The sequence below is a fragment of the Salvelinus namaycush genome, unplaced genomic scaffold, assembly GCF_016432855.1.
Source record: "Salvelinus namaycush isolate Seneca unplaced genomic scaffold, SaNama_1.0 Scaffold121, whole genome shotgun sequence".
NCBI lineage: Eukaryota > Metazoa > Chordata > Actinopteri > Salmoniformes > Salmonidae > Salvelinus > Salvelinus namaycush.
Window position 1 is genome coordinate 284,809 of NW_024057909.1, and position 72,089 is coordinate 356,897.

Sequence of the window (72,089 nt, forward strand, 5' to 3'; positions counted from 1 at the left end):
CCAAAAAGCTCTATTTCTGTCTCATCAGACCACATGACCTTCTCCCATTCCTCCTCTGGATCATCCAGATGGTCATTGGCAAACTTCAGACGGGCCTGGACATGCGCTGGCTTGAGCAGGGGGACCTTGCGTGCGCTGCAGGCTTTTAATCCATGACTGCGTAGTGTGTTACTAATGGTTTTCTTTGAGACTGTGGTCCCAGCTCTCTTCAGGTCATTGACCAGGTCCTGCCGTGTATTTCTGGGCTGATCCCTCACCTTCCTCATGATCATTGATGCCCCACGAGGTGAGATCTTGCATGGAGCCCCAGACCGAGGGGGATTGACCGTCATCTTGAACTTCCATTTTCTAATAATTGCGCCAACAGTTGTTGCCTTCTCACCAAGCTGCTTGCCTATTGTCCTGTAGCCCATCCCAGCCTTGTGCAGGTCTACAATTTTATCCCTGATGTCCTTACACAGCTCTCTGGTCTTGACCATTGTGGAGAGGTTGGAGTCTGTTTGATTGAGTGTGTGGACAGGTGTCTTTTATACAGGTAACGAGTTCAAACAGGTGCAGTTAATACAGGTAATGAGTGGAGAACAGGAGGGCTTCTTAAAGAAAAACTAACAGGTCTGTCAGAGCCAGAATTATTACTGGTTGGTAGGTGATCAAATACTTATGTCATGCAATAAAATGCAAATTAATTACTTAAAAATCATACAATGTGATTTTCTGGATTCTTGTTTTAGATTCCGTCTTTCACATTTGAAGTGTACCTATGATAAAAATGACAGACCTCTACATGCTTTGTAAGTAGGAAAACCTGCAAAATCGGCAGTGTATCAAATACTTGTTCTCCCCACTGTAGGTCACAAGGGTCAGCACCTTTGTGAAGGGGGAGTACATGGGCCACCTTCCAAACCTTGGGTGTACAAAACCTACATGGGCCACCTTCCAAACCTTGGGTGTACAAAACCTACATGGGCCACCTTCCAAACCTTGGGTGTACAAAACCTACATGGGCCACCTTCCAAACCTTGGGTGTACAAAACCTACATGGGCCACCTTCCAATCCTTGGGTGTACAAAACCTACATGGGCCACCTTCCAAACCTTGGATGTAATAAACCTACATGGGCCACCTTCCAAACCGTGGGGGTACAAAACCTACATGGGCCACCTTCCAAACCGTGGGGGTACAAAACCTACATGGGCCACCTTCCAAACCTTGGGTGTACAAAGGAGGATAGATATTAGTTCATCATGGGAGAACTGTAGCACCGGTGTTGTGGAGCAGAGCATGCTGGGCAATCTCCAGCTGAGGAGAAGGAAGTAACTAGAGAAAGTACAAGTTCCAGCCATCTCCTTTGTTTACCTTTTAGTTAGCATTATTTGTTTAAAACTTCTTGAGCCTAGGGAGGCGCCATTTCGACTTTGTAAAAATTAGTTCCCAAATTAAACTGCCTCGTACTCAATTCTTGCTCGTACAATATGCATATTATTATTACTATTGGATAGAAAACACTCTATAGTTTCTAAAACCGTTTGAATTATTTCTCTGAGTGAAACAGAACTCATTCTGCAGCAGGGAGTGAGATTTCAGAAATCGAGGTCCCTGTTCTGAGGTCAGTTTATAAGTCCCCATGTAAGCCATCGGGCTACATGCACTGCATACGCCTTCCTCTAGATGTCAGTAAGCGGGGAGAATTTGAATGGAGTGGATTGCGCAATCTGGGGCCCTATATAAGACCACGGAACGGAAGTACCGTTCTTTTTCAACGGTGCGCCTGGCGCATCAGGGACATCACAATCGCCTCCTGCAAAGCTTTCGTTTTAGCAGTTCTGTATCTCCGGTCATGTTTTTATTCGTTATAGTTGTTAAAGACATCATAAGGTAGTTAATTTAAACCGACTTATAGCAGTTTATATCAGTTTATTGCGATTTTCCTGGATTTCTTTGTGACGCGCTTTCACGAGTTGGACACCTCTCCAGTGGGTGGCTATCGTTAGCGGCTATTTCGACAGGACAAGAGGACATCTTTCAACCCAAAGACGATTGTTCTGGAGAAAGGACACCTTGCCCAAGATTCTGATGGAAGCTCAGCTAATAGTAAGCAGTCTTTATGCTGTTAATTCGTACTTATGTTGACAAATGTCAAATAATAATTGTATTTTTTAGTCAAGTTTATGAATAGTTTTCGATTAGATTAGGTGCCTCTCCAAGATGGCGCCGGACAGATTGCTTGAAGTTTTGGCCACTAATCACATTGTATAACCACGATTTGTGCCGCTAAATATGCACATTTTCGAACAAACTCTATATGCATTGTGTAATATGATGTTATAGGACTGTCACCTGAAGAATTCTGAGAAGGTTAGTGAAAAAAATTATATATTTTGGTGGTTTATACGTTATCGCTATGTTTGGCTTGAATCAATGCTGTTGTGATGTTTGCTATTGTGGTAAGCTAATATAACGCTATATTGTGTAAATCTGAAATATTGTCTGGATTCACAAGATCTGTGTCTTTCATTTGCTGTACGCTGTGTATTTTTAAGAAATGTTTTATGATGAGTAATTAGGTAATACACGTTGCTCTCTGTAGTTATTCTAGTCGCTTTGGTGAGAGTTGTGATGGTGGCTGCAATGGTAAACTATGATTTATACCTGAAATATGCACATTTTTCTAACAAAACATATGCTATACAATAAATATGTCATCAGACTGTCATCTGATGAAGTTGTTTCTTGGTTAGTGGCTATTTATATCTTTATTTGGTCGAATTTGTGATAGCTACTGATGGAGTAAAAAACTGGTGGAGTAAATAAAAAGTGGTGTCTTTTGCTAACGTGGTTAGCTAATAGATTTACATATTGTGTCTTCCCTGTAAAACATTTAAAAAATCAGAAATGATGGCTGGATTCACAAGATGTGTATCTTTCATTTGGTGTCTTGGACTTGTGATTTCATGAACATTTTATTATATGATATCCCTGTAACTTTAGGCTAGGCTATGCTAGTCAGCTTTTTTGATGGGGGGGATCCCGGATCCGGGTTTGTGAGGCGTTAGAGGTTTAAGCCAAGGCCAGTGTGAGTACTTTACTAATAACCACACACACTCTTGGTTAAAACAAGCCATACCTTAAAGTGCTTTAGGCCATACACTGTGCTGTGCCGTTCCTGCTCTATATGAATCAGCGTTATTAAACCACCTCAACTGGAATCCTACCTGTCAGTCATCTGAGCCCTTACCAGCACCTGGGAGAGAACACATGAAGTGATAAGAACCCTGTAAGAATTCCCAGTCCAACAGGTCCTCCACTTCAATGAGGATAGTACCAGATATTATCATCAGGTTAAACATATGGGTTAATGATGGGGGGGGGGGGGGGGGAGAACTGATCAAGCAGATCAGCCACAGTGGACTTCTTTTTCTCATCAATCATAAGACATCTAGCACATCACAGATAGTAAACTGTTGATACAAGACATCTAGCACATCACAGATAGTAAACTGTTGATACAAGGCATCTAGCACATCACAGATAGTAAACTGTTGATACAAGACATCTAGCCCATCACAGATAGTAAACTGTTGATACAAGACATCTAGCACATCACAGATAGTAAACTGTTGATACAAGACATCTAGCCCATCACAGATAGTAAACTGTTGATACAAGCCAAATGGAGTATGCACTACAGGTAGGCCTATGTGAATAATGCAAAAGCATGATGGCAAAAAGCCTCACAAGTAGACCATGTAGAAACCTGTTATGAATATGCTCCTTTATGATATCTAATGCCTGGCCAGGATGAGGAAGACATCCTACCCATTGCTGTTGATGGAGCTTTCCTTAGTTATAGAAGAGTAAGGGTTGGCTACTGAGGGCTTGTTTTCTCTTCACATTGTTAGAGGTGAATAACTTTCTAAATAGGGTCATCTGCTCATCTCTCGTTCCATGATGGGCGTACGGACACGTAGCCTACATGGAGGGGTTTACCACATCCAAAATAACAACAGGAGATGGAGATGAGTCTACATGGAGGGGTTTACCACATCCAAAATAACAACAGGAGATGGAGATGAGTCTACATGGAGGGGTTTTACGTACATCCAAAATAACAACAGGAGCTGGACATGTAGTCTACATGGAGGGGTTTTACGTACATCCAAAATAACAACAGGATCTGGACACGTAGCCTACATGGAGGGGTTTATCACATCCAAAATAACAACAGGAGCTGGACATGTAGTCTACATGGAGGGGTTTATCACATCCAAAATAACAACAGGAGCTGGAAATGTGGTCTACATGGAGGGGTTTATCACATCCAAAATAAAAACAGGATCTGGACACGTAGCCTACATGGAGGGGTTTATCACATCCAAAATAACAACAGGAGCTGGACATGTAGTCTACATGGAGGGGTTTACCACATCCAAAATAACAACAGGAGCTGGACATGTAGTCTACATGGAGGGGTTTATCACATCCAAAATAACAACAGGAGCTGGACATGTAGTCTACATGGAGGGGTTTACCACATCCAAAATAACAACAGGAGCTGGACATGTCGTCTACATGGAGGGGTTTACCACATCCAAAATAACAACAGGAGCTGGACATGTAGTCTACATGGAGGGGTTTATCACATCCAAAATAACAATAGCAACAGGAGCTAAAATGATGTACAGAGGATTCCCAGTCACACTTCTGATGGTCCCAAACTTGATGTTTTAATACAACTTTGGTGATTAAGATATATTTCAAAAGTGGTCTCACGAGCCACACCCTTTATCGATAGATTAGAGTAAAAGGTATTAGGCAGGACAAAAAAAGGAAGCTCTGCTTGGTTTGTAATCAAATGAAACAAAATGGTAAAAAAAAACACATTTGTTTTTATGTTTCTAAATACCAGGTTTACTGGCACAAAAAACACATCTCTCTTGTTCCATGAGCATATGGGTACTGTGTGTCACGGCTGGAAAGGCTGCCATTCCGCTGTCAAAATCCATGCCCCAACAGAGGCCTCCTGAGTGGCCCAGCGGTCTAAGGCACTGCATGCAGTGCTGAGGTGTCACGACAGCTTGGTGGATGATCCAAGGCTGTTGTAGCCGGGAGCTCCAAAGGGCGGTGCCCAATTGGCCCAGCGCTGTCTGGGTTAGGGGCTGGGGGGCTTTCCTTGGCTCAAATAAATGTCACATTTTACTTTTCATTGCAAGTTAGGAGAATTAACATAGTAGGTTAGGATAATTAATATAGTAGGTAAGGAGAATTAACATAGTAGATTAGGAGAATTAACATAGCAGTTAGAAGTTCAGAAAATGGTTAGCTAAAATGCAACAAATGTCAACTTTTGAGATTAATCGGACAAATGCTGGATCCCTTCTAACCATGACCTGTTACCTCCAACACATTGATATGGCTGACTTCCTGATTAAGTGAGTAGTGTGTTAAGAAGTAGTCAGCTTAGCGGGTCATGTTTCAGAGGACACGTCACCACCAAATTATAGTGATCAGACTGCATAGTAACCATATATGTTATCTCACTCACTCACTCACTCACACACACACACACACACACACACACACACACACACACACACACACACACACACACACACACACACACACACACACACACACACACACACACACACACACACACACACACACACACACACACACACACACCCCTCAAAACAAACAAACTATCAATAATGACTGCAAAGGGGAGAAGTGGCAGCCAGATGCGTCATAGGGTGGTTCCTACAGGGAGGAGGTGTATCAGTAAAATACATGTTAACTCGACTCTCCCTTCAGTTCACCAGACAGCAGGATGGAGAGCAGAGATCAACACAGAGGGGAGAAATATATTACTACTGTAAGTTGCTGTCGTGTGTGTGTGTGTGTGTGTGTGTGTGTGTGTGTGTGTGTGTGTGTGTGTGTGTGTGTGTGTGTGTGTGTGTGTGTGTGTGTGTGTGTGTGTGTGTGTGTGTGTGTGTGTGTGTGTGTGTGTGTGTGTGTGTGTGTGTGTGTGTGTGTGTGTGTGGGTGGGTAGGTTTGCATGTGTGTTTGTCCCAATCATCTCTCCTTCCTCCAAAAGTGTGCACTTCTTCACTTATTTTCACTGATTATAAATAGTCAAGGCAATATGTGAAGATTATGTTAACTTTTTTATAAAAGCATGAAACTTGGTACACTTGTACAGTTTGGGACCCTGAACACTGTGTTCTGATGTTTAATTCAGCAGATATGGAAAATACATTGTCAGGTAATGGTGAACTGGAAAATGGCCACTGGTAAGTGTTTTTGCGATGGCTCCATATCTGAAAAATGTTCAGGGCTCCAAACTGTACAAGTATACCAAGTTTCATGCTTTTATGAAAAGTGAACATATCACCTAAAATTTGACAGAAATTGGACTAAAAGGAAACAAACATATTAAACATCCAGGCTTTCACAGTGTCAAATCATGTCGTTACTACCCTGCATGAATACCGCTCTGGGATACGAATAATAACGTTGGCTAGGGAGCCAGCCAGCTAATGTTAGCTAGCTAACAGTACACTTTAATTTCTGCCCAAAAACGCATTTTGATAAAAGGCTCTCCAGTGAAGTCATGACTATCGACATACGCCTGGTTTCCTGAATTGGTCACACATTAGTGTATGACAAGGAGTGGCATGATGTCACAAGCAGACAGGCTAGGGAGCTGGGCCTTCTGCCAGGGAACTCCCACTCCTTCAGAAAGTTAACAAACAGACTGGCTTCAGCTGTGGGCGTGGCAGTGCAGACAAGTTTGCTTTAAGGGGAACTGCTGGCCAATGGGGTGGAACTTTGGCTTGGAACCGTGACACTTACACCAGAGTAATAAATCCAGGTGTTGTATTTACATAAAATGAAGAGGTCTGGTTAATGATACATGAGTTAAGGTTAGACTGACACCCTGACAGGGTCTATAACATTACCTATTCCATGGAAACATACAGACAATCACATTGGACAATGTTTCCTCCACATAAGAAACATCTTATAGACTGTCTTAGTTTATCAGTAACTGTCAAAATGGAGGAGTAGGTGAAGACATGACAGATTATAGACTGTCTTAGTTTGTCAGTAACTGTCTGAATGGAGGAGTAGGTGAAGACATGACAGATTATAGACTGTCTTAGTTTGTCATTAACTGTCTGAATGGAGGAGTAGGTGAAGACATGACAGATTATAGACTGTCTTAGTTTGTCAGTAACTGTCTGAATGGAGGAGTAGGTGAAGACATGACAGATTATAGACTGTCTTAGTTTGTCAGTAACTGTCTGAATGGAGGAGTAGGTGAAGACATGACAGATTATAGACTGTCTTAGTTTGTCAGTAACTGTCTGAATGGAGGAGTAGGTGAAGACATGACAGATTATAGACTGTCTTAGTTTGTCATTAACTGTCTGAATGGAGGAGTAGGTGAAGACATGACAGATTATAGACTGTCTTAGTTTGTCATTAACTGTCTGAATGGAGGAGTAGGTGAAGACATGACAGATTATAGACTGTCTTAGTTTGTCAGTAACTGTCTGAATGGAGGAGTAGGTGAAGACATGACAGATTATAGACTGTCTTAGTTTGTCATTAACTGTCTGAATGGAGGAGTAGGTGAAGACATGACAGATTATAGACTGTCTTAGTTTGTCATTAACTGTCTGAATGGAGGAGTAGGTGAAGACATGACAGATTATAGACTGTCTTAGTTTGTCATTAACTGTCTGAATGGAGGAGTAGGTAAAGACATGACAGATTATAGACTGTCTTAGTTTGTCAGTAACTGTCTGAATGGAGGAGTAGGTAAAGACATGACAGGTTATAGACTGTCTTAGTTTGTCAGTAACTGTCTGAATGGAGGAGTAGGTAAAGACATGACAGGTTATAGACTGTCTTAGTTTGTCAGTAACTGTCTGAATGGAGGAGTAGGTAAAGACATGACAGATTACAGACTGTCTTAGTTTGTCAGTAACTGTCTAAATGGAGGAGTAGGTAAAGACATGACAGATTATAGACTGTCTTAGTTTGTCATTAACTGTCTGAATGGAGGAGTAGGTAAAGACATGACAGATTATAGACTGTCTTAGTTTGTCAGTAACTGTCTGAATGGAGGAGTAGGTGAAGACATGACAGATTATAGACTGTCTTAGTTTGTCAGTAACTGTCTGAATGGAGGAGTAGGTAAAGACATGACAGATTATAGACTGTCTTAGTTTATCAGTAACTGTCTGAATGGAGGAGTAGGTGAAGACATGACAGATTATAGACTGTCTTAGTTTGTCATTAACTGTCTGAATGGAGGAGTAGGTAAAGACATGACAGATTATAGACTGTCTTAGTTTGTCATTAACTGTCTGAATGGAGGAGTAGGTGAAGACATGACAGATTATAGACTGTCTTAGTTTGTCATTAACTGTCTGAATGGAGGAGTAGGTGAAGACATGACAGATTATAGACTGTCTTAGTTTATCAGAAACTGTCTGAATGGAGGAGTAGGTAAAGACATGACAGATTATAGACTGTCTTAGTTTGTCATTAACTGTCTGAATGGAGGAGTAGGTGAAGACATGACAGATTATAGACTGTCTTAGTTTGTCATTAACTGTCTGAATGGAGGAGTAGGTGAAGACATGACAGATTATAGACTGTCTTAGTTTGTCATTAACTGTCTGAATGGAGGAGTAGGTGAAGACATGACAGATTATAGACTGTCTTAGTTTATCAGAAACTGTCTGAATGGAGGAGTAGGTGAAGACATGACAGATTATAGACTGTCTTAGTTTGTCATTAACTGTCTGAATGGAGGAGTAGGTGAAGACATGACAGATTATAGACTGTCTTAGTTTATCAGAAACTGTCTGAATGGAGGAGTAGGTAAAGACATGACAGATTATAGACTGTCTTAGTTTGTCATTAACTGTCTGAATGGAGGAGTAGGTGAAGACATGACAGATTATAGACTGTCTTAGTTTGTCATTAACTGTCTGAATGGAGGAGTAGGTGAAGACATGACAGATTATAGACTGTCTTAGTTTGTCATTAACTGTCTGAATGGAGGAGTAGGTGAAGACATGACAGATTATAGACTGTCTTAGTTTATCAGAAACTGTCTGAATGGAGGAGTAGGTGAAGACATGACAGATTATAGACTGTCTTAGTTTGTCATTAACTGTCTGAATGGAGGAGTAGGTGAAGACATGACAGATTAGAGACTGTCTTAGTTTGTCATTAACTGTCTGAATGGAGGAGTAGGTGAAGACATGACAGATTATAGACTGTCTTAGTTTATCAGAAACTGTCTGAATGGAGGAGTAGGTGAAGACATGACAGATTATAGACTGTCTTAGTTTGTCAGAAACTGTCTGAATGGAGGAGTAGGTAAAGACATGACAGATTATAGACTGTCTTAGTTTGTCAGAAACTGTCTGAATGGAGGAGTAGGTAAAGACATGACAGATTATAGACTGTCTGAATGGAGGAGTAGGCAAAGACAAGACAGATTATAGACTGTCTTAGTTTGTCAGAAACTGTCTGAATGGAGGAGTAGGTAAAGACATGACAGATTATAGACTGTCTTAGTTTGTCAGTAACTGTCTGAATGTAGGTAAAGACATGACAGATTATAGACTGTCTTAGTTTATCAGAAACTGTCTGAATGGAGGAGTAGGTAAAGACATGACAGATTATAGACTGTCTTAGTTTGTCAGTAACTGTCTGAATGGAGGTAAAGACATGACAGATTATAAAAAGTGGACTGAGGATATTCTGATGATTGTTTGACTACAATTCTGACTTTATTAATGTTATTTTACTCTGTAGCAGCTGATGTTTCTAACTCTGTAGAGGCCAAAGTCTTTGGTTTATCTCCCTACAAGCCTCTGGGGTTAATGTTTACAGAACATTTATTGCTGTTTTATCAGGGTATAAAGGTCTGCTTACCTCACCCAGGATACCAGCCTGTCAGTTAGACATGTTCTCTGCTTGTGCTGGTTGATACTAACAATGCTCAGACAAATGTACAGTTTGGTTATTTATTATTGTTGCTGAGTGAGCTGTGACTAACATCTAAAACGAGTCTCTCTGGGGAGAGAGAGGAGGAGACCACTGCCTCTAAAATGAGTCTCTCTGGGGAGAGAGAGGAGGAGACCACTGCCTCTAAAATGAGTCTCTCTGGGGAGAGAGAGGAGGGGACCACTGCCTCTAAAATGAGTCTCTCTGGGGAGAGAGAGGAGGGGACCACTGCCTCTAAAATGAGTCTCTCTGGGGAGAGAGAGAAGGAGACCACTGCCTCTAAAACGAGTCTCTCTGGGGAAAGAGAGGAGGAGACCACTGCCTCTAAAATGAGTCTGTCTGAGGAGAGAGGAGGAGACCACTGCCTCTAACATGACTGAAGACACCAGTTCTGAGAGGTAAGAGATACATTGTAAAATGTACAGTTCTCTTAATAAAACAACATTTTGAGAAAAGTGTTACCAAGATCATTTAAGTCCGAAAATCTAATGACCAAATTGTTGCTTTAAAAATAAACTATAGGACTTCCATTATACAGTTGTTAAAATGAAGTAGATGAGGTATTGATGAGATATTGATGAGGTGATCTGTCTCCCTGTTTTGTTCAGTGTCCAGAAGCCCAGAGCAGAGTCACCTACAACCAGCCTGCTATCAATGAAGAGTGATCAGCCACCTGCTTTCAGCCAGGAACCATTACCAGATGACAATAAGGAAGTGGAGAGTTTGGACAGTGAGAATGCATTAAAGATCACACACAACCTTCTGGACAGAAGAAGTAAGACTGTGTTTCATACAATATTACAAAGAACGGTACAAAGGCCCTTATAAAACACACACACAAACTTATGAGTCCCAACTCTCATTGTTTTCCTACAGGTCAAACTCTGCTGACAGTCCAACAAGACATTAAGGCTAAACTGAAACACAAGTATCAACACATATCTGAAGGAATTGGACACCATGGAAACCAAAGTCTGTTCAAGGACATCTACACAGAGCTCTACATCACAGAGGGTGGAAGTGGAGGGCTCAATAATGAACATGAGGTTAGACAGATAGAGATGGCATCCAAGAAACAAACCACACAAGAGACACCAATCAAATGCAACGACATCTTCAAGCCTTTACCTGGACAAGACAAACCTATCAGAACTGTGCTGACAAAAGGAATCGCTGGCATTGGAAAAACAGTCTCTGTGCAGAAGGTCATCCTTGACTGGGCAGAGGGAAAAGCAAATCAGGATGTTAATTTCATGTTTCCTCTTCCTTTCCGTGATCTGAACCTGAAAATGGACCAATACAGTCTGATGCAACTTCTTTCCCACTACTTCTCAGAGCTGAAAGAGATAGACAGCATTGAAGATGGTGAAACCAAAACTGTTTTCATTTTTGATGGTCTGGATGAGTGTCGACTTCCTCTAGACTTCAAAAACAATGAGAAGTGCTGTGATGTCACGAAGCCAACCTCAGTAGATGTGCTGCTGACAAACCTCATTGAAAAGAATCTGCTTCCCTCTGCTCTCCTCTGGGTAACCTCAAGGCCTGCAGCAGCCAATCAGATCCCTCCTGAGTGTGTTGACCAGGTGACAGAGTTACGAGGGTTCAATGATCCACAGACGGAGGAGTACTTCAGGAAGAAAATCACAGATCAGAACATGGCCAATGAAATCATCAAACACATGAAGAAATCAAGGAGCCTCCACATCATGTGCCACATACCAGTCTTCTGTTGGATATCAGCCACTGTCCTTGAGATGATGCTGAAAGTGGCAGAGAAGGATGAAGTCCCCAAAACTCTGACCCAGATGTACTCACACTTCATACTCATCCAAATCATTGTGAAGAACAGGAAGTACAACAAAGCCAAAGAGACAAACCCAAAGGAACTGTCTCAGTCAGACAAAGAGATGATCCTGAAACTGGCAAAGCTGGCTTTCCAACAGCTGCAGAAGGGCAACCTGATCTTCTATGAGGAGGACCTGAGAGAGTGTGACCTTGATGTCACAGAGGCATCAGAGTACTCAGCATTGTGTACAGAGATCTTTAAAGAAGAATCTGGGCTGTACCAAGAGAAGGTCTACAGCTTTGTACATCTGAGCATTCAGGAGTTTCTAGCAGCAGTTCATGCTTTAGAATCATGTCTGGACAAGAAGGAAAATGTTTTCCCTCCTAAAGCAGTCACTAGTGATGATGATGATGATGTCACTAAGAGTCAAGATAATTATGAAAAGAGCCGATTCAAATTCTGGTCAGACAAGTTGAAGTCAGACAAGTTGAAGTCAGACAAGTTGAAGTCAGACAAGTTGAGGTCAGACAAGTTGTCTGACTTACACAGGACAGCAGTGGACCAGGCCTTGAAGAGTAAGAATGGACACCTGGACCTGTTCCTCCGCTTCCTTCTGGGTCTCTCACTGGAGTCCAATCAGAATCTGTTACGAGGCCTTCTGACACAGACAGGAAGTACAACACAGACCAATGAGGAAACAGTCAGGTACCTTTCAGACAAGATCGAGGAGGAATCCTCACCAGAAAGGATCATCAACCTGTTCCACTGTCTGAATGAACTTGGTGCCAACTCTCTAGTTGAAGACATGCAGACCTCCCTGCGATCAGGAACTCTTTCAGAAACAAGACTAAAACCTGACCAATGTTCAGCCCTGGCCTACCTGTTACTGATGTCAGAGGAGGTGCTGGAGGAGTTTGACCTGAAGACATACAACACATCAGAGGAAGGTTATCAGAGGTTGCTGCCGGTAGTGAAAACCTGCAGGAGAGCACGGTAAGTTCTGTTATTGAGTTGATGTTTACAGTATCATTATAATGAAGGATTTGTATATCTAACAGATTATCTCCTCTCTCCAGACTGGATCACTGTAAACTCACATATAAATCCTGTGAGACTCTGGCCTCAGCTCTGCAGACACCAAACTCCCCCCTGAGAGAACTGGACCTCAGCTACAATGACCTGGGAGACAGAGGAGTGGAGCTGCTCTGTGTTGGACTAACCAGTCCATGCCACAACATACAGACACTAGTGTGAGTTAACTTTCTTCAGTATGACTTATTATGTGGATGTTTTAAACATGTGTTAATCATGTGCTCTTCTGCCCTCTAGTCTGGGTCAATGTGGTCTGACAGAGGGTTGCTGTTCACATCTGGCCTCTGTCCTGAGTTCACCAAACTCACAACTGAAACAACTGGAGCTGAGAGACAATGACCTGCAGGACTCAGGAGTTACACTGCTGTCTGCTGGACTGGAGGATCCAGACTGTAAACTACACACACTGGGGTAAGTACAGCTGTTTCTGTCAGGTCAGTACTGAGCTTAGTAAAACAAATACTCTGAAAATCTGATGTTTTATCACAATGTTTGTGTCATGGACAAATGTATGGGTGACCTACAAGATGATTGACAGCAGTACACCAACCTAGACAGCTGGTGTGTGTTTCTCTGTAGGCTGTCTGGCTGTTTGGTCACAGAGGAGGGCTGTGCTGCTCTGTCTTCAGCTCTGAGTTCAAACCCCTCCCACCTGAAAGAGCTGGACCTGAGCTACAATCACCCAGGAGACTCTGCAGGGGGACTGCTTTCAGCTGCTCTGGTTGATCCCACATATAAACTGATGAAGCTGAAGTAAGTCAGAATAGATGTCCTAATAGTGTGAGCAGCGGTTGTGTCATATGTAGTGTAGTAGGGTCAGTAACATGAGGACATGATGGTAGAATTAAGGGGAATTTACCCAGCAGGCTTAGCACTCCAACACAGCATACATCATCCCCACATGAATACTCTTCTTCTGCATCTCTGATATCCTGTTGGAATTGTACTCTGTTCTGTATGCAGTAGGTAGGATAGAATACCTGTATGTCTCTAGTAATGAATTGTACTCCGTTCTGTATGCAGTAGGTAGGATAGAATACCTGTATGTCTCTAGTAATGAATTGTACTCCGTTCTGTATGCAGTAGGTAGGATAGAATACCTGTATGTCTCTAGTAATGAACTTGGATAGTGCACCAGGACACAACAATATGGTTTAAATGTTGACTGCTTTATTAGGTCTTTGTCAGTCAATAACCTGTTTCTCCTACAGTGTGGATCATGGTGGAGAGTGCAGGCTGAAATCAGGGCTGAGGAAATGTAAGTCTCTTCAATCCTAATTAACTGCATATTCAGAACTATAGTAACATAGTAACTAATCAATACTTGTTCTGTTCATACAATAAAACATTTTATATGAAGATGTGGTTTGATTAAACTCTCCTTTTGTCTACAGATGCCTGTCATCTCACCCTGGACCCAAATACAGCAAACCCAAACCTGATACTGTCTGAGGGGAACAGGAAGGTGACATGGGTGGAAAAGAAGCAGCATTATGAAGACCATCCAGACAGATTTGACTATCATTGCCAAGTTGTCTGCAGTGAAGTCATTTCTGGATGTCGTTATTACTGGGAGGTGGAGAGGGATGGTGACTGGGCTGACATTGGTGTGGTGTACAAAGGAATGAAGAGGAAGGGAAGGGAGGATGACAGTTGGATTGGACTCAATAGGAAGTCCTGGTGTTTATACTGCTATGACAGTGCTTATGAATTTATCCATGCTGGAGTCAACAGATCCATCTCTGGTCCTGTTTCTAAAAGAGTTGGAGTGTATCTGGACTGGCCAGCTGGTACTTTGTCCTTCTATAGTGTGTCCTCCTCTGGTACACTGACACACCTCTACACAGAACACACCACATTCACTGAACCCCTCCATCCTGGATTTGGGGTTTACTCCTCCTCCTCAGTGACCCTGTGTCAGATAGATGACCAACACATTCAGAGGTGAGTCATAGCAATGTTTCATCATTTGTTTTCCTCTGGAATCATTTCTACAGTTCGATTAGTTGTTTGTTTTAATGTGTTCTGTTGGACCCACAGACAGTTAGATTAGTAGTAGTGGTGTGTTTTAATGTGTTCTGTTGGACCTACAGACAGTTAGATTAGTAGTAGTGGTGTGTTTTAATGAGTTCTGTTGGACCTACAGACAGTTAGATTAGTAGTAGTGGTGTGATTTAATGTGTTCTGTTGGACCTACAGACAGTTAGATTAGTAGTAGTGGTGTGTTTTAATGTGTTCTGTTGGACCTACAGACAGTTAGAATAGTAGTAGTGGTGTGTTTTAATGTGTTCTGTTGGACCTACAGACAGTTAGATTACTAGTAGCGGTGTGTTGTAATGGGTTCTGTTAGACCTACATACAGTTAGATTAGTAGTAATGGTGTGTTTTAATGAGTTCTGTTGGACCCACAGACAGTTAGATTAGTAGTAGTGGTGTGATTTAATGTGTTCTGTTGGACCTACAGACAGTTAGATTAGTAGTAGTGGTGTGTTTAATGAGTTCTGTTGGACCGACAGACAGTTAGATTGGTAGTAGTGGTGTGATTTAATGTGTTCTGTTGGACCTACAGACAGTTAGATTAGTAGTAGTGGTGTGTTTTAATGTGTTCTGTTGGACCTACAGACAGTTAGATTAGTAGTAGTGGTGTGTTTTAATGTGTTCTGTTGGACCTACAGACAGTTAGATTACTAGTAGCGGTGTGTTGTAATGGGTTCTGTTGAACCTACATACAGTTAGATTAGTAGTAGTGGTGTGTTTTAATGAGTTCTGTTGGACCCACAGACAGTTAGATTAGTAGTAGTGGTGTGTTTTAATGTGTTCTGTTGGACCTACAGACAGTTAGAATAGTAGTAGTGGTGTGTTTTAATGTGTTCTGTTGGACCTACAGACAGTTAGATTAGTTGTAGTGGTGTGTTTTAATCAAATTAAATAAAATGTATTTATATAGCCCTTCTTACATCAGCTGATATCTCAAAGTGCTGTACAGAAACCCAGCCTAAAACCCCAAACAGCAAACAATGCAGGTGTAGAAGCACGGTGGCTAGGAAAAACTCCCTAGAAAGGCCAAAACCTAGGAAGAAACCTAGAGCGGAACCAGGGTATGAGGGCTGGCCAGTCCTCTTCTGGCTGTGCCGGGTGGAGATTATAACAGAACATGGCCAAGATTTTAAAATGTTTATAAATGACCAGCATGGTCAAATAATAATAATCACAGTAGTTGTCGAGGGTGCAGCAAGTCAGCACCTCAGGAGTAAATGTCAGTTGGCTATTCATAGCCGATCATTAAGAGTATCTCTACCGCTCCTGCTGTCTCTAGAGAGTTGAAAACCGCAGGTCTTGGACAGGTAGCACGTCTGGTGAACAGGTCAGGGTTCCATAGCCGCAGGCAGAACAGTTGAAACTGGAGCAGCAGCACGGACAGGTGGACTGGGGACAGCAAGGAGTCATCATGCCAGGTAGTCCTGAGGCATGGTCCTAGGGCTCAGGTCCTCCGAGAGAGAAAGAAAGAGAGAATTAGAGAGAGCATACTTAAATTCACACAGGACACCGGATAAGACAGGAGAAATACTCCAGATATAACAGACTGACCCTAGCCCCCCGACACATAAACTACTGCAGCATAAATACTGGAGACTGAGACAGGAGGGGTCAGGAGACACTGTGGCCCCATCCAATGATACCCCCGGACAGGGCCAAACAGGCAGGATATAACCCCACCCACTTTGCCAAAGCACAGCCCCCACACCACTAGAAGGATATCTTCAACCACCAACTTACCATCCTGAGACAAGGCCGAGTATAGCCCACAAAGATCTTCGCCACGGCACAAACCAAGGGGGGGTGACAATCCAGACAGGAAGATCACGTCAGTGACTCAACCCACTTAAGTGATGCACCCCTCCTAGAGACGGCATGAAAGAGCACCAGTAAGTGTTAGAGGCAGAGAATCCCAGTGGAGAACAGGTCAGGCAGAGACAGCAAGGGCGGTTCGTTGCTCCAGAGCCTTTCTGTTCACCTTCACACTCCTGGGCCAGACTACACTCAATCATATGACCCACTGAAGAGATGAGTCTTCAGTAAAGATTTAAGGTTGGACCTACAGACAGTTAGATTAGTAGTAGTGGTGTGTTTTAATATTTTCTGTTGGACCTACAGACAGTTAGATTAGTAGTAGTAGTGTGTTTTAATGTGTTCTGTGTGACCTATAGACAGTTAGATTAGTTGTAGTGGTGTGTTTTAATGTGTTCTGTTGGACCTACAGACAGTTAGATTAGTAGTAGTGGTGTGTTTTAATGTGTTCTGTTGGACCTACAGACAGTTAGACTGTGCCTAGTTAAATGTGACCATCAGTATTGACTTTATGGACGGTGACATAGTGGGTTATGTCACATTTAGGCAATGTACCCTACATAGGGAGCTGTTCTGTCACCCTTTATACACCCTTTGTACTGCTTATGAAGACTGTATGTATGCTATATAAAGCCTTTATAAGTTGTATTTAGTTTAATCACAGTCTATCCTTCTGCTTTACCAACACCAGAGACCATGGTGGAGAGAGTTGGATCAAGCCTGGACCTGAGAACACCAGAGACCATGGTGGAGAGAGTTGGATCAAGTCTGGACCTGAGAACACCAGAGACCATGGTGGAGAGTGTTGGATCAAGCCTGGACCTGAGAACACCAGAGACCATGGTGGAGAGTGTTGGATCAAGCCTGAACCTGAGAACACCAGAGACCATGGTGGAGAGTGTTGGATCAAGCCTGGACCTGAGAAATGTGAGTGTTAATTGATTTAATATTTTTTAAATCAAAATACGATGAAAGTTTTCATTATACTTGAGTCCCAGGCAAGGTACACAATTGAGATCTATTTGGTCAAAACAAACTTAAAGGTTGAGTCAGCGATATGACTTAGATGCACAAAGTAAACAGCATAGTGGGTCAATTTCTACAACAACTAAGAGCGTTGGAGGCCAAGGCTAAACTTCTCTGCTGTTTTGGTCCAGTGACTACCACGCTGTAAGAGAGTGAAGAGAACCCTTGCACATGGGCAGATACTGTGTGTGACTGTGTAAGAGAGAAGTCAGGCATCTTGCTCATCACAATATCTGTGGTGCTGCTCGTACATCATCATTTAGCTGACTCTACCTTTAAGCTCTCATCCTAGGATCTACCAGAAATCAGACCCCAACATCTACAAAACATGGACCAGAACGATGTTGTTTCCTGCTTCCACAAACATTAATTAATATAACACTAATGTCAGATTATGGTATGCTAATGAGTGTACATTCTGAGACTGTTGCTCACTGATATTCATTTTTATAACAAGTCTATTTAATAATTATTAATTCATTATTACATGAGATTGTCCATTTAAAATAACAACTACTTTTGACTTCAGGGATTCTTCAGAGCTGTAAGACTTGTGACGATAGTGAGGTAAGTCATAATGTCAATTCTTACTTTTACATACCTGCAGGAGTCAGGCACAGTCTCAAAGCCAGGTGTGTACTGACCAACCATTCATACTGGGATATAGACAGTCCTGTGTTCTACTTTAGTAATATAAACACAGTCTCAAAGCCAGGTGTGTAGTGACCAACCATTCATACTGGGATATAGACAGTCCTGTGTTCTGCTTGTAGGCATGCAGGATTTGACCTGTTGTCATATTTTGTCATTAGACAGTTTAATTGATAAATCACCAGGATTCCATGTAACATTGAATAAATACATTAGATTCGTTACTTTGGTTAATGGGCCAGTTTCCCAGACACAGATTAAGTCTAGTCCTGGACCTTATTAAAGAACTTTCAATTGAAACTTCCATTGAGCATGCTTTTTAGTCCAGCACTAGACTCAATCTGTGTCCAGGAAACAGGCCCCATATGTATTATTGACATGCTTGTCCTTGTTCAGGACTCCACACACTGGATTCAGATTGAACCCTTGACTTCCACTGTCCAGGAAGTGACAATGTTCAGGTAAAAAAACTACTTTTAACATTTCGTTCCACCTGCTAGTGTATTTCCCCATTACCTTTGGGAATAGTCTTCTAATCCAATCTCTCCATTTGATCATTGACCCTCTCTACCATATCTTGTTGTTGCCTCAGGCACAGGACACCCAAAGGGAGTTATGAGTGCACAGTGTCTGGGCTCCGCTGGCTGTGTGAGAGAGATGTCATTCTGAAGTATCACTTCAGGAACTGGGAACCCTACAGTCAACTTCTGAAAGACATGCAGTACACACAAGGTGGTCCATTGCTGGACATCACTATGGAGTTAGGTGAACTGGAGGAAGTTCATCTGCCACACTTTGTCTGTTTAGGTAAAACCATATAGAAATAGTATTCAGAAAGACATTTCCATGTAACTTGAGTTTCACTTCCTGAGTTAATGAATGAACTATTCTGGGAGTTTGAGTTTACTGTGATCTGGTACTGCATATTCTTTGTGTTTTAGTTGGATGAATAGTACAATATTTGTCTTTCTGTCTACTTTTTATTGTGTTGTTCAGGGACCAACCCTTCCCTGAGGAATGAGATGAAGGTTCTTCATGTTGAGGAACATGGAGTGTCTTTCGAGGAAGTACATGAGGTCACCAGATTCCATGCTAAGATTCTCCATCCCAAGTTCTCAGCTATCTCTCTGATACTGAGATTACTGTCTTGGAACATAGATGTCCACTGTGACGTGGTCCTCTATTTGGCAGTAAAAAGGTCAACAGTAATATCAAGGCTGTACCTGCTCCTCAGAAACTCCAGTCAGAAAGAGGTGAGGCACTATCATTGAAGTGACAACAGTATGTTGAAACTTACTCAATGAAAATTGATAGTTTGTTGAAAATCTCTAGATTACAAAGACAACATGCAGCTCTGTGAGAAATCTATTTCTGTCTCATTCATTTGAAGAGCCAGTAGACGGCACTCTTCCCTCTGGTCGAAGGAGAACCCAATGCCCCGGGGCAGTGAAGGGGACATTGCCCTGTGTAGGGTGCTGTCTTTCAGATGGGACGTTAAACGGGTGTCCTCTCCATGGTCACTGAAGATCCCATGGCCCTTATCGTAAGAGTAGGGATGTTAACCCCGGTGTCCTGGCTAAATTCCCAATCTGGCCCTCATACCATCATGGCTACCTAATCATCCCCAGCTTCCAATTGGCTAATTTTCCCCCTCTCCTCTCCCCTGTAACTCTTCCCCAGGTCGTTGCTGTAAAAGAGAATCTCTTCTCAGTCAACTTACCTGGTACACCTTTAACATAATCTCCTGGTAAAATAGAGGTAGTGTACACATTTGTTGTTGTTGACAAAAACAGATTGCTCATTGAACTGCATGTTGTGTGAATTACGAGAATACATTGTTCTGACTGACTACTACATTGATCATTTTGTAGGCTGTTCGGGAACGGGAGAAAGATCAGCTGTCCCAAGGATATAAAGAATTTCTCCTGCCAAGTCCAAACGGGCCCTTAAAGCTGAACAGTTCGTTTGCGTTCAAGAATCCCCGCTCCACTTCCATCAATCCAGAGGTGCAGTTTTATCAGGCTGAGGACATGAATCTGTCATATTGTATATGAATAACTGTAATATCATTCTATTTCACTATTTCTCTCTCTGTCTGTTGTCTCAATCGTTGCACCATATGGCCTCCTACAGAAGATTCAGCTGTTACCTGCAGACACCACACCAAGCTGTTGTCAGATGATTATGGGAAACACAGGGGTTGACATTGAGATGGAGTTAATCGGGGATGATGAGAGGACAGTATGGAAATCAGTGGTATCAAAAGGTAAGAAATACTAGACATGAACAGTATGTCAATCATAAATGTCCTTTTCTAACAGATGCTATTAAAATGTTTTATGATATTTTCTCTTGTTTGTTTTTCAGATGTGTACAGCAACGACTCTCATCCAATATGTAAGTTTGTTTTTGTGGACGAGGTTTATAAAACGGGTTACAGAGCTAACATCTCTTCAAGTTGTGATGAAGAACACTGATGAAGGTCTTCATGAGTCGTGTTCAGTGGGGTGATGAAGGTCTTCATGAGTCGTGTTTAGTGGGGTGATGAAGGTCTTCATGAGTCGTGTTCAGTGGGGTGATGAAGGTCTTCATGAGTCGTGTTCAGTGGGGTGATGAAGGTCTTCATGAGTCGTGTTCAGTGGGGTGATGAAGGTCTTCATGAGTCGTGTTCAGTGGGGTGATGAAGGTCTTCATGAGTCGTGTTCAGTGGGGTGATGAAGGTCTTCATGAGTCGTGTTCAGTGGGGTGATGAAGGTCTTCATGAGTCGTGTTCAGTGGGGTGATGAAGGTCTTCATGAGTCGTGTTCAGTGGGGTGATGAAGGTCTTCATGAGTCATGTTCAGTGGGGTGATGAAGGTCTTCATGAGTCGTGTTCAGTGGGGTGATGAAGGTCTTCATGAGTCGTGTTCAGTGGGGTGATGAAGGTCTTCATGAGTCGTGTTCAGTGGGGTGATGAAGGTCTTCATGAGTCGTGTTCAGTGGGGTGATGAAGGTCTTCATGAGTCGTGTTCAGTGGGGTGATGAAGGTCTTCATGAGTCGTGTTCAGTGGGGTGATGAAGGTCTTCATGAGTCGTGTTCAGTGGGGTGATGAAGGTCTTCATGAGTCGTGTTCAGTGGGGTGATGAAGGTCTTCATGAGTCGTGTTCAGTGGGGTGATGATTGTCTTCATGAGTCGTGTTCAGTGGGGTGATGATTGTCTTCATGAGTCGTGTTCAGTGGAGTGTAATGATACAGAACATTCAGACAAATACAGAGCCTTTCAAAAGTATCTGCATCACATTTTATTGTGTTACAAAGTGGGATTAACCTTTACAGCCCCAGCGTTCCGCTAGCGGAACTCCTCCCACATTCCACTGAAAAGCCAGAGCGCGAAATTCAAAGAATATATTTTAAATATTTAACTTTCACACATTAACAAGTCCAATACAGCAAATGAAAGATACACATCTTGTGAATCCAGCCAACATGTCCGATTTTTAAAATGTTTTACAGTGAAAACACCACGTATATTTATGTTAGCTCACCACCAAATACAAAAAAGGACAGACATTTTTCACAGCACAGGTAGCATGCACAAAACCAACATAACTAACCAAGATCCAACCAAACTAACCAAGAAACAACTTCATCAGATGACAGTCCTATAACATGTTACACAATAAATCTATGTTTTGTTCGAAAAATGTGCATATTTGAGGTATAAATCAGTTTTACATTGCAGCTACCATCACAGCTACCGTCAAAAATAGCACCGAAGCAGCCAGAGTAATTATAGAGACCAAATTGAAATACCTAAATACTCATCATAAAACATTTCTGAAAAATCGATGGTGTACAGCAAATTAAAGACAAACATCTTGTGAATCCAGCCAATATTTCCGATTTTAAGTGTTTTACAGCGAAAACACAATATATCATTATATTAGCTTACTACAATAGCCTACCACACTACCGCATTCATTCATCAAGGCACGTTAGCGATAGCAATAGGCACGTTAGCGTTAGCGAATAAACCAGCAAAAGATATATAATTTTTCACTAACCTTTATAAACCTTCCTCAGATGACAGTCCTATAACATCAGGTTATACATACACTTATGTTTTGTTCAAAAATGTGCATATTTAGAGCTGAAATCAGTGGTTATACATTGTGCTAACGTAGCATCTTTTTCCCAGAATGTGCGGATATTTCTATTAGACTCTCACCTATTCTGACCAAATAGCTATTCATAAACATTACAAAAAAATACATGTTGTATAGGAAATTATAGATACACTCGTTCTTAATGCAATCGCAGTGTTAGAATTCTAAAAATATCTTCATTACGACATAAGGCTTATGTTATAGCGAGAGCTGCCCAAAACCTGGGCGCAAAACTACTGGTACACAGTTCGACAGATATATGAAATAGCATCACAAAATGGGTCCTACTTTTGGTGATCTTCCATCAGAATGTTGTACAAGGGGTCCTTTGTCCAGAACAGTCGTTGTTTGGATTTAGAACGTCGTTTTTCCCTCTTGAATTAGCAAGCACACTGGCCAAGTGGCGCGAAGCTCTCCTTCCTGAACAAAGGCACGCAACGCAACACACCTAACGTCCCGAATAAATTTCAATAATCTAATAAAACTATATTGAAAAAACATACTTTACGATGATATTGTGACATGTGTCAAATAAAATCAAAGCCGGAGATAGTATTCGCCTATAACGACAGCTTTTCAGAAGGCAATTCCAGGTCCAACTTCGCACTTTCCAGAAAACAGAAAATGGGTGATTCGTCGTGCCAAGAGGATTTATTCCACCTCAGACCAAGATAAACACTTCATTTCTTCTCTCACTTCCTCTTGACATCTAGGGGAAGGTGTATGACATGCATGTATACTCATACGTATCATTCCCATTTATAGGCAGGCCCTTGAACAGAGCATCGATTTCAGACTTTCCACCTCCTGGTCAGAAAGTGTGCTGCCAAATGAGTTCTGTTTTACTCACAGACAAAATTCAAACGGTTTTAGAAACTAGAGTTTTCTATCCAATAGTAATAATAATATGCATATTGTACGAGCAAGAATTGAGTACGAGGCCGTTTAAATTGGGCACGATTTTCCCCCAAAGAGAAAACAGCGCCCTCTGTCCTCAACAGGTTAATAGGGATTTCATTCATTTCTAGTCAACAATCTACACAAAATACTCTAATGTCAAATAATATATATATTTAGGTTGATAGAAATTCAATAGCTAAAATAGTTGTTCCATAAGTATTCAGCCCCCCGAGTCAATACTTAGAAACACCTTTGGCAGTGATTACAGCTGGGAGTCTTCTTGGGTAAGTCTCTAAGAGCTTTACACACCTGGATTGTACAATATTAGCCCATTATTATTTTCATAATTCTTCAAGCTCTGTCAAGATGTTGGAGATCATGGCTAGACAGCCATTTAAGTCTTGCCATAGATTTACAAGCAGATTTAAGTCTAAACTGGCCACTCAGGAACATTCAATGTCTTCTTGGTAAGCATCTCCAGTGTAGATTTGGCCTTGTGTTGAAGGTTATTGTTCTGTTGAAAGGTGAATTCCTCTCCCAGTGTCTGGTGTAAAGCAGACTGAACAAGGTTTTCCTCTAGGATTTTGTCTGTGCTTTGCTCCATCCTGTTACTTTTCATCCTGAAAAACTCCCCAGTATTTGCTGATGACAAGCATACCCATACCATGATGCAGCCACCACCATGCTTGAAAATAAGGAGGCAGTTACTCAGTGATGTGTTGTGTTGGATTTGCCCCAAACATGAGGCTTTGCATTTAGGCCAGAAAGTGTCTTCCTTTGTAGACGTTTTTTACAGTATTACTTTAGTACCTTGTTGCAAATAAGATGCATGTTTTGGAATATTTGGAATATTTATTTTGCATATTTGTATTATTTTCACTCTGTCATTTAAGTCGTTATTATGGAGTCACTACAATGTTGTTGATCCATCCTCAGTTTTCTCCCATCACAGACATTGAACTCTGTAACTGTTTTAAATTCACCAATGTCCTGATGGTAACATCACTGAGCAGTTTCTTTCCTGTCCTGCAGCTCAGTTCAGAAGGACGACTGTATCTTTGATGTGTCTGGGTGGTTTAATAAGTAATCCACAGCATAATTATTAACTTGACCATGCTTAAAGAGATATTAAATGTCATATTTTATTATTGTTACCCATCTACCAACCACTGCCCTTCTTTATGAGGCTTTCAGAAAGATCCCTGGTCTTTGTATATAGTTGAATCTGTGCTTGAAATGCGTTACTTGACTGAGGGACCTTCCAGATGTAGTATCTATGGGGGACAGGTCCACTTTGACATTACAGAGTATTTTCAGAAGATTGATGACAAAACATTACAATTAAATCCATTTTAATCCCACTATGTAACACAACAGAGAAATCCAAGGGGTATGAACACTTTTGCAAGGCTCTGTATGTTATGTAGAATAGACAATCGTGTCAGCCAGGGTAGGCGTCAATTCCAAATAAGTCAGTCAATTCAGGAAGTAAACTGAAATTCCAATTCAATAACTGGAAAATGGCATCTATTTTCAATGACTAGTGGGAAGAAAAAAATGTGTTTAAATTGACTGACTTGAATATGAATTGACTACAACCCTGGAGTCAGCTCTATACAAGAAATGACTATCAGAGGAATGATAACTAGAGAGACTGTTAGATGTAGAAACAGCTGCTGTTCACCCTAAAGCCATATTCATTTAATTCACCTCCCTTCAGCATTAACACTCCCTGGGATTCCTGCTGAGGAGTTTCTGAAGAAACACAGGCCTGAACTCATTCAGCGAGCCAAAAACCCAATGCCAATAGCAGATGTTCTGTCATCAAAGGACATGATTGGTGATGAAGAGTACTCCAGAATAACAGCTGAAACAACTGAACAGGACCGAATGAGAGAACTACTGAATGCAGTCCTCCCTAAAGGACCAGAAGTGATGGGAGCTTGTCTCAAAGCTCTCAGTGAACATGAACACCATCTTGTTAAGTACTTGAGTGAATCTAGGTAAGACCCTTTTCTCCCTCCCTCGAATATGTGGAATGATTAAATATAGGTCAAATAAAAACATAGCTACCCAGATCAAAGAGAAAGTATTTTTCAGAATGGAAGCATGTTTTTGTGTTGCTGCCTGTAATAAATGTATCTTATTATAGTTCTATCATAGGACCATCATCACATCATTATCTCAGGTGTATCATAGGACCATCATCACATCATTATCTCAGGTGTGTCATAGGACCATCATCACATCATTATCTCAGGTGTATCATAGGACCATCATCACATCATTATCTCAGGTGTATCATAGGACCATCATCACATCATTATCTCAGGTGTATCATAGGACCATCATCACATCATTATCTCAGGTGTATCATAGGACCATCATCACATCATTATCTCAGGTGTATCATAGGACCATCATCACATCATTATCTCAGGTGTATCATAGGACCATCATCACATCATTATCTCAGGTGTATCATAGGACCATCATCACATCATTATCTCAGGTGTATTATAGGACAATCATCACATCATTATCTCAGGTGTATCATAGGACCATCATCACATCATTATCTCAGGTGTATCATAGGACCATCATCACATCATTATCTCAGGTGTATCATAGGACCATCATCACATCATTATCTCAGGTGTATCATAAGACCATCATCACATCCTTATCTCAGGTGTATCATAGGACCATCATCACATCATTATCTCAGGTGTATCATAGGACCATCATCACATCATTATCTCAGGTGTATCATAGGACCATCATCACATCATTATCTCAGGTGTATCATAGGACCATCATCACATCATTATCTCAGGTGTATCATAGGACCATCATCACATCATTATCTCAGGTGTATCATAGGACCATCATCACATCATTATCTCAGGTGTATCTCACTCCTCATTCTTCTCCATACTTTCTGATCTCTCTCTTCCCTTCTCCTCCATCCTCTGTCTTGTAGCACCTAATCTGAAGATGCTGAGGCCTGTCTCCTAGTCTGTGGACAAAGACACTTCTCCACCTAATCTGAAGATGCTGAGGACTGTCTCCTAGTCTGTGGACAAAGACACTTCTCCACCTAATCTGAAGATGCTGAGGCCTGTCTCCTAGTCTGTGGACAAAGACACTTCTCCACCTAATCTGAAGATGCTGAGGACTGTCTCCTAGTCTGTGGACAAAGACACTTCTCCACCTAACCTGAAGATGCTGAGGCCTGTCTCTTAGTTTGTGGACAAAGACACTTCTTCAGCTAATCTGAAGATGTCTGTGGACAAAGACATTTATTCACCTAATCTGAAGATGCTGAGGCCTGTCTCCTAGTCTGTGGACAAAGACACTTAAATTATTGTTAGGGAAATTATGTTTCATTTTCTTTTAAAAAATGTCTGTATTTTATTCATGTGCTGTTCTATAAACTAATGTGTGTTCATCAAGTGGCTGACTGTACAAATCCTCACTATCAGTAGCTGTAATTTGGCAGCAAGCCCAGATGATGTTTTGAGAACAAGATATCTCAGTTTCAAGGTCTCAGCTTAGAGAGAAGAAGACTGGTGAGGTGTTGGTCTGTCAAATGCTATGAACCAGTATTGCAGTTAGCTAGTTGCGAGGAGCCAGATGAAAATGTTCAGAGTTTGCGGTAGGAATCCGGGGATATGGAGAGAAAAATAGGTCCTTTATGCTCTGGTTTGAATCACGTTGTTCGAACTGGCGAGAGCTTTCCGAGCTAAAGGTTAGCTGATGACCGCTAGCAGTGGTTTGCTGACTGGTAGCTGGCTAGCTTCAGTTGAGGGATTCCAGATCCGAAGTAAGAAGAAAAACTTTAGAAAAAAAACCCAGATCCACGCAACATTGGGTGAGGCGTTTGCAGGAGATTATTTAGAAGTTGAGGTTTAGGAAAATATTTTTAAAAGAATGTGAAGAAATATATATAAAAAGATATATACAAGGGACACGACAGGACAAAGATGTCTGACTGCTACGCCATCTTGGATTTATGTTGGATCATTTTGTTGGATATCTTGGATAATGTTTGGTTATTTGTATTACTGCTGTTACCATGGCAACTATCTAGTAATAATTACTTTTAATGCTGTTAACAAATGTCAATGCTATAATATTATGTGTGCTTTTTTCATATTGTTAAACAACATTCAAGTCTGCTAACATTTCCTCATAAAATGTTACAAATTTCGACCATTTGTATTATTTTTCATCATCATCACTGCGGGACTTTTATTTTGAAGGAAAATGACAGAGATCACAACCTTATTCTTGCTAGGTCTTTGTTAGTCTTACTGGAGGAACGGAGGTGAAGCGAAGTAGTGGCACGATTGAGCTATAATAAGAGACCCTTTCCTCTACTTCCTTAAAAATGGACTTCCTGTTTCAACAAAGAAAGCTGCTGATAGACTGAGGTGGTTGTGTTGATATTCAGTCAGTCTCATGAACCTGTATTCATAAAATACATTTATGTTGAATGTGTGTTGTACTGACTGACCCTCCTGCTAGATAGGGGTCCAGCTAGGTACCTAGTGGAGGACTGACTGACCCTCCTGCTAGATAGGGGTCCAGCTAGGTACCTAGTGGAGGACTGACTGACCCTCCTGCTAGATAGGGGTCCAGCTAGGTACCTAGTGGAGGACTGACTGACCCTCCTGCTAGATAGGGGTCCAGCTAGGTACCTAGTGGAGGACTGACTGACCCTCCTGCTAGATAGGGGTCCAGCTAGGTACCTAGTGGAGGACTGACTGACCCTCCTGCTAGATAGGGGTCCAGCTAGGTACCTAGTGGAGGACTGACTGACCCTCCTGCTAGATAGGGGTCCAGCTAGGTACCTAGTGTAGGACTGACTGACCCTCCTGCTAGATAGGGGTCCAGCTAGGTACCTAGTGTAGGACTGACTGACCCTCCTGCTAGATAGGGGTCCAGCTAGGTACCTAGTGTATGACTGACCCTCCTGCTAGAAGATCCACACTTCCAGGAGGCTGCAGAAGGAGAGAGGCTGTGTGGTTGGACCTTTCGTAAGACATTGGTTTTTGGATTGATTGACATTTTCTGTACCCTGAATTAAAGCAACAGACAGCAAGACCATGTTGAACCATCCTTTCTGTCTATTCTGCCTGGTCTCCTCACACCCAGGGGTTGACTACAACTGTTGATCTGAAGCTCTGTCCAAAGATAAGGGTCCAGCTCCACAAGAAGGTTGATCATCCCGGAACATGACTCAGTTCCTTTTCTCAACACCATGTCGATGATGACTCGTGCCTTCTCTGCCCTCTCAGCTATCCCCTTAAGTGAGTCCATTTCCTCCCTTCCTTCAGACAGAGTGAGTTGTAATCCCATAAAGTATCTAAGGAAGGTCTTTGGTCAAGATGTCAACGTGGTGGTGTGTATCTTTGACTAGCCTGACTATCAGCTGCCCCATCTGTATAGGACAAGAGATCATTCCAGTTCATTCCCTTAATTGAGTTTTCAAAATCATGTTGTGGAAATTCTTTCACACAGAGACACTCGAAGTCAATCTTAAATAAATCTGTGTTTATTGTCAGCGAGCTGGAGAGGTTCCAACCAATCAGGAGCTCTCCCTGGTCAGACCCAACTCAATGTACCATAGTACACATGTCAACCAGGAGCTCTCCCTGGTCAGACCCAGCAGTTGTCTTATATATGGCGATACACATACAAGTTATATTTGCATGATTTAGCATAATTAATTAATCATTACCGTTTTGTTCCATTCATGTGACCGACCAATACTGGTTCATAGCATTTGACAGACCAACACCTCACCAGTCTTCTCTCTAAGCTGAGACCTTGAAACTGAGATATCTCGTTCTCAAAACATCATCTGGGCTTACTGCCAAATTACAGCTACTGATAGTGAGCGTTTGTACAGTCGGCCACTTGATGAACACACACATTAGTTTATAGAACAGCACATGAATAAAATACAGAATTTGTTAAAAGAATAGCAAACATAATTTCCCTTCCATACATGAAGGGCACTTTTTGGCAATTTCTGTATGATTGATGAGAAACTCTATATTGCAAATGTACGGTCCCCTACTAGACGTCCGCGAATGTTTCTAAACTTCGCCAACGGCGGTGGGCCGTGCACCGGTGCCAGATCTTCCCGGGAAGTCATCGAACGGTTTCCGTTTTATAAAATGTTCAAATTTTGGTAATTTTTCCGCTGTCCCGGTAAATACCACCAGGTGGCGAATGTAATCATATTGCAAATGTACAAAACATCACCAATCACGACATGGCCATTTCTCCTAAACGGAAAAGACTTTGAACACGAAACTTGGTGAGCATAGGTTTGGCATAATGGGCAGTTAGCCCCCGAACAAGATGGAGCCGAGGTTTGAGTTAACCTGTTTGGGATAGAGGGCGCTATTTTCACTTTGGGAAAAAATCGTGCCCAATTTAAACGGCCTCGTACTCTATTCTTGCTCGTACAATATGCATATTATTATTACTATTGGATAGAAAACACTCTCAAGTTTCTAAAACCGTTTGAATTATATCTGTGAGTAAAACAGAACTCATTTTGCAGCAAACTTCCATACAGGAAGTGAAAAATCTGAAATCGAGGCTCTGTTCCAGGGCCTTCCTATTCATTTGCTTGAAATCTATGGATATACATGCACTTCATACGCCTTCCACTAGATGTCAACAGGCAGTGGGAGGTGGAATGGGGTGTCTAGCTTGATCTGAGGTCAAACGAGAGCTCTTGGAATGACGTGACCCCAAATTTCCTTTGTCCAGCAAGGCGCGGGAAGGAACCCTGGATTGCCTTCTGAAAAGCTTTCGTTATAGACGGCTAATATCTCCGGCTTTGATTTTATTTGATACATGTGATAATATCATCGTAAAGTATGTTTTTTCAATATAGTATTAGCAGATTATTGAACGTTTATCGGGAGTTTTGGCGTTTTGCGTTCTCTGCGTTTGGTGAAGATGGACAACTTCGCGCCACTTGGCTAGCTTTGGTTGCTAATTCGACAAGCGAAGAGGACATTCTAAAACCAAACAACGATTTATTCTGGACAAAGGACTCCTTGTACAACATTCTGATGGAAGCTCAGCAAAAGTAGGAACACTTTATGATGTTATTCCGTATTTCTGTGGAAAATGTTTAGTACTATTTTCCACCCTCATTGCAGGCGCTGTCTCGCTATAACGTAAGCTGCATGTCGTACTAAAGTTATTTTTAGAATTCTAACATGGCGATTGCATTAACTTCTTATGGCTGCAGCCCGGCGTCGGTACACCTATGACAACAGCCACTTCAAGTGCAGGGCGCGAAATTCAAAAGATATTTTTTTTAAATATTTAACTTTCACACATTAACAAGTCCAATACAGCATTTGAAAGATAAACATCTTGTGAATCCAGCCAACATGTCCGATTTTTAAAATGTTTTACAACGAAAACACCACGTATATTTATGTTAGCTCACCACCAAATACAAAAAAGGACAGACATTTTTCACAGCACAGGTAGCATGCACAAAGCCAACCTAACTAACCAAGATCTAACCAAGAAACAACTTCATCAGATGACAGTCCTATAACATGTTACACAATAAATCTATGCTTTGTTCGAAAAATTTGCATATTTCAGGTATAAATCAGTTTTACATTGCAGCTACCATCACAGCTACCGTCAGAAATAGCACCGAAGCAGCCAGAGTAATTACAGACACCAACGTCAAATATATAAATACTCATCATAAAACATTTCTGAAAAATACATGGTGTATAGCAAATGAAATACAAAGATCTTGTGAATACAGCCAATATTGGGTGGATTTTATGGGTGGAACTCTGGACCCCTATACAAGTATGGACCCCTATACATGTATAATTGACAAGAAAAAAAAAATCTTAAGAATTTTGAAAAACGGTCCTTAAAGCTTTTTTTTAGGGGGTGATACATTTTTGAAAAAAAAATCTAATTTTCTAAATTTGACTCTTGGGTCTTGACTTGATATGCATTTGCAATATGAAAATCTACGGTGGAGAGCGCTCGCCATCTTTTGGATTTTTGCTGTATGACACTTGGCATTTGCCTTATGACATAAGCTTTGAATGAAATGCCGTACATTTGAGTGGTATTGGACACCGTGCATATGTTTCGTACAGTGCCAATATGTTCCCATTAATTTGTGTCCATTTCAGGGGGGTCTTCCTTTACAATCATGTAAGTGTCTTTGTCCACAGACTAAGAGACAGGCCTCAGCATCTTCAGATTAGGTGCTACAAGAAAGAGGGTGGAGAAGGGAAGAGAGAGATCAGAAAGTATGGAGAAGAAGGAGGAGTGAGATACACCTGAGATAATGATGTGATGATGGTCCTATGATACACCTGAGATAATGATGTGATGATGGTCCTATGATACACCTGAGATAATGATGTGATGATGGTCCTATGATACACCTGAGATAATGATGTGATGATGGTCCTATGATACACCTGAGATAATGATGTGATGATGGTCCTATGATACACCTGAGATAATGATGTGATGATGGTCCTATGATACACCTGAGATAATGATGTGATGATGGTCCTATGATACACCTGAGATAATGATGTGATGATGGTCCTATGATACACCTGAGATAATGATGTGATGATGGTCCTATGATACACCTGAGATAATGATGTGATGATGGTCCTATGATACACCTGAGATAATGATGTGATGATGGTCCTATGATACACCTGAGATAATGATGTGATGATGGTCCTATGATACACCTGAGATAATGATGTGATGATGGTCCTATGATACACCTGAGATAATGATGTGATGATGGTCCTATGATACACCTGAGATAATGATGTGATGATGGTCCTATGATACACCTGAGATAATGATGTGATGATGGTCCTATGATACACCTGAGATAATGATGTGATGATGGTCCTATGATAGAACTATAATAAGATACATTTATTACAGGCAGCAACACAAAAACATGCTTCCATTCTGAAAAATACTTTCTCTTTGATCTGGGTAGCTATGTTTTTATTTGACCTATATTTAATCATTCCACATATTCAAGGGAGGGAGAAAAGAAAAGGGTCTTACCTAGATTCACTCAAGTGCTTAACAAGATGGTGTTCATGTTCACTGAGAGCTTTGAGACAAGCTCCCATCACTTCTGGTCCTTTAGGGAGGACTGCATTCAGTAGTTCTCTCATTCGCTCCTGTTCAGTTGTTTCAGCTGTTATTCTGGAGTACTCTTCATCACCAATCATGCCCTTTGACCGCAGAACATCTGCTATTGGCTTTGGGTTTTTGGCTCGCTGAATGAGTTCAGGCCTGTGTTTCTTCAGAAACTCCTCAGCAGGAATCCCAAGGAGTATTAATGCTGAAAGGGGGTCAATTAAATGAATATGTCTTTAGGGTGAACAGCAGATGTTTCTACATCTAACAGTCTCTCCAGTTATAATTTCTCTGATAGTCATGTCTTGTATAGAGCTGACTCCAGGGTTGTAGTCAATTCATATTCAAGTCAGTCAATCAAAAATAAATAAAATTACTATTCTGTTCATTGTGAAGTCATTGAAAGTAGATGCCCTTTTCCAGTTATTGAATTGGAATTTCAGTTTACTTCCTGAATTGACTGACTTATTTGGAATTGACGCCTACCCTGGCTGACATGATTGTCTATTCTACATAACATACAGAGCCTTGCAAAAGTGTTCATACCCCTTGGATTTCTCTGCTGTGTTACATAGTGGGATTAAAATAGATTTCATTGTAATGTTTTGTCAACAATCTACTGAAAATACTCTGTAATGTCAAAGTGGATCTGTCCCCCATAGATACTACATCTGTAAAGTCCCTCAGTCAAGTAACGCATTTCAAGCACAGATTCAACTATATACAAAGACCAGGGATGTTTCTGAAAGCCTCATAAAGAAGGGCAGTGGTTGGTAGATGGGTAACAATAATAAAATATGACATTTAATATCTCTTTAAGCATGGTCAAGTTAATAATTATGCTGTGGATTACTTATTAAACCACCCAGACACATCAAAGATACAGTCGTCCTTCTGAACTGAGCTGCAAGACAGGAATGAAACTGTCAGGGATGTTACCATCAGGACATTGGTGAAATTTAAAACAGTTACAGAGTTCAATGTCTGTGATGGGAGAAAATTGAGGATGGATCAACAACATTGTAGTGACTCCATAATAACGACTTAAACGAGAGAGTGAAAAGAAGAATACAAAATATACAGAATAAAAATATTCTAAAACATGCAGCTTGTATGCAACAAGGTATTAAAGTAATACTGAAGAAAAAAACACGGCAAAGGAATGCACTTTCTGGCCTAAATGTAAAGCCTCATGTTTGGGGCAAATCCAACAGAACACATCACTGAGCAACTGCCTCCCTATTTTCCAGCATGGTGGTGGCTGCATCATGGTATGGGTATGCTTGTCATCAGCAAATACTGTAGAGTTTTTCAGGATGAAAATAAATGGAATGGAACTAAGAACAGACAAAATCCTAGAGGAAAACCTGCTTCAGTCTGCTTTACACCAGACACTGGGAGAGTAATTCACTTTTCAACAGAACAATAACCTACAACACAAGGCCAAATCTACACTGGAGTTGCTCACCAAGAAGGAATGTTCCTGAGTGGCCAAGTTACAGTTCTGACTTAAATCTGCTTGTAAATCTTTGGCAAGACTTAAATGGCTGTCTAGCCATGATCCCCAACATATTGACAGAGCTTGAAGAATTATGAAAATAACAGTGGGCTAATATTGTACAATCCAGGTGTGTAAAGCTCTTAGAGACTTACCCAAGAAGACTACCAGCTGTAAAGCTCTTAGAGACTTACCCAAGAAGACTCCCAGCTGTAATGACTCTTAGAGACTTACCCAAGAAGACTCCCAGCTGTAATGACTCTTAGAGACTTACCCAAGAAGACTCCCAGCTGTAATGACTCTTAGAGACTTACCCAAGAAGACTCCCAGCTGTAATGACTCTTAGAGACTTACCCAAGAAGACTCCCAGCTGTAATCGCTGCCAAAGGTGTTTCTAAGTATTGACTCGGGGGGCTGAATACTTATGGAACGACTATTTTAGTTATTTAATTTCTATCAATCTAAATATATATATTCTTTGACATTACAGAGTATTTTGTGTAGATTGTTGACAAGAAATGACAATGAAATCCCTTTTAATCCCACCTTGTAACACAATAACATGTGATGCAGATACTTTTGAAAGGCTCTGTATTTCTGTCTGAAAGTTCTGTATCATTACACTCCACTGAACACGACTCATGAAGACCTTCATCACCCCACTGAACATGACTCATGAAGACCTTCATCACCCCACTGAACATGACTCATGAAGACCTTCATCACCCCACTGAACACGACTCATGAAGACCTTCATCACCCCACTGAACACGACTCATGAAGAACTTCATCACCCCACTGAACACGACTCATGAAGAACTTCATCACCCCACTGAACACGACTCATGAAGACCTTCATCACCCCACTGAACACGACTCATGAAGACCTTCATCACCCCACTGAACATGACTCATGAAGACCTTCATCACCCCACTGAACATGACTCATGAAGACCTTCATAACCCCACTGAACATGACTCATGAAGACCTTCATCACCCCACTGAACATGACTCATGAAGACCTTCATCACCCCACTGAACACGACTCATGAAGACCTTCATCACCCCACTGAACACGACTCATGAAGACCTTCATCACCCCACTGAACACGACTCATGAAGACCTTCATCACCCCACTGAACACGACTCATGAAGACCTTCATCACCCCACTGAACATGACTCATGAAGACCTTCATCACCCCGCTGAACATGACTCATGAAGACCTTAATCACCCCACTGAACATGACTCATGAATACCTTCATCACCCCACTGAACACGACTCATGAAGACCTTCATCACCCCACAGAACACGACTCATGAAGACTTTCATCACCCCACTGAACACGACTCATGAAGACCTTCATCACCCCACTGAACATGACTCATGAAGACCTTCATCACCCCACTGAACATGACTCATGAAGACCTTCATCACCCCACTGAACATGACTCATGAAGACCCTTCATCACCCCACTGAACACGACTCATGAAGACCTTCATCACCCCACTGAACACGACTCATGAAGACCTTCATCACCCCACTGAACACGACTCATGAAGACCTTCATCACCCCACTGAACATGACTCATGAAGACCTTCATCACTCCACTGAACACGACTCATGAAGACCTTCATCACCCCACTGAACATGACTCATGAAGACCTTCATCAGTGTCCTTCATCACAACATGAAGAGATGTTAGCTCTGTAACCCGTTTTATAAACCTCGTCCACAAAAACAAACTTACATATTGGATGAGAGTCGTTGCTGTACACATCTGAAAAACAAACAAGAGAAAATATCATAAAACATTTTAATAGCATCTGTTAGAAAAGGACATTTATGATTGACATACTGTTCATGTCTAGTATTTCTTACCTTTTGATACCACTGATTTCCATACTGTCCTCTCATCATCCCCGATTAACTTCATCTCAATGTCAACCCCTGTGTTTCTCATGATCATCTGACAACAGACTTATTTGGAATTGACGCCTACCCTGGCTGACACGATTGTCTATTCTACATAACATACAGAGCCTTGCAAAAGTGTTCATACCCCTTGGATTTCTCTGTTGTGTTATATAGTGGGATTAAAAAGGATTTAATTGTAATGTTTTGTCATCAATCTACTGAAAATACTCTGTAATGTCAAAGTGGACCTGTCCTCCATATATACTACATCTGGAAGGTCCCTCAGTCAAGTATCGCATTTCAAGCACAGATTCAACTATATACAAAGACCAAGGATGTTTCTGAAAGCCTCATATTCACCGCCTTCGAAAAGTATTCAGACCCCTTGACTTTTTCCACATGTTGTAACGTTACAGCCTTATTCTAAAATAGATGACAAAAAAAATCCGGAGCAATCTAGTGGCTCAGACCCTGGTTTAATTCCTGGCTGTATCACAACCCGCCGTGATTGGGAGTCCCATAGGGCGGCGCACAATTGGCCCAACGTTGTCCGGGTTAGGCCGTCATTGTAAATAAGAATTTCTTCTTAACTGACTTGCCTAGTTAAATAAAAAACATCAACAAACAATACCCCATAACGACATCACATAACCCCATAACGAATTCACAATACCCCATAATGACATCACTATACCCCATACTGACATCACAATACCCCATAACGACATCACAATACCCTATAATGACATCACAATACCCCATAATGACATCACAATACCCCATAACGACAAAGCGAAAACAGGTGTAGACATTTTTTGCAAATGTAAGTATTCAGACCATTTGCTATGAGACTCGAAATTTAGCTCAGTTGCATCCTGTTTCCATTGATCATCCTAAAATGTTTCTACAACTTGATTGGAGTCCACCTGTGATAAATTCAATTGATTGGACATGATTTGGAAAGGCACACACCTGTCTATATAAGGTCCCACAGTTGACAGTGCATGTCAGAGCAAAAAAACAAGCCATGAGGTCTCAGGAATTGTCATAGAGCTCTGATATAGGATTGTGTTGAGGCACAGATCTGGGGAAGGGTACCAAAACATTTCTGCAGCGTTGAAGGTCCCCAAGAACACAGTGGCCTCCATCATTCTTAAATGAAAGGAGTTTGGAACCACCAAGACTCTTCTTAGAGCTGGCCGATCCCGGCCAAACTGAGCAATTGGGGGAGAAGAGCCTTGGCCGGGGATGTGACCAAGAACCTGGTGGTCACTCTGACAGAGCTCCAGAGTTCCTCTGTGGAGATGGGAGAACCTTCCAGAAGGACAACCATCTCTGCAGCACTCCACCAATCAGGCCTTAATAGTAGAGTGGGCAGACGGAAGCGACTCCTCAGTAAACGGCAGATGACAGCCTGCTTGGAGTTTGCCAAAAGAGTTTGCTGTTGAACTCTTTGGCCTGACTGGCAAGTGTTACATCTGGAAGAAACCTGGCACCATCCCTACAGTGAAGCATGGTGGTGGCAGCGTCATGCTGTGGGGATGTTTTTCAGCAGCAGGGACTGGGAGACTAGTCAGGATCGAGGGAAAGATGAACATTCAAAGAGATCCTTGATGAAATCCTGCTCCAGAGTGCTCAGGACCTCAGACTGGTGCGAAGGTTTACCTTCCAACAGGACAACAACCCAAAGCACACAGACAAGACAATGCAGGAGTGGCTTCGGGACAAGTCTCTGAATGTCCATAAGAGGCCCAGCCAGGGCCCGGACTTGAACCCAATCCAACATCTCTGGAGAGACCTGAAAATAGCTGTGCAGCGACGCTCCCCATCCAACCTGACAGAGCTTGAACGGATCTGCAGAGAAGAATGGAAAAAACTTCCCAAATACAGGTGTGCCAAGCTTGTAGTGTCATACCCAAGAAGATTCTAGGCTGTAATCGCTGCCAAAGGTGCTTCAACAAAGTACTGAGTAAAGGGTCGGAATACTTATGTAAGGAAACACCCCCCTGAAATGGACAAAAATGAATAGGAAGTTATTGGCACCATATGAAACATGAACACAATGTACAATACCACTCAATTCGGCGTCGTTTCATTCAAAACTGATTGCAAATGCCATATGGCAAATGCCAAGTGTAACACTGCAAAAATCCAATAGATGGCGAATGCGCTTTACCGTAATTTTTCATATTGCAAATGTAACACAAGTCAAGACACCCTTAAAAAAGCTTAATGGACCGTTTTTCGAAATTATTTTGATTTTTATGTCAATTACACATGTATAAGAACTGTATGAACATACTTTTGTCAAATTTTATTATCATAATTATTATTCTTTTTTTACTAGTCCATAAGGCATATGTTTTGTCCATTTGCAATATGATTTCATAAGAAGTCAAAAGTCGAAAATAATGATAAAAAAAAAAAAAAATCCAAAATGACAAGGGGCGCCCCCTTATGGATGGGCAAGGGTGGGGGGTGCTCCCTACCCAACCGTTGACCCCTTGCTCCCCACTAAAGAAATTGTAATCACCAGGTGCACGGCTGTCCATTTGCAATATGTTTCAATGGGCATTTACCATCACGAATTTGACATGCTCAAAAATACTGCAGAAATGCAAAAGTGACTGACCCGATGAACTCGGGATGGCCGGGCAGTGATAGTGGTTCCTCTCCATCGCTCATGGTGTTGATTTCATCATGTCCATTTGGTGATGTTTTTTCACTGTTGAATCATATTGCAAATGTACTGTGCATTTGCAATATGTTTCAATGGGCATATACCATCACGAATTTGACATGCTCAAAACTCCTGCAGGAATAAGAAATTGACTGGGCCGATGAACTCGGGATGGCCGGGCAGTGATTCTGGTTTCTCTCCATCGCTCGTTGGTGTTGATTTCAGAATGTCATTTCGGTGATGGTACCTCACTGTTTAAACATATTGCAAATGTACAAAAGTCAACTAGCAAGTCAGTGTCCATCAGTCAATTAGATATTTTCAGACACCAAACTGATACAAACTGACACCACACCCACTTCTTCCAACTCGTTTAGAAGCCAACTATCACATATTTCCGAGCAGGCCCAAAATTCACAGGGCCTTCTATTTAAACCACAATAAAAACATATAACACATAGTTACGTTCTAACTGCGGGTCCAGTTCTGACATTATGTGTAGACCTATGTGAGGTGACCTCAAATCCAAAGTTTCGGCTTGATAGGTTATTCAGTGCCTGAGCAAGACCTTAATTGGTGCTGAAAATCCACCTTTTTCCATGCCTTGCTACGGGGTCCTTGAATGAGCTATCGGACAGAAATGTTGGGGTCCATCTCTATGGGCCGAGCCGGTTTCAATGCACCTAGTCTTGCAACTCTGGGACTTTTCTAAATGTCGTCATTTTCGTATTGGTCCAAATGAATAAGTTATTGCAAATGCACAAGGCTGTTTCTCGGTCTCAGAACCTTCTAGAGCAACATAACTCACCGTACACTATCGACCTGAGCTCTATAACAGGTTTCTAAAGTTTCAGAGCTCTAAGTCTAACGGTTCTTTAATAGTTCGAACAAAAGTAACTATTGCAGGCACTTTCTGTCTCTAAGCCCCATAGTGTGTCACTCCATCCTTTCTGAGTGGGTGTGAGTTTTTCTTGGAAATCTGATGGGATGAATGACTGATTTAGAGTTCACGAGGGTTGCCTAATCACACATATGAAGTTTTGGAAAGATGTACTTTTTTAACCCTTCAAAACAGCACCTTTGACACCAATTATGGCACTTCCGGTTGGCACAGGAAGCTAAAAGTAAACACATATCCTCATTATGGTAGGCTTTTACAGAATCCTGAGTTTTAAGTCTTTATGTTAAGAACTGACTGATTTACAGAGGGTTAAATGAGTGTGTGTTATTTCAGAAAATCACAGAAAATCACAGAATTCTCGCAGAGCTCCAAAACCCACTTAAAAAATGTTCACCTGAACACGCTGCAACTGGATCTGTAACTTTTTTGGGAAAAAAACTCATTTTTGTGAACATCACCAATTGTACAATGTACGATTTCTCTTAAATTACGATAGATAAATGGCTGGTTCTTTTTTTCCTGACACCGTAGGTTTATGTACTTTGACGTGAAGTGGTCAAATTAGCACTCTATTTTCGTCTTTGACCTTTAATCCCAGAAAAATGGCCATAACTCAAAGAGAGTTGAGGCCTCGACGCCATCTTGTTCGGGGCCAACTGCCCATTATGCCAAACCTATGCTCACCAAGTTTCGTCTTCGAAATCTTTTCCGTTTAGGAGAAAAGGCCACGTCATGGTTGTTGATGTTTTGTACATTTGCAATATGATTCCATTCACCCTCTGGTGGGATATACCGGGACAGCAAAAAAACAACCAAAATTAGAAAATTTCATCAAACGTAAACCGAATGTTCGAGAGACTTCATTCGATGACTTCCTGAAAGACCTGGCCCACGTGCACGGCCCTCCGCCATCCACAAATGTTTCAAACGTTGGTGGACGTCTAGTAAGGGACAGCACATTTGCAATATGGTGTTTCTCACTAACCATACGGCAAATGTCAAAATGTTCCCTTCAGGTATGTAAATGTGATCATTTTTTATTTTTAATACATTTGCAAAAACGTCTAAACCTGTTTTTGTTTTGTCATTATGGGGTATTGTGATGTCATTCTGGGGTATTGTGTGTCGATTGATGAGGGGAAAAAAACAATTGAATCCATTTTAGAACAAGGCTGTAATGTTAGAAAATGTGGAAAAGTCAAGGGGTCTGAATACTTTCCGAATGCACTGTAACTCTCATGTTTACTTACTTGTTGAATGGGTGTCAGTGACGTATTCTGTCACACCCTGATCTGTTTCACCTGTCTTTGTGATTGTCTCCACCCCCCTCCAGGTATCGCCCATCTCCCCATTACCCCCTGTGTACTTATTCCTGTGTTCTCTGTTTGTCTGTTGACAGTTTGTCTTGTTTGTTCGAGGCAACCAGTGTCTCAGCTCCTGTTTTTTCCCCAGTCTTCTTTTCCTGTCTTTTGACCCTTGCCTGTCCTGCCTCTGAGCCCGCCTGCCTGACCACTCTGGCTGCCCCTGTCCCTGACCCCGCCTGCCGACCTGTACCTTTAACCCACCTCTGGTTTACTGACCCCCGCCTGCCTTGACCTGTCTTTGCCTGCCTCTGTTACAATAAACACTGCTACTTGGACAGTCTGCATCTGGGTCTTACCTTGGTTCTGATAGTATTCATCTGAAAGATAAACAACATGAGGTTATATCACTTTAAATAGCATCTGGTACAAAAGTACAAAGTGATGATTGACATATGCTCCTACCTCGTGATACTATTTCTGTCCATACTATCCTCTCATCATCACTGAATAACTCCATCTCAATGTCAATCCCTGTCATTTTCACAACCGCCTTGAAAAAGCTTGGTGTGGTGTCTCTATGTATGAGATGAATCCTCTGGAGGGAGAGAGAGAGTCTGCTTTAGCAATGTAAACATGTTTCCCATGCAAATAAAGCCATTTGAATTGAGAGTGAGAGAGAGAGATCAATGCATAGAACTGTGACTGAAATGTCAGATTCATGTTCTTAGTCTACTAAAACTGTACCTGTGGAGTGATGGAGGAACAGGGAATGTTCAGTCTGAAGAAATTATTCAGTTTGAAGGACTGCTCTGGTCTTGTGATGGGAATCCTTTTAGACCCTTGAAACTTTGATTCTTGTTGTTCCAGCCAGTCAATGTATAGTCTTATTCAAACATTATTCAGAAAACTAGCAACACACTTATCTTCATTTAATGAGTGTCAACATAAACTGCACCACTGGTTAGTTAAGGTCATCTCTATAATAATGGTCCCTCACCTGTATTTGGCCGGGGTTACTGGGGAACAGGTATAGGCGTGGAATTAGTGTTTCCTTCATCACTGTCAGATAGAGCATCAGCTCACAGTGGACATCTACGTTCCAAGAAAGGATATAGCTCAGTATAACAGAGATAGCTGAGAACTTGGGATGGAGAATCTTAGCATGGAATCTGGTGACCTCATGCACTTCCTCTAAAGACACTCCATGTTCCTCTACATTAAGAATCTTCATCACATTCCTCAGGGAAGGGTTGGTCCCTGAACAACACAATACAAAGGAGAGAAAGACAAATATTGCATTATTCATCCAACTGAAACACAAAGAATATGCAGTACCAGATCACAGTAAACTCAAACTCCCAGAATAGTTCATTAATTCAGGAAGTGAAACTGTCACGCCCTGGCCTTAGTATTCTTTATTTTCTTTATTATTTTAGTTAGGTCAGGGTGTGACATGGGGAATGTTTGTGTTTTGGGTGGTTATGTGGTAAAGGGGGTGTTGGGTGTAGTGTATGGGTTTGTGTTGAGTGTATGTGTCTAGCTGTGTCTATGTTGGGTGTAGTTGTCTGGGAAAGTCTATGGTTGCCTGAATGGGTTCCCAATTAGAGACAGCTGATTTCTGTTGTCTCTGATTGGGAGCCAGATTTAAGGTAGCCATAGGCTTTCGTTTGATGTGGGTAATTGTCTATGTCAGAACGTTTGTAGCCTGTGTATGTGCACGACGTTTATTAGCTTCACGGTCGTTTTTGTTTTGGTTAGTTTGTAAGTGTTTTTTGTTTCGTTTTTTCCTTCTCCTCAATAAAAGGAAGATGGCTTATTTTCCAACTGCTGCGTTTTGGTCCGTCAATCCCCCACACGATCGTGACAGAATTACCCACCAAAGGATCAAGCAGCGTGACAAGCGGAAACAGGAGCAAGGCATTAAGGATTCTTGGACATGGGAGGAGATTTTGGATGGAAAGGGACCTTGGGCTCAACCTGGAGAATATCGCCGTCCCAAAGCTGAGCTGGAGGCAGCGAAAGCAGAGAGGCGGCGATATGAGGAGGCAGCACGGAGGCAAGGCTGGAAGCCCGTGAGTACTACCCAAAAATTTCTTGGGGGGGGGCTAGGAGGTAGTGGGCCGAGGGCAGGTAGGAGACCTGCGCCCACTTCCCAGGCTAACCGTGGAGAGAGGGAGTACGGGCAGACACCGTGTTACGCAGTAGAGCGCATGGTGTCTCCTGTACGTGTGCATAGCCCAGTGCGGGTTATTCCACCTCCCCGCACTGGTAGGGCTAGATTGAGCATTGAGCCAAGTGCCATGAAGCCGGCTCTACCTATCTGGCCTCCAGTGCATCTCCTCGGGCCGGCTTACATGGCACCAGCCTTACGCATGGTGTCCCCGGTTCGCCTACATAGCCCGGTGCGGGTTATTCCACCTCCCCGCACGGGTAGGGCGACGGGGAGCATTCAACCAGGTAAGGTTGGGCAGGCTCGGTGCTCAAGGGAACCAGTACGCCTGCACGGTCCGGTATTTCCGGCGCTACCTCTCCGCACCAGTCCAGTACCACCAGTGCCTCCTCCACGCACTCGTCCTATGGTGCGTGTCTCCAGCCCTTTACCACCAGTGCCTAAACCACGCACCAAGCCTCCTGTGCGTCTCCAGAGTCCTGTGCATCCTGTTGCTGCTCCCCGCATTAGCCCTGAGATGCGTGTCCCCAGCCCGGTACCACCAGTTCCGGCACCACGCACTAGGCCTAATGTGCGTCCCCAGGGTCCAGTATGCCCTGTTCCTTCTCCCCGCACTCGCCCTGAGGTGCGTGCCCTCAGCCCGGTACCACCAGTCCCGGTACCACGCACCAGGCCTATAGTGCGCCTCGAGAACTCAGTGTGCCCTGTTCCTGCTCCCCGCACTAGCCTTGAGGTGCGTGTCTCCAGTCCGGTATCACCAATTCCGTCACCACGCACCAGGCCTACTGTGCGCCTCAGCAGGTCAGAGTCGGCCGTCTGCCCAGCGGCGCCTGAACTGCCCGTCTGCCCAGCGGCGCCTGTACTGCCCGTCTGCCCAGCGGCGCCTGTACTGCCCGTCTGCCCAACGGCGCCTGAACTGCCCGTCTGCCCAACGGCGCCTGAACTGCCCGTCTGCCCAACGGCGCCTGAACTGTCCGTCTGCCAAGAGCCTTCAAAGCCGCCCGTCTGCCATGAGCCTGCAAAGCTGCCCGTCTGCCATGAGCCTACAGAGCCTTCCGCCAGACCGGATCAGCCAGAGCCTTCCGCCAGACCGGATCAGCCAGAGCCTTCCGCCAGACCGGATCAGCCAGAGCCTTCCGCCAGACCGGATCAGCCAGAGCCTCCCGCCAGATCCGTCAGCCAGCCATGAGCAGCCAGATCCGTCAGCCAGCCATGAGCAGCCAGATCCGTCAGCCAGCCATGAGCAGCCAGATCCGTCAGCCAGCCATGAGCAGCCAGATGCGTCAGCCAGCCATGAGCAGCCAGATGCGTCAGCCAGCCATGAGCAGCCAGATCCGTCAGCCAGCCATGAGCAGCCAGATCCGTCAGCCAGCCATGAGCAGCCAGATCTGTCAGCCAGCCATGGGCCGTCCCTCAGTCCGGAGCTGCAGTCCCTCAGTCCGGAGCTGCCGTTCCTCAGTCCGGAGCTGCCCCTTATCCTGGTGCTGCCCCTTATCCTGGTGCTCTCCCTTATCCTGGTGCTGCCCCTTATCCTGGTACTGCCCCTTAGTCCGGAGCTGCCCCTTAGTCCGGAGCTGCCCCTTAGTCCGGAGCTGCCCCTTAGTCCGGAGCTGCCCCTTAGTCCGGAACTGCCCCTTAATTCAGTGGGGTTAATGTGGAGGGGGGCCATTTGGAGGAAGCTACGGAGGCGGTTAGTGACTGTGGTGGGGTGGGGACCACGACCAGGGCCGGAGCCGCCACCGTGGAAGGAAGCCCACCCAGACCCTCCCCTAGACTGTGTGCTGGTGCGCCCGGAGTTCGCACCTTAAGGGGGGGGTTATGTCACGCCCTGGCCTTAGTATTCTTTGTTTTCTTTATTATTTTAGTTAGGTCAGGGTGTGACATGGGGAATGTTTGTGTTTTGTAGGTTTTGGGTGGTTATATGGTAAAGGGGGTGTTGGGTGTAGTGTATGGGTTTGTGTTGAGTGTATGTTTCCAAATGCTGCGTTTTGGTCCGTCAATCGTGACAGAAACTCAGTTACATGGAAATGTCTTTCTGAATAGTATTTCTATATGGTTTTACCTAAACAGACACAGTGTGGCAGATGAACTTCCTCCAGTTCACCTAACTCCATAGTGATGTCCAGCATTGGACCACCTTGTGTGTACTGCATGTCGTTCAGAAGTTGACTGTAGGGTTCCCAGTTCCTGAAGTGATACTTCAGAATGACATCTCTCTCACACAGCCAGCGGAGCCCAGACACTGTGCACTCATAACTCCCTTTGGGTGTCCTGTGTCTGAGGGCAACAACAAGATATGGTAGAGAGGGTCAATGGTTAAATGGAGAGGTTGGATTAGAAGACTATTCCCAAAGGTATTGGGGAAATACACTAGCAGGTGGAATGAAATGTTAAAAGTAGTTATTTTACCTGAACATTGTCACTCCCTGGACAGTGGAAGTCAAGGGTTCAATCTGAAGCCAGTGGGTGGAGTCCTGAACAAGGACAAGCATGTCAGTAATACATATGGGGCCTGTTTCCTGGACACCGATTGAGTCTAGTGCTGGACTAAAAAGCATGCTCAATGGAAGTTTCAATAGAAAGTTCTTTAAGGTCCAGGACTAGACTTAATCTGTGTCTGGGAAACTGGCCCATTAACCAAAGTAACTAATCTAATGTATTTATTCAATGTTACATGGAATGCTGGTGAATTATCAATTAAACTGTCTAATGACAAAATATGACAACAGCTAAAATCCTGCATGCCTACAAGCAGAACACAGGACTGTCTATATCCCAGTATGAATGGTTGGTCACTACACACCTGGCTTTGAGACTGTGTTTATATTACTAAAGCAGAACACAGGACTGTCTATATCCCAGTGTGAATGGTTGGTTGGTACACACCTGGCTTTGAGACTGTGCCTGACTCCTGCAGGTATGTAAAAGTAAGAATTGACATTATGACTTACCTCAACATGGTCACAGGTCTTACAGCTCTGAGGAATCCCTAAAGTCAAAAGTAGTTATTTAAAATTGACAATGTAATAAGTGGTATTCGTGACAAGACTTGTAATAAAAATGAATATAAGTGAGCAACAGTCTCAGAATGAACAATCATTAGCAAACCATAATCTGACATTAGTGTTATAATAATTAATGTTTGTGGAAGCAGGAAATAACATTGTTCTGGTCCATGTTTTGTAGATGTTGGGGCCTGATTTCTGCTAGATCCTAGGATGTTCTCTTCACTCTCTAACAGAGTGTCAGCCACGGGACCAAAACAGAGAAGTTTAGCATCGTGTTAAAACGCTCTTAGTTGTTGCAGAAATTGGCCCACAATGCCGTTTACTTTGTGCATCTACGTCATATCGCTGACTCTACCTTTAAGTTTGTTTTGACCAAATAGATCATGATTGTGTTCCTTGCCTGGGACTCAAGTGTAATGAACGCTTTCATCGCATATAGATTTTAAAACAATTAAATTAGTTAACTCACATTTCTCAGGTCCAGGCTTGATCCAACACTCTCCACCATGGTCTCTGGTGTTCTCAGGTCCAGGCTTGATCCAACACTCTCCACCATGGTCTCTGGTGTTCTCAGGTCCAGGCTTGATCCAACACTGTCCACCATGGTCTCTGGTGTTCTCAGGTCCAGGCTTGATCCAACACTCTCCACCATGGTCTCTGGTGTCCTCAGGTCCAGACTTGATCCAACACTCTCCACCATGGTCTCTGGTGTTCTCAGGTCCAGGCTTGATCCAACACTCTCCACCATGGTCTCTGGTGTTCTCAGGTCCAGGCTTGATCCAACTCTCTCCACCATGGTCTCTGGTGTCCTCAGGTCCAGACTTGATCCAACACTCTCCACCATGGTCTCTGGTGTTCTCAGGTCCAGGCTTGATCCAACTCTCTCCACCATGTTCTCTGGTGTTGGTAAAGCAGAAGGATAGACTGTGATTAAACTAAATACAACTTATAAAGGATTTATATAGCATACATACAGTCTTCATAAGCAGTACAAAGGCTGTATAAAGGGTGACAGAACAGCTCCCTATGTAGGGTGCATTGCCTAAATGTGACACAACCCACTAAGTCATCTCCAAAATGTGGTCCTTTGTAGCCCAGTTGGTATGGTGCTTGCAATGTTAGGGTTGTGGGTTCGATTCCCACGGAGGACCATCAGGAAAGAAACGTACGAAAAATGTATGCACTCACTACTGTAAATCACTCTGGATTAAACCACACCACTAATCTAACTGTCTGTAGGTCCAACAGAACACATTAAAACACACCACTACTACTAATCTAACTGTCTGTAGGTCCAACAGAACACATTAAAACACACCACTACTACTAATCTAACTGTCTGTAGGTCCAACAGAACACATTAAAACACACCACTACTACTAATCTAACTGTCTGTAGGTCCAACAGAACACATTAATACACACCACTACTACTAATCTAACTGTCTGTAGGTCCAACAGAACACATTAAAACACACTATTACTACTAATCGAACTGTCTGTAGGTCCAACAGAACACATTAAAACACACCACTACTACTAATCTAACTGTCTGTAGGTCCAAGAGAACACATTTCTTCTGGCTGCAAGGGAAAGTGTTGAGTAGCCAGTGAAATCGTGCCCATTTCAAACGGCCTCCTACTCAATTCTTGCTCGTACAATATGGATATTATTATTAATATTGGATAGAAAACACTCTCTAGTTTCTAAAACCGTTGGAATTATTTATCTGAGTGAAACAGAATTCATTTGGCAGCACTTTCCCTGACCAGGAAGTGAAATGTCAGAAATATGTGTTCTGTTCAACTTGATGCCTATATATGGTCATGACACTTAGGAGTCTACTTACACTCCATACGCCTTCCTCTTGGTCTCAAGAGGATGTGAGAGAAGAAATTTTGTGTTCATCTTGGTCAGGGGTGGAATAAAAGCTATTTCTTTGACGTGACCGTCCACGTCCGGTACTCTGAAACGCGCGACAAGGAAGTGCCATTGCCTTCTGTTTTGCTGCCGTAATAGACGAAAACTATCCCCGGCTCGGAATTTTTTTGATACATGTGAACATATCATCGTAATGTATGTTTTTTCAATATAGTTTAATCAGATTATTGAAATTTTTTCGGGAGTTTTGCCGTGTTCCGTCCTCTGACTGTGTTTACGTCGGAGAGATTTGTGCCACTCGGCTAGTGCCAATGCTAAGTGAAGAGGGAAATTTGCCATTCTGAATCCAAACAACGACTCATCTGGACAGAGGACACCTTGTTCAACATTCTGATGAAAGATCAGCAGAAGTAAGAGCCAATTTATGATGTTATTTCATATATCTGTCGTGCATGTTGACTGGTCGTGGGCGCCCAAGTTTTTCTGTCTATTGCTGCTATGCTAATATCACGCTACATTTTGTTTGCGCTGTAAAACATTTAATAAATCGGAAATATTGTCTAGAATCACAAGATGCCTGTCTTTCAATTGCTGTACACTATGTATTTTTCAGAAATGTTTTATGATGAGTAATTAGGTATTTGACGTTGGTGTCTGTAAATATTATGGCTGCTTTCGGTGCAATTTCTGATTGTAGCTGAAATGTAAACTATGAATTATACCTGAAATATGCAAATTTTTTGAAAAAAACATATCCTATACCATAAATATGTTATCAGACTGTCATCTGATGAGGTTGTTTCTTGGTTAGTGGCTATATATATCTTTATTTAGTCAAATTAGTGATAGCTACTGATGGAGTAAAAAACTGATGGAGTAAGAAAAGTGGTGTCTTTTGCTAACGTGGTTAGCTAATAGATTTACATATTGTGTCTTCCCTGTAAAACATTTTAAAAATCGGACATGTTGGCTTGATTCACAAGATGTGCACCTTTCATCTGGTGTCTTGGACTTGTTAATGTGTGAAAGTTAAATATTAAAAAAAAATATCTTTTGAATTTCGCGCCCTGCACTTTGAGCTGGATGTTGTCATAAGTGTACCGGTGTCGGGCTGCACCCCTAACAGGTTAAAACACACCAATGCTACTAATCTAACTGTCTGTAGGTCCAACAGAACACATTAAAACACACCACTACTACTAATCTAACTGTCTGTAGGTCCAACAGAACACATTAAAACACACCACTACTAATATAACTGTCTGTAGGTCCAACAGAACACATTAAAACACACCATTACTAATGTAATTATATGAATGATTCCAGAGGAAACAAATTATAAAACATTGCTATGACTCACCTCTGAATGTGTTGGTCATCTATCTGACACAGGGTCACTGAGGAGGAGGAGTAAACCCCAAATCCAGGATAGAGGGGTTCAGTGAATGTGGTGTGTTCTGTGTAAAGGTGTGTCAGTGTACCAGAGGACACACTATAGAAGGACAAAGTACCAGCTGGCCAGTCCAGATACACTCCAACTCTGTTAGAAACAGGACCAGAGATGGATCTGCTAACTCCAGCATGGATAAATTCATAAGCACTATCATAGCAGTATAAACACCAGGACTTCCTATTGAGTCCAATCCAACTGTCATCCTCCCTTCCCTTCCTCTTCATTCCTTTGTACACCACGCCAATGTCAGCTTTGTCACCATCCCTCTCCACCTCCCAGTAATAACGACATCCAGAAATGACTTCACCGCAGACAACTTGGCAATGACATTCAAATCTGTCTGGATGGTCTTCATAATGCTGCTTCTTCAACACCCGTGTCACCTTCCTGTTCCCCTCAGACAGTATCAGGTTTGGGTGTGCTGTATTTGGGTCCAGGGTGAGATGACAGGCATCTGTAGACAAAAGGAGAGTTTAAACAAACCACATCTTCACATAAAACGTTGTTTTGTAGGAAAATAACAAGTATTGATTAGTTACTATGTTACTATAGTTCTGAATATGCAGTTAATTAGGATTGAAGAGACTTACATTTCCTCAGCCCTGATTTCAGCCTGCACTCTCCACCATGATCCACACTGTAGGAGAAACAGGTTATTGACTGACAAAGACCTAATAAAGCAGTCAACATTTAAACCATATTGTTGTGTTCTGGTGCACTATCCAAGTTCATTACTAGAGACATACAGGTATTCTATCCTACCTACTGCATACAGAACAGAGTACAATTCATTACTAGAGACATACAGGTATTCTATCCTACCTACTGCATACAGAACGGAGTACAATTCATTACTAGAGACATACAGGTATTCTATCCAACCTACTGCATACAGAACGGAGAACAATTCCAACAGGATATCAGAGATGCAGAAGAAGAGACATACAGGTATTCTATACTACCTACTGTATACAGAACGGAGTACTATTCATTACTAGAGACATGCAGGTATTCTATCCTACCTACTGCATACAGAACGAAGTACAATTGATTACTAGAGACATACAGGTATTCTATCCTACCTACTGCATACAGAACAGAGTACAATTCCAACAGGATATCAGAGATGCAGAAGAAGAGTATTCATGTGGTGATGATGTATGCTGTGTTGGAGTGCTCAGCCTGCTGGGTAAACTTCCCCTTAATTCTACCATCATGTCCTCCTGTTACTGACCCTACTACACTACATATGACACAACCGCTGCTCACACTATTAGGACATCTATTCTGACTTACTTCAGCTTCATCAGTTTATATGTGGGATCCACCAGAGCAGCTGAAAGCAGTCCCCCTGCAGAGTCTCCTGGGTGATTGTAGCTCAGGTCCAGCTCTTTCAGGTGGGAGGGGTTTGACCTCAGAGCTGAAGACAGAGCAGCACAGCCCTCCTCTGTGACCAGACAGCCAGACAGCCTACAGAGAGACACACAACAGCTGTCTAGGTTGATGTACTGGTGTCAATCATCTTGTAGGACACCAATACATTTGTCCATGACACAAACATTGTCATGAAACATCAGATTTTCAGAGTATTTATTTTACTAAGCTCAGTACAGCTTCTACCCCAAGACATAAGTTGATGACTGCTGAACAATTCATCAAATGTCCATCTGGACTATTTACAGTCTGGATCCTCCAGTCCAGCAGACAGCAGTGTAACTCAGCTCAGTACCGACCTGACTGAAACAGCTGTACTTACCCCAGTGTGTGTAGTTTACAGTCTGGATCCTCCAGTCCAGCAGACAGCAGTGTAACTCCTGAGTCCTGCAGGTCATTGTCTCTCAGCTCCAGTTGTTTCAGTTGTGAGTTGGGTGAACTCAGGACTGAGGCCAGATCTGAACAGCAACCCTCTGTCAGACCACACTGACCTAGACTAGAGGGTAGAAGAGCACATGATTAACACATTTTCATACAGTTCTTGTTGTGTCAACATTTTATTTTATTGTTATTATTAAATGTTCATGTTGTTGCCCTTCATATTATGACCTAGGTTGGGGTTGTTTGGGATGAGGGGTGGGAGGAGGGGTTGTTTGGGATGAGGGGTGGGAGGAGGGGGTTGTTTGGGATGAGGGGCGGGATGAGGGGTTGTTTGGGATGAGGGGCGGGATGAGGGGTTGTTTGGGATGAGGGGCGGGACGAGGGGTTGATTGGGATGAGGGTGGGAGGAGGGGTTGTTTGGGATGAGGGGCGGGATGAGGGGTTGATTGGGATGAGGGTGGGAGGAGGGCTTGTTTGGGATTAGGGTGGGAAGAGGGCTTGTTTGGGATGAGGGGCGGGAGGAGGGCTTGTTTGGGATGAGGGGCGGGAGGAGGGGTTGTTTGGGATGAGGGGTGGGACGAGGGGTTGTTTGGGATGAGGGGCGGGACGAGGGGTTGTTTGGGATGAGGGGCGGGACGAGGGGTTGTTTGGGATGAGGGGCGGGACGAGGGGTTGTTTGGGATGAGGGGCGGGACGAGGGGTTGTTTGGGATGAGGGGCGGGAGGAGGGGTTGTTTGGGATGAGGGGTGGGAGGAGGGGTTGTTTGGGATGAGGGGTGGGAGGAGGGGTTGTTTGGGATGAGGGGCGGGATGAGGGGTTGTTTGGGATGAGGGGCGGGATGAGGGGTTGTTTGGGATGAGGGGCGGGACGAGGGGTTGATTGGGATGAGGGTGGGAGGAGGGGTTGTTTGGGATGAGGGGCTGGATGAGGGGTTGATTGGGATGAGGGTGGGAGGAGGGCTTGTTTGGGATTAGGGTGGGAAGAGGGCTTGTTTGGGATGAGGGGCGGGAGGAGGGCTTGTTTGGGATGAGGGGCGGGAGGAGGGGTTGTTTGGGATGAGGGTGGGAGGAGGGCTTGTTTGGGATGAGGGTGGGAGGAGGGGTTGTTTGGGATGAGGGGTGGGAGGAGGGTTGTTTGGGATGAGGGGCGGGACGAGGGGTTGTTTGGGATGAGGGGCGGGACGAGGGGTTGTTTGGGATGAGGGTAGGAGGAGGGCTTGTTTGGGATGAGGGTGGGAAGAGGGGTTGTTTGGGATGAGGGTGGGAGGAGGGGTTGTTTGGGATGAGGGGCGGGATGAGGGGTTGATTGGGATGAGGGTGGGAGGAGGGCTTGTTTGGGATTAGGGTGGGAGGAGGGCTTGTTTGGGATGAGGGGCGGGAGGAGGGGTTGTTTGGGATGAGGGTGGGAGGAGGGCTTGTTTGGGATGAGGGGCGGGAGGAGGGCTTGTTTGGGATGAGGGGCGGGAGGAGGGGTTGTTTGGGATGAGGGTGGGAGGAGGGGTTGTTTGGGATGAGGGGTGGGAGGAGGGCTTGTTTGGGATGAGGGGTGGGAGGAGGGGTTGTTTGGGATGAGGGGTGGGACGAGAGGTTGTTTGGGATGAGGGGTGGGAGGAGGGGTTGTTTGGGATGAGGGGCGGGACGAGGGGTTGTTTGGGATGAGGGGCGGGACGAGGGGTTGTTTGGGATGAAGGGCGGGAGGAGGGCTTGTTTGGGATTAGGGTGGGAAGAGGGCTTGTTTGGGATGAGGGGCGGGAGGAGGTCTTGTTTGGGATGAGGGTGGGAGAAGGGGTTTTTTGGGATGAGGGACGGGAGGAGGGGTTGTTTGGGATGAGGGGCGGGAGGAGGGCTTGTTTGGGATGAGGGTGGGAGGAGGGGTTGTTTGGGATGAGGGGTGGGAGGAGGGGTTGTTTGGGATGAGGGGCGGGACGAGGGGTTGTTTGGGATGAGGGGCGGGACGAGGGGTTGTTTGGGATGAGGGGCGGGAGGAGGGCTTGTTTGGGATGAGGGTAGGAGGAGGGCTTGTTTGGGATGAGGGTGAGTGGAGGGCTTGTTTGGGATGAGGGTAGGAGGAGGGCTTGTTTGGGATGAGGGTGAGTGGAGGGGTTGTTTGAGATGAGGGGCGGGACGAGGGCTTGTTTGGGATGAGGGTGGGAGGAGGGGTTGTTTGGGATGAGGGGCGGGACGAGGGGTTGTTTGGGATGAGGGCGGGACGAGGAGTTGTTTGGGATGAGGGGCGGGACGAGGGGTTGTTTGGGATGAGGGGCGGGACGAGGGGTTGTTTGGGATGAGGGGCGGGAGGACGGGTTGTTTGGGATGAGGGTGGGAGGAGGGGTTGTTTGGGATGAGGGGCGGGAACAGGGGTTGTTTGGGATGAGGGGCGGGACGAGGGGTTGTTTGGGATGAGGGGCGGGACGAGGGGTTGTTTGGGACGAGGGGCGGGACGAGGGGTTGTTTGGGACGAGGGGCGGGATGAGGGGTTGTTTGCGACGAGGGGCGGGACGAGGGGTTGTTTGGGACGAGGGGCGGGACGAGGGGTTGTTTAGGATGAGGGGTTGGAGGAGGGGTTGTTTAGGATGAGGGGCGGGAGGAGGGGTTGTTTAGGATGAGGGGCGGGACGAGGGGTTGTTTAAATATTTTATTTCTCAATGATTTTACTGTTGTTGAAGTGAGTCAATAAAAACAATTGTTCACATAAAACACACACATAATAACTCATACTGAAGAAATGTAACTGTCTGCATGTAAGAGAACCATTAAAGAACCATTTTTAGTTCCAGGTAAAACCCTGTTTGTAACAGGCATTATGCTTCAGCATGGAACCAGAAAGAGTTCTACCTGGAACCAGAAAGAGTTCTACCTGGAGCAAGAAAGAGTTCTACCTGGAACCTGAAAGAGTTCTACCTGGATCCAGAAAGAGTTCTACCTGGATCCAGAAAGAGTTCTACCTGGAACCAGAAAGAGTTCTACCTGGAGCCAGAAAGTTCTACCTGGAACCCAAAAGTGGTTCTCCTATGGGAACAACTGAATAACCCTTTTGGAACCCTTTTGTCTATGAGTGTACTGAAGAAAGTTAACTCACACAAGTGTCTCTATGTTGCAGAGTGGACTGGTTAGTCTAACATAGAGCTGCTTCACTCCTCTGTCTCCCAGGTCATTGTAGCTGAGGTCCAGTTCTCTCAGGGGGGAGTTTGGTGTCTGCAGAGCTGAGGCCAGAGTCTCACAGGATTCATATGTGAGTTTACAGCAAGCTAGTCTGAAGAGAGGATATATTGTGATACACTGTTAAATATGCAAAGCTTTAAGAATAATGAGATACATTAAGACATTAACAAAAGGACACATGATTTACCAATGTTAAAAACATACTATCTCACTCAAGATATTTAACCTTAACCTATATTTATCACATTTGATGTATGTTTCTGCATATTTACCAAGATGTTCAAATAATGTTAAAAACCTAATAACACAAAGTAGCTACAAATATATAAACAATATGAAGACAGGTGTCACGCCCTGGCCTTAGTATTCTTTATTTTCTTAATTATTTTAGTTAGGTCAGGGTGTTTGTATAGCTTCACGGTCGTCTGTTTTGTTGGTTTGTTTTGTTTTTTCCTTCTTTAAATAAAAAGAAGATGTACTTTCCACGCGCTGCGCCTTGGTCCTCTCTCAGTCCCTTTGACGATCGTGACAGAATTCCCCACCAATGCGGGATCAAGCAGCGTGAAAAGCGGCAACAGGAGCAGCGCAAGGAGGAATGGAAATGGGAGCATAATATGGACTACACTACGTGGGAGGAGATCGACAGGTGGGCGATCGACCCAGGGCGAGTGCCGGAGCCAGCCTGGGATTCTCTGGCGCAGTGTGAGGAGGGATACCGGCGAATGGAGGCAGCACGACGACGCGGTAGGAAGCCTGTGAGTCAGCCCAAAAAAATTATTGGGGGGGGCTTAGAGGTAGTGGGCCGAGGGCAGGTAGGAGACCTGCGCCCACTTCCCAGGCTAACCGTGGAGAGCGGGAGTACGGGCGAACACCGTGTTACGCAGTAGAGCGCACGGTGTCTCCTGTATGTGTTCATAGCCCGGTGCGGGTTATTCCACCTCCCCGCACGGGTAGGGCGACGGGGAGCATTCAACCAGGTAAGGTTGGGCAGGTTCGGTGCTCAAGGGAACCAGTACGCCTGCACGGTCCGGTATTTCCGGCGCCACCTCCCCGCCCCAGTCCAGTTCCACCAGTGCCTACACCACGCACCAGGCTTCCAGTGTGTCTCCAGAGCCCTGTTCCTCCTCCACGCACTCGTTCTATGGTGCGTGTCTCCAGCCCGGTACCACCAATTCCGGCACCACGCACCAAGCCTCCTGTGCGTCTCCAGAGTCCTGTGCATCCTGTTGCTGCTCCCCGCATTAGCCCTGAGATGCGTGTCCCCAGCCCGGTACCACCAGTTCCGGCACCACGCACTAGGCCTAATGTGCATCCCCAGGGTCCAGTATGCCCTGTTCCTTCTCCCCGCACTAGCCTGAAGGTGCGTGTCCTTAGCCCGGTGCCTCCAGTTCCGGCACCACAGACCAGGCCTACAGTGCGCCTATTCCGGCCAGAGCCATCCGTCTGCCCAGTGCCATCTGAGCCATCCGTCTCCCCAGCGCCATCTGAGCCATCCGTCTCCCCAGCGCCATCTGAGCCATCCGTCTCCCCAGTGCCGTCTGAGCCATCCGTCTCCCCAGTGCCGTCTGAGCCATCCGTCTGTCCCGAGCCATTAGAGCCGCCCGTCTGTCCCGAGCCGTCAGCGCTCAGTCAGGAGCCGCTAGAGCCATTCGTCAGTCAGGATCTGCCAGAGCCGCCAACCAGACAGGATCTGCCAGAGCCGCCAACCAGACAGGATCTCCCAGAGCCGCCAACCAGACAGGATCTGCCAGAGCCGCCAACCAGCCATGAGCAGCCAGATCCGTCAGCCAGCCATGAGCAGCCAGATCCGTCAGCCAGCCATGAGCAGCCAGATCCGTCAGCCAGCCATGAGCAGCCAGATCCGTCAGCCAGCCATGAGCAGCCAGATCCGTCAGCCAGCCATGAGCAGCCAGATCCGTCAGCCAGCCATGAGCCGTCCAGCCAGGATCCGCCAGAGCCGTCCAGCCAAGATCCGCCAGAGCAGTCATCCAGCCAGGATCCGTCCCTCAGTCCGGAGCTGCCGTCCCTCAGTCCGGAGCTGCCCCTTATCCTGGTGCTGCCCCTTATCCTGGTGCTGCCCCTTATCCCGGTGCTGCCCCTTATCCCGGTGCTGCCCCTTATCCCGGTGCTGCCCCTTAGTCCGGTGCTGCCCCTTAGTCCGGTGCTGCCCCTTAGTCCGGTGCTGCCCCTTAGTCCGGTGCTGCCCCTTAGTCCGGTGCTGCCCCTTAGTCCGGTGCTGCCCCTTAGTCCGGTGCTGCCCCTTAGTCCGGTGCTGCCCCTTAATCCAGTGGGGTTAATGTGGAGGGTGGCCATTTGGAGGAGGCTACGTAAGCGGGTAGTGACTATGGTGGGGTGGGGACCACGACCAATGCCGGAGCCGCCGCCGTGGACGGACGCCCACCCAGACCCTCCCCTAGACTATGTGCTGGTGCGCCCGGAGTTCGCACCTTAAGGGGGGGGTTATGTCACGCCCTGGCCTTAGTATTCTTTGTTTTCTTAATTATTTTAGTTAGGTCAGGGTGTGACATCGGGATGTATGTGTTTTTTGTAGTGTCTAGGGTGGTTGTAAGGTTTAGGGGGTTTATTAGAGTAGTTGGGTTTATGTTTAGTATAGAAGTCTAGCTGTGTCTATGGTTGAGTGTAGGTATCTAGGAAAGTCTATGGTTGCCTGAATTGGGTCTCAATTAGAGACAGCTGGTTATTGTTGTCTCTGATTGGGAGCCATATTTAAGGCAACCATAGGCTTTAGCCGTTTGTGGGGAATTGTCTATGTCGAAGTGTTTTATGTCAGCACTTATGTTTGTATAGCTTCACGGTCGTCTGTTTTGTTGGTTTGTTTTGTTTTTTCCTTCTTTAAATAAAAATATGTACTTTCCAAGCGCTGCGCCTTGGTCCTCTCTCAGTCCCTTTGACGATCGTGACAACAGGGGTGGCAGGTAGCCTGGTGGTTTGAGTGTTGGGCCAGTAACCGACAGGTTGGTGGCTCGAATCGCCGAGCTGACAAGGTAAAAATCTGTCGTTCTGCCCCTGAACAAGGCAGTTAACCCACTGTTCCTCGGTAGGCCGACATTGTAAATAAGAATTTGTTCTTAACTGACTTGCCTCGTTACATAAAGGTTAAATTAAAAAAACACAGTGGATACTGAAGATATTTAACTTACACTAGTGTCTGTATGTTGCAGAGTGGACTGGTTAGTCCAAGCAGCTCCACTCCTCTGTCTTCCAGGTCATTGTAGCTGAGGTCCAGTTCTCTCAGGGGGGAGTTTGGTGTCTGCAGAGCTGAGGCCAGAGTCTCACAGGATTTATATGTGAGCTTACAGTGATCCAGTCTGGAGAGAGGAGATAATCTGTTAGATATACAAATCCTTCATTATGATGATACTGTAAAAATCAACTCAAATAACAGAACTTACAGTGCTCTCTTGCAGGTTTTCACTACTGGCAGCAACTTCTGATAACCTTTCTCTGATGTGTTGTATGTCTTCAGGTCAAACTCCTCCAGCACCTCCTCTGACATCAGTAACAGGTAGACCAGGGCTGAACATTGGTCAGGTTTTAGCTCTGTTTCTGAAAGAGTTCCTGATCGCATGGAGGTCTGCATCTCTTCAACTAGAGAATTGTCACCAAGTTCATTCAGACAGTGGAACAAGTTGATGACCCTTTCTGGTGAGGATTCGTACTTGATCTTGTCTGAAAGGTACCTGACTGTTCTCTTAACTGTTTCCTCATTGGTCTGTGTTGTACTTCCTGTCTGTGTCAGAAGGCCTCGTACGAGATTCTGATTGGACTCCAGTGAGAGACCCAGAAGGAAGCGGAGGAACAGGTCCAGGTGTCCATTCTCACTCTTCAAGGCCTGGTCCACTGCGCTCCTGTGTAAGTCAGACAACTGGATTGACTCCTTCTCTTCATCATCACTAGTGGGGGAGAAAACATTTTCCTTCTTGTCCAGACATGATTCTAAAGCATGCACTGCTGCTAGAAACTCCTGAATGCTCAGATGCACAAAGCTGTAGACCTTCTCTTGGTACAGCCCAGATTCTTCTTTAAAGATCTCTGTACACAATGCTGAGTACTCGGATGCCTCTGTCACATCAAGGCCACACTCTCTCAGGTCCTCCTCATAGAAGATCAGGTTGCCCTTCTGCAGCTGTTGGAAAGCCAGCTTTGCCAGTTTCAGGATCATATCTTTGTCTGCCTGAGACAGTTCCTTTGGGTTTGTCTCTGTGGCTTTGTTGTACTTCTTGTTCTTCACAATGATTTGGATGAGAATGAAATGTGAGTACATGTGGGTCAGAGTTGTGGGGAGATCATCCTTCTCTGCCTCTTTCAGCATCATCTCAAGGACAGTGGCTGATATCCAACAGAATATTGGAATGTGGCACATGATGTGGAGGCTCCTTGAGTCCTCTATGTGTTTGATGATTTCATTGGACAGATTCTGATCTGTGATCTTCTTCCTGAAGTATTCCTCCTTCTGTGGATCATTGAACCCTCGTACCTCTATCACCTGGTCAACGCACTCAGGAGGGATCTTATTGGCTGCTGCAGGTCGTGTGGTTATCCAGAGGAGAGCAGAGGGAAGCAGATTCCCCTTGATGAGGTTTGTCAGTAGCACGGCCACTGAGGTTGGCTTCGTGACATCACAGCACTTCTCAATGTTTATGAAGTCTAGAGGAAGTCGACACTCATCCAGACCATCAAAAATGAAAACAGTTTTGGTTTCACCATCTTCAATGCTGTCAATCTCTTTCAGCTCTGAGAAGTAGTGGGAAAGAAGTTGCATCAGACTGTATTGGTCCTTTTTCAGGTTCAGATCACGGAAAGGAAGAGGAAACATGAAATGAACGTCCTGATTTGCTTTTCCCTCTGCCCAGTCAAGGAGGAACTTCTGCACAGAGACTGTTTTTCCAATGCCAGCGATTCCTTTTGTCAGCACAGTTCTGATAGGTTTGTCTTGTCCAGGTAAAGGCTTGAAGATGTCGTTGCATTTGATTGGTGTCTCTTGTGTGGTTTGTTTCTTGGATGCCATCTCTATCTGTCTAACCTCATGTTCATTATTGAGCCCTCCACTTCCACCCTCTGTGATGTAGAGCTTTGTGTAGATGTCGTTTAACAGACTTTGGTTTCCATGGTGTCCAATTCCTTCAGATATGTGTTGATACTTGTGTTTCAGTTTAGCCTTAATGTCTTGCTGGACTGTCAGCAGAGTTTGACCTGTAGGAAAACAATGAGAGTTTGAACTCTTAAGTTCATGTGTGTGTGTGTGAACCCTACTTTGTAATATTGTATGAAACACAGTCTTACTTCTTCTGTCCAGAAGGTTGTGTGTGATCTTTAATGCATCCTCACTGTCCAAACTCTCCACTTCCTTATTGTCATCTGGTAATGGTTCCTGGCTGAAAGCAGTTGTCTGATCACTCTTCATTGATAGCAGGCTGGTTGTAGGGGATTCTGCTCTGGGCTTCTGGACACTGAACAAAACAGGGAGACAGATCACCTCATCAATACCTCATCAATACCTCATCTACATCATTTTAACAACTGTATAGTGGAACCTTCTACTGTATAAGTCCTGATGTTTCTTTACAAAGCTCAAACAGAAATTTGCATCCTATAGCACAAACTCCAAAATGTTCTGGGACACTCTAAAGTCCATGGAGAATTAGAGCACCTCCTCCCAGCTGCCCACTGCACTGAGGATAGGAAACACTGTCACCACCGATAAATCCACGATAATCGAGAATTTCAATAAGCATTTTTCTACGGCTGGCTATGCTTTCCACCTGGCTACCCCTACCCCGGTCAACAGCACTGCACCCTCCACAGCAACTTGCCCAAGCCTCCCCATTTCTCCTTCACCTAAATCCAGATAGCTAATGTTCTGAAAGATCTGCAAAATCTGGACCCCTACAAATCAGCTGGGCTAGACAATCTGGACCATCGCTTTCCAAAAATTTCAGCCGCAATTGATGCAACCTATATTACTACCCTGTTCAACCTCTCTTTCGTATTGTCTGAGATCCCCAAAGATTTGAAAGCTGCCGCGGTCATCCTCCTCTTCAAAGGGGGAGACACGCTAGACCCAAACTGCTACAGACCTATATCCATCCTACCCTGCCTTTCTAAGGTCTTCGAAAGCCAAGTTAACAAACAGATCACCGACCATTTCGAATCCCACCGTACCTTCTCCGCTATGCAATCTGGTATCCGAGCTGGTCATGGGTGCACCTCAGCCACGCTCAAGGTCCTAAACGATATCATAACCGCCATCGATAAAAGACAATACTGTGCAGCCGTATTCATCGACCTGGCCGAGGCTTTCGACTCTGTCAATCACCGCATTCTTATCGGCAGACTCAACAGCCTTTGTTTCTCAAATGACTTCCTCGCCTGGTTCACCAACTACTTCTCAGACTGAGTTCAGTGTGTCAAATCAGAGGGCCTGTTGTCCGGACCTCTGGCAGTCTCTATGGGGGTGCCACAAGGTTCAAATTTAGGGCCGACTCTTTTCTCTGTGTACATCAATGATGTCACTCTTGCTGCTGGTCCTTCCGTGGCCTCCAACTGCTCTTAAATGCAAGTCAAACTAAATGCATGCTCTTTAACCGATCGCTGCCCACACCTGCCCGCCCATCTAGCATCACTACTCTGGACAGTTCTGACTTAGAATATGTGGACAACTACAAATACCTAGGTGTCTGGTTAAACTATAAACTCTCCTTCCAGACTAACATTAACTTAATTAATAACATTAATATTTATGTTTATATTATGTTTATATATTTATTTAATTAATGTTTCATTAATAACATTAAGTATCTCCAATCCAAAATTAAATCTAGAATCGGCTTCCTATTTCACAACAAAGCATCCTTCACTCATGCTGCCAAACATACCCGCGTAAAACTGACTATCCTACCGATCCTTGACTTCGGTGATGTCATTTACAAAATAGCCTCCAACACTCTACTCAGCAATTTGGATTCAGTCTATCATAGTGCCATGTGTTTTGTCACCAAAGCTCCATATACTACCCACCACTGCGACCTGTATGCTCTCGTTGGCTGGCCCTCGCTTCAGATTCGTCGCCAAACCCACTGGCTCCAGGTCATCTATTAGTCTTTGCTAGGTAAAGCCCCGCCTTATCTCAGCTCACTGGTCACCATAGCAGCACCCACCCGTAGCACTCGCTCCAGCAGGTATATTTCGCTGGTCACCCTCAAAGCCAACTCCTCATTTGGCCGCCTTTCCTTCCATTTCTCTGCTGCCAATGACTGGAACGAATTGCAAAAATCACTGAAGCTGGAGACTCATATATCCCTCATTAACCTTAAGCATCAGCTGTCAGAGCAGCTTACAGATCACTGCACCTGTACACAGCCCATCTGTAAATAGCTCACCCGACTACCTCATCCCCATAATGTTATTTATTTATTTTGCTCTTTTGCACCCCAGTATCTCTACTTGTACATTTATCTTCTACACGTCCATCACTCCAGTGTTTAATTGCTAAATTTGTCACGTTCCTGACCTGTTTTCTGTTAGTTTTGTATGTGTTAGTTGGTCAGGACGTGAGTTTGGGTGGGCAGTCTATGTTTTCTGTTTCTATGTTGGTTTAAAGGGTGACCTGATATGGCTCTCAATTAGAGGCAGGTGGTTTTCATTTCCTCTGATTGAGAGTCATATTAAGGTAGGTGTTTTCACACTTGTTTGTGGGTGGTTGTCTCCTGTGTCTGTGTTATGTTACGCCACATGGGACTGTTTCGGTTTTGTTTGTTCGGTTTATGTAGTCTGTTCCTGTTTTCATGCGTTCTTCGTTATACGTAAGTTCTTATGTTCAGGTGCGTCTACGTCGTTTGTTGTTTTGTAGTTTATCAAGTATAGTTCGTTTTGTGTCTTGTTTAACTTCTTATGGCTGCAACTGGCAGCACTGAGTAACCTGGAAAGAGGTGGCCATTTCAAACGGCCTCCTACTCAATTCTTGCTCGTACAATATGCATATTATCGTTACTATTGGATAGAAAACACTCTCTAGTTTCTAAAACAGTTCTAATTATTTCTCTAAGTGAAACAGAACTCTTTTTACAGCCCAATTTCCTATCCGGAAGTGAGATTTCCAAAATCGAGGTCTCTCTTCAAAAGCTTGTCTATAAAAGGGCATGTCACTTATGACTGTAGAAACACGCCATACGCCTTCCCCTGGGTGTCATGCGGAAGTGAGAGCAGAAATGAGGTGATTATCTCGTTCAGGGATTGAATACAACCTCTTTGATTGAGAGGACCGCCATTTATTTATTTTTGGGAGGCGCGATTTGGACCTGGTGTCGCCTCCTGGAAAACCGTCGTTATTGATGAATATGATCTCTGGCTTCGATTTTATTCGATACATGTCACAATATCATCCTAAAGTATGTTTTTTCAATATAGTTTAATTATATTATTTAAATTTTTTCGGGACTTTAGACGTGATGCGTTGGAGGAATTTCTTCATGAAGGAGAGGTTAGCGCCGCACGGCCAGTGTGCTTGCCAATTCAAGAGGGAAATAGTTCTTTCTGGACCCAAACAAAGACACTTCTGAACAAAGGACCCCTTGTACAACATTCTGATGGAAGATCAACAAAGATAAGGACCCAATTTGGGATGCTATTTCATAAATCTGTCGAGCTATGCTATCGCTACCGATTACTTGGAATCAATGCTGTTGTGTGTTAGCCATTGCAGTAAGCTAATATAACGATATATTGTGTTTTCGCTGTAAAACACTTCAAAAATCGGAAATATTGTCTGTATTCACAAGATCTTTGTCTTTCATTTTGCTATACACCATATATTTTTCTGAAATGTTTTATGATGAGTAATTAGGTATTTGACGTTGGTGTCTGTATTTACTCTGGCTACTCCCGTGCTATTTCTGACTGTAGCTATGATGGTAGCATCAATGTAAAACTGATTTATAGCTCAAATATGCACATTTTTCGAACAAAATATAGATTTATTGTGTAACATGTTATAGGACTGTCATCTGAGGAAGTTGTTTGTTTGGTTGGATCTTGGTTAGTTAGGTTGGCTTTGTGCATGCTACCTGTGCTGTGAAAAATGTCTGTCCTCTTTTGTATTTGGTGGTGAACTAACATAAATATACGTGGTGTTTTTGCTGTAAAACATTTTAAAAATCGGACACGTTGGCTGGATTAACAAGATGTTTATCTTTCAAATGCTGTATTGGACTTGTTAATGTAAATATTTTTAAAAAATAGCTTTTGAATTTCGCGCCCTGCACTTGAGCTGGATGTTGTCATAAGTGTACCGGTGTCGGGCTTGCAGCCCAAACAGGATTTATATAAATAATATGTCATCACACAACGCTGCATTTTGGTTCAATCCCTGCTCCTCCTCTTCGGATGAAGAGGAGGAGGAAAGCCGTTACAAATTGTAATTATTTCGCCACTATGGCCTATTTATTGCCTTACCTCCCTAATCTTACTTCATTTGCACACACTGTATATAGACTTTGCTATTATGGTTATTGATTGTACGTTTGTTTATTCCATGTGTAACTCTGTGTTGTCGTTTGTGTTGAACTGCTTTGCTTTATCTTGGCCAGGTCGCAGTTGTAAATGAGAACTTGTTCTCAACTGGCCTACCTGGTTAAATAAAGGTGAAATCTTTTTATTTTTTTATTTAAGCTACAGTCTGCAATTGGTAAATCAATTTTTGGCCTTTTGAATTAATGATCTAGACCATTTGATGTAATTTGGTAACACTTTTCTCTTTAAATAACTATATTTACAATTGATCTCTCTTACCTCTTAGAACTGGTGTCTTGAGGAAGACTCTTTTTAGAGGCTGTGGCCCCCTCCTCTTGGTCGGAATACTTGCTTTTAGAGGCAGTGCCTCTCTCCTCGTGCTGCCCAGACAGACTCATTTTAGAGGCAGTGGTCCCCTCCTCTCTCTCCCCAGAGAGACTAATTTCAGAGGCAGTGGTCTCCTCCTCTCTCTCTCCAGAGATACTCATTTTAGATGTAAGTCACAGCTCACTCAGCTACAATATGAAATAAGAGATAAACAGTCAATATTTCTGAACATTGTTGCAAGTACCATTAACAATGACAAGACTTTTACTGTCCATGGTCACAGAGTTCTCACAACGACGTCACCTGCACCTGAAATTACCTTGATAACTGCATTTGTCAGTTAACCTTTCACGAGCCTCTACCCCGGGTCCGGGATCACCCCCCACCCCCCCCACACACTGATTAGCATAGCTAGCATAGCTTCACAAGTAGATAGTAGCATCTAAATATCATTAAATCACAAGTCCAAGACACCAGATGAAAGATACAGATCTTGTGAATAAAGCCACCATTTCAGATTTTTAAAATGTTTTACAGGGAAGACAAAATATGTAAATCTATTAGCTAAACACGTTAGCAAAATACACCACTATTCTAACTCCATCAGTTTCTTACTCCTTCAGGTGCTATCACCAATTCGGCTCAACTAAGATATTGATAGCCAATAACCTATAAAAAAAACCATCAGATGACAGTCTGATAACATATTCATGGTATAGGATAGTTTTTGTTAGAAAAAAGTGCATATTTCAGGTAGAAATCACAGTTTACAATTGCACCGACCATCACAAATCGACTAGAATTACTAGATAGAGCAACGTGTATGACCAATTTACTCATCATAAAACATTTCATAAAAATAGACAAAGCATAGCAATGGAAAGACCCAGTTCTTGTGATTTCAGACCATATTTCAGATTTTCTAAGCGTTTTTCAGCGAAAACACAATAAATCGATAAGTTAGCATACCACATGTGCAAACGTTACCAGAGCATCGATTCCAGCCAAAGAGCGCTATAACGTAATCACCGCCAAAATATATTAATTTTTTCACTAACCTTCTCAGAATTCTTCCGATGACACTCCTGTAACATCATTTTACAACATACATATACAGTTTGTTCGAAAAGGTGCATATTTAGCCATACAAAACCGTGGTTATACAATGGAAATAGTCACAACTCAAGCCTCAAAATGAGGAACGTCAGCTTTCAGAGTGATCTAGTTTAATCGAAAGCTAATCATATACTTGACTAAAAAATACAGGGTTGACAGGAATCGAAAGACAAATTAGTTCTTAATGCAACCGCTGATTTACATTTTTAAAATTATCCTTACTTTTCAATACAGGGTTCGCCAAGTGAAGCTATACCAAACAAAATGGCGAAATATGCGTTTAAAATATTTCGACAGAACAACGATTTATCATATTAAATATTGCTTACTTTGAGCTGTTCTTCCATCATATTCTTGGGCAATGTATCCTTTCTATGTTATAAACGTCTTTTGGTCGATAGATGTCCTCTGTCCTTCGAAATATCCACTAACGATCGAACGGGACCCCAAAACGTGTCCAAAGTTTCAGAGTGCACAACAAAGAAATTCCTCAAAATCGCACTAAACGGATATAAATTGCTATAAAACGGTTCAAATTAACTACATTATGATGTTTTTAACAACTATAACGACTGAAAACATGACCGGAGAAATATTGCTGGTTAGACAAGGATTTGGAATGAGGCAAGTCCGATGTCCTTCACGCTTCAGGCGCGCGACGAGAAAGGGCGGTCCCTATACATTTTGTGGTTTTATAATGGCTGGGATTGTGCAATAGACTCCATTCAAAACGTGATGACGTACAGACACCCAGAGGAAGACGTAGGCAGTGTCGGTTTCTTCATAGCATTCACTGTCGCCTTAAAAACAGACTCCAGATCAGGGGTAAAAATTTCTGAAATCTGACCCCTGTCATGAAAAGTGCTGTAGATATTGTTCTGTACCACTCAGAGACAAAATTCCAACTTCTATAGAAACTAGAAGGTGTTTTCTATCCAATAATAACAATAATATGCATATTGTACGATCAAGAATTTAGCACGAGGCAGTTTAATTTGGAGACCCAAATATGCTAATGCGGAACAGCACCCCCTATAGTTGCAAGAAGGCTGGGGGCAGTATTGAGTAGCTTTGATGAATAAGGTGTCCAGAGTAAACTGCCTGCTACTCAGGCCCAGTTACTAATATATGCATATCATTAGTAGATTTGGATAGAAAACACTCTGAAGTTTCTAAACTGTTTGTATGATGTCTGTGAGTATAACAGAACTCATATGGCAGACAAAAACCTGATTAAAAAATCCAACCAGGAAGTGGGAAATCTGAGGCTTGTAGGTTTTCAACTCATCGCCTATCGGATTTACAGTGGGATATTGGTCATATTGCACTTCCTAAGGCTTCCACTAGATGTCAACAGTCTTTAGCACCTTATTTGATGCTTCTACCCGGAAAGAGGGGGGAATGAGGGCTCTTTGTGCCATGAGCTGACCAGGCGCGTTCACGTGAGAGTTAGCTTGCGTTCCATTGCATTTCTGAAGACAAAGGAATTCTCCGGTTGGAACATTATTGAAGATTTCTGTTAACCTCTAATTCCTCCCAAACCCGGATCCGGGAGCACCCCCCACAGTAAAAAAGCTGACTAGCATAGCCTAGCATAGCGTCACAAGTAAATACTAGCATCTAAATATCATTAAATCACAAGTCCAAGACACCAGATGAAAGATACACATCTTGTGAATCCAGCCATCATTTCTGATTTTTTTAAATGTTTTACAGGGAAGACACAATATGTAAATCTATTAGCTAACCACGTTAGCAAAAGACACCACTTTTTTTACTCCACCAGTTTTTTACTCCATCAGTAGCTATCACAAATTCGACCAAATAAAGATATATATAGCCACTAACCAAGAAACAACTTCATAAGATGACAGTCTGATAACATATTTATTGTATAGCATATGTTTTGTTAGAAAAATGTGCATATTTCAGGTATAAATCACAGTTCTACATTGCAGCTGCAATCTGAAATAGTGCCGAAGCTGCCAGAATAATTACAGAGACCAACGTCAAATACTTAATTACTCATCATAAAACATTTCTGAAAAATACACAGCGTACAGCAAATGAAAGCCCAACATCTTGTGAATCCAGCCAATATGTCAGTTTTTTAAGTGTTTTACAGCGAAAACACAATATAGCATTATATTAGCTTAGCACAATATCCAGAAACACAAGCAATTTACCAGCAGCACAGGTTAGCGATCGTAACAATACAGCAAAAGATATATAATTTTTGACTAACCTTGATATACTTCGTCAGATGACAGTCCTGTAACATCATATTACACAATGCATATAGGTTTTGTTCGAAAATGTGCATATTTAGCACCACAAATCGTGGTTATACAATGTGATCAGTGGCAACAGGTCATGCATTCTGACCGGCGCCATCTTGGAAAGGCACCTAAGTTTACGATTATTTATCGATTAGATTGACTAAAAAATACAGGTTGGACAGCAAATGAAAGATGCATTAGTTATTAATGCAACCGCTGAGTTAGATTTTTAAAATTAACGTTACTAGACATACAGTGTGCGTTACAGCCAGACTAGTGCCGCAATAATGGCGGACAAATGCGTTTACATTTTTCCACATAAATACGGAATAACATCATAAATAGCTCTTACTTTTGGACGAGCTTCCATCAGAATCTTGGGCAAGGTGTCCTTTGTCCAAAATAATCGTTGCTTGGTTGTAAAACGTCGTCTTCAACTTCGGAATTAGCAGCTAACAATAGCTATGTGGCCACAACATGCCCAAATCCCCAAAACGCAATACTAAGGAAATTCCGAAAATAGCAATATACTCGCATAAACTGATATAACTCGGTTTAAAATAACTTCGTTATGATGTTTCTAACACCTATATCGAATTAAATTACAGACGGATATAGCTAAGGCCGATAACTGAGCGTTTCAAAATGCCATCTTGAGGTCTTGCTTTGCGCAATGACGAACGACGAAAAGAGAGCTCACTTCGTTCCTTGGCCTTTTATAAGCTCTGAGAACTACGTAGACACTCCATTCCACTTCTCATTGGTTACTGACATCCAGGGGAAGGCGGGTGCAGTTCATGTCGACCCATAGGATACATACAGAGCTTTAAACTGATCTGAGAACAGAACCTCGTTTTCAGACCTTCGCAGTTCCTGTCATGGATTTCGCTGCTGAAAGAGTTCTGGTTCACCCACAGACATAATTCAAACGGTTTTAGAAACTAGAGATTGTTTTCTATCCAATAGTAATAATAATATGCATATTGTACGAGCAAGAATTGAGTACGAGGCAGTTTAATTTGGGAACGATAAATGTCCAAGTTGAAACAGCACCCCCTGTAGTGTCAAGAGGTTAAAAACATCCTAAAGATTGATTCTATACATCGTTTGACATGTTTCTATGAACTGTAATATGACTTTTCGTCTGAACTTTCGCATGGACTTGCCCGTGCGTCGTGAGTTTGGATTGTGTACTGAACGCGCAAACAAAAAGGAGGTATTGGACATAAATTATGGACTTTTTTGGAACAAATCACACATTTATTGTGTAACTGGGATTCCTGGGAGTGCATTCTGATGAAGATCATCAAAGGTAAGTGAATATTTATAATGCTACTTCTGAAATCTATTTTTGATTTAGCTCGACATTACATGAATTCACCAATTATACGGATAGAGCAGCCTGCTATAGAGCGGGCGAGCTCTTTAAATGCATTGGACAGTGTAGGGCGCAAGATGCGACTGACATTTTGCGTGTGGGAAAGAGTAGGAGAGGTTGGATGAGGAGGCTTGACATCTTGTTTTTATGACATGTATTATTTGAATTAGGCCCACACAATTATTCCTAAACTGGACCGGAAGGAACTTTGAATGTCTTTGAATTTCAGAGAGATGGCTTAACTAATGTTTGACCAACACTAGCTAGCTAAATTAGTTAGCTACAGTAGCTAACAAGCTTCTGTGTGCAGAGCAACACCAGAATTAAAATAAAAACACGTCTTACCTTTTTGTAGTTAATATGTGAAACTTAATAACCGTATCCTTAACTTTTGGAAAAGTTAATCCATTCTCCTCTAATGAATCCTCTCCCTAATTTCTGAATCACGCTAAAGTAGATTTTGCACACTGGCAAAGATTTTCAGTTGGCAGGCAGACACTGGAATAAGATTCTGAGTGACAGAGTGAGGGTTTTGCATAGTCGCTATGTTGCGTTTTTTGTGTAACTGGGGCAAAAAATGCCCGGAAAGCAAAATAAAATTATTAACAGCTTTTAACTGCTTTTAAAATAACGGTTCTGTTCTGGAGCAGTTTACATTTAGTTCTGATTCTGTGCCTCAAAATGTTTTATTTATTATTCCCTGAACCGGTTCCAACCCATGATAACAACAAAATGTCATTTGTTTACAAGCACAACTGGTAATAACTACCTTCCCACTTGGTTATGAACACAGCATAATGTCCAATGTCCACCAGATGCATATGTGGTTTTGTTTTGCTGGATGTCTAGCCTCATTTTCACTTGACACACATGTGCTTTGCTTTTCAACTCGTGTGGGAGTGAATGCTACATTTAGGGACAGACATAAAAGTGTACATTAGAATATAAACAGGAGAAGGCAGACGTGAGTGCATTTGCCATTCTGGTAAATACAGGAAACCAAAGATTAGCAGATGGCCAAAGTCATATGTACTTTAAAGTGCATGTATGGAAAAAGCAGGACACCATTATGAAGATAAAATTGACAGGAACGGCCATAAGTGCTTAGGGTAAAGGCCATAAGTGCTTAGGGCAAGATAGACATATATTAATTTTAGGGGACAAGGGGGTCCTGCCCCCATTATAATCTAATCAAGAGCGGATACAGGCGTTATTGGGCGTAGACAAGCAGGAAGCCTGAAATGAAGGATAATGGTGGCAGATGACCATAGGAGAAGTAATTTAATTAATGTATGTAATGATCTCATGTGTGTGGATGTGTATAAAGAGCGAACCACTGCTCTGGGAAGGGGTGGGATCCGCGGATCGTTCCGGCTTGTGATACATTGTATTAAAAGTCTATTTGATTTCACAAGTTCTTGTAAGTGTTATGGTTTGAACCGATTTTCCACGACACTCGCTAAAAGCTAGCAAGTTGGAGTCTGTGTGTACTTCCATTTGTACCACCGCACAGTAAAGCAATGCACAAGTTGAAAATATTGAATGCACGTAGTACACAGGATACACCGCAGCCTAGTGCGGCATCCCCAATGTAGCGTTGTGGAACGCAAAGAGTTTGATGCATCTGGTGGACGTGAGGAGAGTATGTTTGATTGAGCCTGAGCTGGGGTGTTTTCATTAGTGCACAGTGTAGAAAACCAAAGGAAAACGTTCTGCAACAAAAAAAACTTGAGTTTAAATTAGCCAAATTCAGGTAGGTCGCTCTCAGTTTTTGTCCGTTTACTGAAAAGGCTGCTTGAGTTCACCTGAGCTGCGATCAGAATATCTCGACCTGCTGGTGGGGTTTGCATTAAGACGAATGGTGTGTGCTGACAATCATTGAACCCACTGGCTCACGTTAAATCAAGTGCACCTGAAGTGAGCAAAACGGACCAGAAACCAGAAAGCTTTCTAAATCTAAAAAGTTGACATTTTATTGAGCCCTACATTTAACTACCGGTGGATCATTTTCCTTTTGTTGCATGTCACTTTTTACTTGGTCGATGTGAGGAGAGATACTTTTTTTAATTTTACTGTCCATGGTCACAAACAATCTGTTGTTTGATTTTAAAAGGATCCCCCTTAGCTGAGTTCATAACAATAGCTAGTCTACCTGGTTGGATTCCCTGACTCCATAACACAAAAATAAAAATAAATTTCTAACAAACAGCTTTACAGTTTAAATTAAAAGACAGTAGTAGGCATGTAACAATTAGACATTACAGACAGTTAAAATGTCCGAAATGTATTTATTCCTAATTTCTTTATTTAATTTCACCTTTATTTAACCAGGTAGGCTAGTTGAGAACAAGTTCTAATTTACAACTGCGACCTGGCCAAGATAAAGCAAAGCAGTGCGACACAAACAACAACGTAGAGTTACACATGGAATAAACAAACAGACAGTCAATAACACAATAGAAAAAAGTATATATACAGTGTGTGCTTGCATTTAAGAGCAGTTGGAGACCATGGAAGGAGAGTTGTATGGCATTGAAGCTCGTCTGGAGGTTAGTTAACCTGTTAGTGTGTAGGGGGCGCTATTTTCACTTTGGGAAAAAATCGTGCCCAAATGAAACAGCCTTGTACTCTGTTCTAGATCGTACAATATGCATATTATTATTACTATTGGATAGAAAACACTCTCAAGTTTCTAAAACTGTTTGAATTATATCTGTGAGTAAAACAGAACTCATTTAGCAGCAAACTTCCAGACAGGAAGTGAAAAATCTGAAAACGATGCTCTGTTCCAGGGCCTGCCTATTGAATTGCTTTATATTTATGGATATGCATGCACTGCATACGCCTTCCACTAGATGTCAACAGGCAGTGGAAGGTGGAATGGGGTGTCTAGCTTGATCTGAGGTCGAACAAGAGCTGTTGGAATGACGTGTCCACAACCTTTCTCTACTTAGGCGCGGGAAGCACCTCCCCATTGTCTTATGAA

At 43.2% G+C, this 72,089-nt stretch overlaps 4 protein-coding genes across 4 annotated transcripts; 2 read left to right on the forward strand and 2 right to left on the reverse strand.

The window, feature by feature from the left end:
- Window positions 1–10,773: 10,773 nt before the first annotated feature.
- On the forward strand, window positions 10,774–14,858 carry LOC120036115 (protein NLRC3-like; the record flags this gene model as incomplete). Its single annotated transcript, XM_038982590.1, has 8 exons — window positions 10,774–10,807; window positions 10,909–12,191; window positions 12,297–12,811; window positions 12,895–13,068; window positions 13,148–13,321; window positions 13,490–13,663; window positions 14,122–14,168; window positions 14,305–14,858. Coding segments are annotated over 8 exons (2,955 nt in total), but the record flags the coding sequence as incomplete, so codon positions are not given.
- A 2,800-nt stretch (window positions 14,859–17,658) lies between these two features.
- On the forward strand, window positions 17,659–20,913 carry LOC120036116 (NACHT, LRR and PYD domains-containing protein 1 homolog). The gene is made up of 8 exons (XM_038982591.1): window positions 17,659–17,686; window positions 18,315–18,352; window positions 18,833–18,897; window positions 19,029–19,243; window positions 19,433–19,689; window positions 20,308–20,442; window positions 20,570–20,702; window positions 20,804–20,913. The coding sequence occupies exons 3-8, from the start codon at window positions 18,890–18,892 to the stop codon at window positions 20,911–20,913; spliced, it is 858 nt and encodes a 285-aa protein (XP_038838519.1). The 5' UTR covers window positions 17,659–17,686; window positions 18,315–18,352; window positions 18,833–18,889.
- Window positions 20,914–31,458: 10,545 nt separating this feature from the next.
- Window positions 31,459–36,174, reverse strand: LOC120036109 (apoptosis-associated speck-like protein containing a CARD). Its single transcript, XM_038982584.1, has 4 exons — window positions 36,068–36,174; window positions 35,937–35,966; window positions 32,606–32,888; window positions 31,459–31,767 (listed from the first exon to the last, which is right to left on the reverse strand). The coding sequence occupies exons 1-4, from the start codon at window positions 36,153–36,155 to the stop codon at window positions 31,761–31,763; spliced, it is 408 nt and encodes a 135-aa protein (XP_038838512.1). The 5' UTR covers window positions 36,156–36,174; the 3' UTR covers window positions 31,459–31,760.
- Window positions 36,175–49,402: 13,228 nt separating this feature from the next.
- Window positions 49,403–64,401, reverse strand: LOC120036117 (NACHT, LRR and PYD domains-containing protein 3-like). The gene is made up of 8 exons (XM_038982593.1): window positions 64,283–64,401; window positions 59,780–59,946; window positions 57,889–59,689; window positions 54,393–54,566; window positions 51,256–51,429; window positions 50,796–50,969; window positions 50,090–50,136; window positions 49,403–49,953 (listed from the first exon to the last, which is right to left on the reverse strand). The coding sequence occupies exons 1-8, from the start codon at window positions 64,399–64,401 to the stop codon at window positions 49,403–49,405; spliced, it is 3,207 nt and encodes a 1,068-aa protein (XP_038838521.1).
- Window positions 64,402–72,089: the final 7,688 nt, after the last annotated feature.

Bases quoted from the DNA above. Each gene is read 5' to 3' on its own strand.
- LOC120036109 (XM_038982584.1), bottom strand. From the start codon at position 36,155: ATGATCATGAGAAACACAGGGGTTGACATTGAGATGAAGTTAATCGGG. The intron at 35,967-36,067 runs GTAAGAAATACT...TTTGTTTTTCAG, and splicing joins GAAATCAGTGGTATCAAAAG to ATGTGTACAGCAACGACTCT. The intron at 32,889-35,936 runs GTAAGTTTGTTT...ACCCCCTTTCAG, and splicing joins CAACGACTCTCATCCAATAT to CATTAATACTCCTTGGGATT.
- LOC120036116 (XM_038982591.1), top strand. The intron at 19,244-19,432 runs GTAAAACCATAT...TGTGTTGTTCAG, and splicing joins GCCACACTTTGTCTGTTTAG to GGACCAACCCTTCCCTGAGG. The intron at 19,690-20,307 runs GTGAGGCACTAT...ATCATTTTGTAG, and splicing joins GAAACTCCAGTCAGAAAGAG to GCTGTTCGGGAACGGGAGAA.
- LOC120036117 (XM_038982593.1), bottom strand. From the start codon at position 64,401: ATGAGTCTGTCTGGGCAGCACGAGGAGAGAGGCACTGCCTCTAAAAGC. The intron at 59,947-64,282 runs GTAAGAGAGATC...TGTTTTGTTCAG, and splicing joins CAAGACACCAGTTCTAAGAG to TGTCCAGAAGCCCAGAGCAG. The intron at 50,970-51,255 runs GTAAGTACAGCT...GTCTCTCTGTAG, and splicing joins TGTAAACTACACACACTGGG to GCTGTCTGGCTGTCTGGTCA.